Here is a 72,089-nt window from a genome sequence, read left to right as displayed (position 1 = left end):
ATCTCGGATTAAACAACAAGTAAGCGAACAAGAATCCAAGACTAAAACAATTCAAAAGTTTTTTTTTTTTTTTTTTTTTTTAAAAAGGCTCGCGCCCGCGCGAGGTACCAAGCTCGCGCGCGCGCGGGCAAACGATTCAGAGGCCCAACGAAGGCCTCGCGCGCGCGCGAGGAACGCCTCGCCCGCGCGCGGAAGGCCTGGGCAGAAAAATGCTCAGGCTGCGGGAAAAAAAAGGATTCCGCGCTTGGTCCGACATGCCTTCAAATACAAATGCAATAACAGGGTGTAGGGAAACATGTCATAACAAGTCATGCTTTCAGAAGGCCTAAAAACAACCAGAAGTCTAAATCGATACAACAACAACATACTTCGATTTCAGATTACAATCCGAATACAAACTAATTCGAATAACAAAACATATCAAGTTCGAGTTCTAACATGCTTCAATCTTAAACTAGATAAACATGCTAATTCGACTTCTAAACCGAGTCTCACTTCTACTACTTGCCCTCGAAGCTAATCATGCCTCTTCTGACTTGTTCCTGCCCCACCTGTTGCCAAGTACACATACAAAACAAAGCAACAGCCGGATAACCGATGAGAATGATAATCCCAATAAAAGCAACATATCAAGTAATGAATACACAACATGCTATCAAACCACATATTCAAGTCGAAGTTAATGATATGCATGTCTTTAAAACCAGGATATCGATTCTGATAAACACGGGAGTATTGCTCTGCTTTTGGGATCCCGAGGATGAGATCACGTAACGACTCACCGACTCTCCCAATCGAGGTGGTGCCACGTATCCCACTCCTCTAGACTTTGAGCAACCATAATGAGTATGCTAGCACTAGGCGAAATACTACAACCTAGGCCACTCAATCATAGTTCCCAAACGTCTAACAAAAAGGGCGGTTCTGCCCGCTGAAATCAAAGTAGGCTCAAGATGAATGCATAACAGAAACATAAACATAAGCCACATAACAAAAACTCAATCAATCAACAATTACAAGTTCCACGTGCTAGAACCAGTATCAATGCAATATGTGATTTAAAAAGGGAAACTCGAGAACCAACAGTCCCGAGTATGCTATCCCGCTACGATGACTGCTTTTACCTTTCAATGTCGTAGATCCAACTCCGGACAAGCTACAACAAAAGATTGTATCAACAACTAGACAACCTAAACAACAAACAACGGTTCAAGGAAATCTCTTTACCGTTCTTCGTCCAACTCTCGACGAACAATGATGCTAACACAGGGCTCGACACACTCCAACGAATCTGTACGAATACAAGATTTGATCAACAATCACGATCATTCACAAGCCAAGGCTTCACTCAATACAAAAATGATTCGAAAACCCAAAACTCAAACTGACGGCATAACGGCTATAAAGTGAACAAACCGGCAACGCAGACAGCAGTTCAATACTGATAACAACTCAATTCAATGCCCAAAACAACAATAACAAAGCAAACCCATCAATCTCAAAATCCACATTTTCGAAAATGGCTTCCAAAAATCATAACAAATCCGGACGTCGCTCTAATTCAAAACCGACAGATAATAAACGATCAGAACTCTGTAGAGAACAACATACTCAAATCTCAAACGATTCTAACAACATCCAAAAACTAGAATGTAACTGATCGTAGAAAAACTTACGATAGAATGAAGCTCTCGCAGCCGTGATCGCTAATCTGCCTTCAGAAATAATTTTCAACGGACGGATCGAGCTCGGACTGAAATCTGGGAGCTTGGAAACTCAAAGGGGCGGCTTCAATGGGGGCTCATGGTTGGGAGGAGGAAGGAGGTGACTTGTGAAATAAATATCAAGTGTAGATAATATATAAAATCCCCTATTTGCGTTTTAGTCCCTGAAATTTCCAAAATTTGCAAAAAGGACCCTGATCAAAATCAAACCGGCTCGAGAACTCTGTAATCTCTGATTAACTCAAATAAACTCATTTAAGATAAAAACGGGGCGTTACAGTTCGATCATTCATCATATGAATATCCATTTGCATGCTTCGAACATCTCTATGTTCCATACCAATGAAACGTGGTACTCGGCATCGCAAATGCTAGTCTCAAACTCGAGCGATCCTTATCCTTATTATCGAACGACTCAATCGACTAGGAACTGTTTAGAATATACAGTGACTATAATATGTGTTTCATGATAGTCATCCCAATGCACTACCACATCTTACATACACTATAGTATATTCAAGGTCTTTATCAAAACAACAATAGTATATCATAATATAACAATATGAAGAAAGATAAAGTAATTGCCATTTATAAAATATAAATTATATTAAACAAAGATTGTTTATACAAAGAGTCATAAAAGCCCTTAGCCACAAGTTGGCTATCCGGGCACCCACTCTTTCATCATCTTCCTCAATTCTCCTTACTCCTCCTTTAGAGAGAACTTCCGCCATAACGAGACAGACTGCTGTTGTGACCATATTATTGACTTGATCCCAGTAGACCCCTCCAGACCTCTTTTTGTTTCGGAGCGGGGGTCTCGTCGAACTGTCTAACTTCGTCTCTTCCTCATTCTCATGTACAGTTCTCCTCATGGAAACCATATCTACGTCTTAGATAATGCAGATAGTGATTTCCCACAGACGGCGCCAAATGTTAACACCATAAAATGTCGTGATAGACGTGGAGAATTTTCCTGGCAACTTGTCCTCTCCAACTATCCTCGCTCTCCACCTGTTCACCCTCATGCACACATTAGACAACTCATGAATGGGCACCGGAAGAGTCTCCGACGTGGCCACTCCGATGCCTAAGTCAGAATATGGCTTATTGGAGAGAGAAACTCAAAGTGAATGCGAGAGCAAAATAATGTACGAGAGAACGAATCTCAATTAAGAACCAAACCCGGTATTTATAGGAGACCCTAAAAAAGAGTTTCCATGACGAGAAATATTATCTTTCCCATAATATCCGATATATTTCCTTCTTATCTAAGATTTTGTCTTATCTTCCAAGATATCAAATCTTATTCAAAAGGAAATAAAATATTGACACATATCCCACATCTTCCCACTCCAGAATACACCATTCTTCCCTTCCACCTTGCTTGCCTCTACTCCTCATCCCTACTTACTCTTACCTTTACAACTAATCCCGCATCATCATACCTTATGCCTCTCCCAGACCTGCACTAGGTAGATTCTCTCCCTGACCGAGCTGACCTGGCTGAGCCGAGCCAAGCCGAGATGAGCCGAGCGGAGGTGACTTCCCGACCTGGCCGAGCCAAGGTGGGTCGAGGTGACTTTCCGACCTGGCCGAGCCGAGGTGGACCTTCTACCGAGATGAGGTAGACCTTCTCCTTGTCCAAGGTGGACCTCCTACTGAGGTGAGGTAGACCTCATCCTTGTCCGAGGTGGACTACTATATATCAATAAGTTTTTTAATTGGTAAAAAAATTCAAACAAAACATTTTTTTTAAAAAAATAATCTAATAAGCCATCAAATTTATTAATTTAAATCTTTTTATCATAATCATCAAACTCACGTGTATATATATATATATGTTATCACTTTTAATTAAATTTGTATAACTATTATTTAAAATTTCTCTTTCTTAAACATATAAAAATATCAAGGGTTTAACTTGTATTCTACAAATTTGATAAGTATATATTTTTAATTCTAACTTTTTATGTTAATACCGTAGGTTCTAGTTTTTAGTTTTGTTCTTTTCAAGACTTATTCATAGTTGATTAATTGCAACTCAATTAAAGCTAAAAAATTTATCAAACATATATAAGAAATATTCATATTTGATTAATTGCAACTCAATTAAAGCTAAATTTTTTTTTCAAACATATATATGAAAATTAAAATATTTGACAATATAAAAATTATGTGGCCAAATATTTTTTGTGAAATTTTATGTTATGAATATATAGTCTATCAATAATTAATTTGAGATGATAATTAAATATAATTTAAAAATTAAATGCACATTCATTACTCATTATGCAATAAATCTCTCATTAAATTTTGATTAAAATTTTAATCCCTTTCTTGTCCTTATTTTTTACCTCATTTTTCCATAATCATTATGAATTTAAACAAATAATAAAAAATTTGTTCTAATTATTTAATTAGTTAATGTCAATAATTTATACATACATACATATATATATATATATATATATATATATATATTAAGATTAATAATTTTTACATTTCATATATTAATAATAACTCATTATATTAGGAAAAAATATTATGCTATATTTTCTAACACATCAAACACAACATTTGAATTTGTTTTCAAAATATCATATTGAATTTGTGAAGATTTAATATTTTTTATAAGGAAATTTATAAAGTCAATCATCTATAATATTGTAATATAAGTGCAATCAACAAATAACTGAGAGATGAATAGTGTCACTATATATATATATGTATATATATTATTAAAAATAAGTTTCACATTTGATATAATAATAAAAACACATTATACTATACTATTTATTTAACCAATCAAACACAATATTTTAATTTATTTTCAAAATGTCATTAATTTTGTAAAAGTGCAAACATGTAATAAATAGTTTAATATAATATTTTTTCAATTATTGAAATTATTCAGCACATTTCTTACTATCACAATATATATATATACATATGCATATATTTTATTAAAATAAGTTTCACATTTGATATAATAATTAAAACACATTATATTTTAAAAAAAATAAAAATACTATACTATTTATTTAGCAGTCAAACACAAAATTTTAATTTATTTTCAAAATTTCATTAATTTAGTAAAAGTTCAAACATGTAATAAATCATTTTAATTAATATAATATTTTTTAATTATTGAAATTATTCAACCCATTTCTTACTATCACAATAAAAAAATAAAATATTGTACTATTTTTTTAACCCATCAAAGATAATATTTTAATTAATTCTCAAAGCATCATATTAAATTTATAAAGTTAATTATTTATGCTATTGTAATATGTTACTTTTATTATTACTGAAATTATTAAGCTCATTTTTCACTATCACAATAAAAAAACTAATATTTTTTTATAAAATTTTACATTTATTAAAAATTTGAAGACAATAAAAATATTGTGATAAAAAAAATTATATTATACACCTATTAATAATTAATTTTGAGATGATAATTGAAATTAAATGAAAACTAAATATACCACTGCAATAAATTTGTCCTTAAAGTTTGACCTAAACTTCTAATTTCTCTTTTGCCCTTATTTTTTACCTCATTTTCCTATAATTGTCCATACAATGTTTTTTATCCATAGCCAATTAGATGACAAATTTATAAATTCACAATGAAAAAACTTAGTCCATCATTCATACTTTTATAGAAGAAATAAATATAAATACTGTATACTTCATATACTTGTGACTTGTAACTTGGTTGAGCCCTCAACAAAATTATTTGATTCGATCATGTTTCAAGATTGTTAGAATGGGTAAGTTAGATCTTATTTGTAAAAACATTGTCTTGACACGCATTAGCGGTCGACATTTATCAATAAATGTTAGGTCCATTATTTTTTAGTAGATCCACGTGCATGTATTTTTAAATGAAGACTCTTAGATTTATCATGAGAATAATGCCTGTAAAAGTGTTGGAAAATTTGTTGGAAAAATGGATGGTAAATGAGATGGTGAAAGAGGCTTTATGCTCATTGTCCCACATTGATAAAATATGGGAATAAATTGCACTATATAATGTCAAAGTTTAGATGAGGATAAACATGTATTCGTTATATCTCGGATTTGGATAAAATCTATGTCATGTGTTAGAGATTCAAGACCTTAACTTTGTTCATTTGCATTGCATGTAATTCATTCGACATAACATTTCGAGTGAGGAAACTTTTTTTAAGTTAGTATTTTTCCCTTGTTTCAAAAAAAAAAAAAAGTTAGTATTTTTCCCCGCAAGTTGGCTAATTTCTGAAGTCTCATTTTTTTTAAATACTCGTATTTTTTCAATATAAATAAAAAAATTCAAATACTCGATCAGTCCACAACATTTATAAAAATAAGTTTAGACTCGTAAAAGTTTAGACGAAATATCTTTCACATGTTTCGAGAAAAAAAGGTGTAGATGCGATGTTAATTTTGGTATTAGGTGAAATTGATGGTTGCAATCGAATAAGTTATTGTGGCATTTAGTACTGCAGATGGAAGGATATCTATATAAACAATAAATATAATATTTTTTCTTCGGCGAACTAAATGCAACATGTCTACAACAGTACAACAGATGATGTCTTCTGTTTTGTAAATAATCTTTTTATTTTATCAAAAAATTGTCCTTTCTGTTGTGAAAAAGTAAAAATTTACGGTAAAAAGTAAATACTCCAAAACTCAAAATATATCAAACTCTACACTTCACAAATATTTTTCTCTCAATTCAATTGTGTTTTTCATCACAAATGAAGACCTATTTATAGATCCACATTTGAGATTAGTCCAAAAATTAATACATCATCATCTACATCATCACACACTAATTTTTCACATTTTACAACTCAATATTCAACATTCAATATTCAACAATAATAAAATAATATATTTTCAACACTCCCCCTTGTGATGATGATCGTCATATGATGACTGTCTTCATTATGTGTTTTATACTGCCTCGTTAAAAACCTTACTAGGAAAAACCCAGTGGGATAAAAACCATAGTAAGGGAAAAAGAGTGCAGTCACGTAAACTCTCCCTCATGTTAACATGAGTGATTCTTCACATATTCCGTAGATTGCGCATCCCAATGTTATATATATGCTTTCTTAATATTGACGTAGGAAGTGCCTTTGTGAAGAGATCTGATGAGTTCTCACTTGATTGAATGTAACAGATATCAATATCTTTATTCTTCTCAAGCTCTTGAGTGTATGCAAAGAACTTTGGGGGGGATATGTTTGGTTCTGTCACTTTTGATGTATCCTTCTTTCATTTGGGCAATACATGCAGCATTATCTTCATATAGCGTCACAGGCTTCTTGTCTACTGATAATCCACAAGAAGTTTGGATATGTTGTGTCATTGATTTTAGCCAAACACATTCACGGCTTGCTTCATGTAGCGCAATAATCTCAGCGTGATTTGATGAAGTTGTTACGAGTGTTTGTTTCTGTGAACGCCAAGAAATTGCGGTGCCTCCACGAGTAAATACATATCCGGTTTGGAAACGTGCCTTATGTGGATCAGATAAATATCCAGCATCAACATAACCAATGATACTTTGATTGGTGTCTTTTGAGTACAAAAGTCCCAAATTTGTCGTTCCTCGTAGATAACGAAATTTATGTTTAATTCCGTTCCAGTGCCTCTTTGTTGGATATGAACTGAATCTTGCCAATAAATTCACAGCAAAAGATATATCAGGTCTAGTGCAATTTGCAAGATACATAAGGGCACCAATGACACTTAGATACGGTACTTCAGGACCAAGAATAAATTCATCACCTTCATATGGACGAAAAGGATCTTTTTCTATGTTTAATTATCTTACAACCATTGGAGTACTTAATGGATTTGATTTATCCATATTAAAACGTTTAAGGATCTTTTCTGTATAATTTGCCTGGTGAACAAAAATTCCACATTCCTTTTGTTCAATTTGCAAACCCAGACAATACTTGGTTTTCCCAAGATCCTTCATTTCTTTCAAGTACATCATAACTTCTTGAATTTCCTTATTCGTTCCAATGATGTTTAAATCATCAACATATACAGCAATAATTACACATCCGGATGTTGTTTTCTTGATGAAAACACAAGGGCATATTAGATCATTTACATATCCCTTTTTCATCAAGTGCTCACTTAGCCGATTATACCACATTCGGCCGGATTGCTTTAACCCATATAATGATCTTTGCAATTTTACAGAATACAATTCTTTGGGTTTTGAACTTTGTGCTTCAGACATCTTAAATCCTTCAAGAATTTTCATGTATATATCACTATCAAGTGATCCATATAAGTAAGCTGTAACAACATCCATAAGACACATTTCCAAATTTTCAGACACTGTTAAACTAATCAAATATCGAAACGTAATTGCATCCATAACAGGAGAATACGTTTCTTCATAATCAATTCCAGGCCTTTGAGAAAAACCTTGTGCAACAAGTCTAGCTTTATATCTGACTATTTCATTTTTCTCATTTCGCTTTCGAATAAAAACTCATTTGTATCCAACGGGTTTTACACCTTCAGGTGTGAGGACTATAGGTCCAAAAATATTACGTTTATTCAGCAAATCCAATTCAACCTGGATGACATCTTTCCATTTGGCCCAATCATGACGAGTTTTACATTCACCAAAAGATTTTGGTTCATGATCCTCATTTTCATTTATGATGTCACAAGCCACATTATAAGAAAATATCTCATCAATATCTTCTATGTCTTTTCGGTTCCATATTTTTTCAGTATTAATATAATTGATAGAGATTTCACGATTCTCGTCAGTTTGTGGTTCTGACAGAACATTTTCATCATCAGGTGTTTCTTTTGGAACACCATTTTCTATTTTGTGATCATCGTGTTTCTCTATGCCTTTTCTTTTCCGAGGATTTTTATCCTTGGAACCAACTGGCCTTCCACGCTTCAAGCGTTTTATGACATCATGAGTGTCTTCAATTTATTTCTTTGGAATTTCAATTCGAGCAGGGGCATTTACAGCATGTATATATGATTTTGTTACCCCTTTTGTGTCTGCAAATGCATCTGGCATTTGATTTGCAATTCTTTGCAAGTGCACAATTTGCTGTACATCTTTCTCACATTGTTTGGTCCTTGGATCCAAATGTAACAATGATGGTACATACCATGTGATTTCTTTTTCGATGTGTTTCTTTTCTTCCCCTAACATTGGGAAGATTTCTTCATTAAAATGACAATCAGCAAAACGTGCTGTAAACACATCGCCTGTTTGAGGCTCAAGATATCGAATGATTGATGGGCTATCATAACCGATATAAATACCGATTTTTCTTTGAGGACCCATTTTTGATCGTTGAGGTGGTGCAATAGGCACATACACCATACATCCAAAAATTCTCAGATGAGAAATATTTGGTTCTTTACCAAATGCAAGCTGCAATGGGAAGAATTTATGATATGCACTTGGTCTGATGCGAATTAATGCCGCAGCATGTAAAATTGCATGTCCCCATATAGAAATAGGAAGCTTTGTTCTCATAATCATTGGTCTAGCAATCAGTTGTAGACGTTTAATCAATGATTCAGAATCCATTCTGTGTATGAACATAAGCAACAGGATGTTCAACAGTAATTCCCATTGACATACAATAGTCATTGAAAGTTTGAAAAGTAAATTCTCCAGCATTATCAAGTCTTATTTTCTTAATTGTATAATCGGGAAATTGATTCCGCAATTTTATTATTTGAGCCATTAATCTTGAAAATGCCACATTTTGAGTTGACAATAAGCATAAATGTGACCATCTGCTGGAGGCATCGATCAATACCATAAAATATCGAAATGGTCCACATGGTGGATGAATTGGCCTACAAATATCACCCTGAATACGTTCAAGAAATATGGGTGATTCTGTTTGGATTTTAGCTGGCGATGGTCTTATAATAAGTTTTCCAAGAGAACATGCTTTACATTGAAACTTATTATTCTGAAAGATCTTCTGGTCTTTCAATGGATGACCATGCGTATTTTCAATAATTCTTCGCATCATTATTGAACCAGGATGTTCCAATCGATCATGCCAATTGGTTAATATTAAAGAACTATTAACCACCATATTTGATTCGATTGGCCTTATATGTGTATAATGCAATCCAGTAGGAAGCATTGATAATTTTTCAACCACATATTTCTTTCCTGATTTATATGTGGTAAGACACATATATTTCTGATTTCCATCAGTTATCGTCTCAGTATCATATCCATGAGAATATATGTCATTAAAACTCAACAAATTTCTTTTCGATTCTGGTGAATACAAAGCATCATTTATAAAAAATTTTGTACCATTAGGTAACAAAAAATGTGCTTTTCCACAACCCTCAATCAAGTCTACAGGACCTGATATTGTATTCACCATTATTTTTGTTGGTTTTATTTCCAAGAAATATCTTTCATCTCGTATAATAGTGTGCGTTGTACCACTATCTGGTATGCAAATTTTCATGATATTATTTCCATGTTTGCTCATAGCATTTTCCATATCAAACTTCACAAAAATGCAATAAAGAAAATATAAGTACAATACAAATGCAAAAATGTAAAATGCTTTATAATACAAGAATGCATGAAAAATACAAATTTGTTACAATCTAGTCCCACCGATCTTTTAATCAATGTCTTCGAAATCATTCATAAAATCTGCAGCATTGAAACTAGTTGAACCAATTAAGTGGTCACTATTTTCAACAAAATTGGTCTCTTTTCCTTTTCCCTTTGTCGATTCTTTATAGAGCTTACATAGGTGCTCAGGGGTTCGACAAATATGTGATCAATGTCCTGGAGTGCCACATCTATAACAAACACTCTCAGTTCTTTTTGAGTGATTTTTATTTTCACTCGTATTTTCATGCTGCCTTTTTGGTGGATGGTTCGTGACGTTCTTTTGAGATGAGTTATTGAAATAACTATCACGATTATTTTCATATCCACGGCCGCGACCACGACCGCGATAATTTTTACGTCCACGACCACGCCCACGTCCTCGTCCTCGCCCACGACCAAAATCTGGTCTATGTCTTTGATTTTGATTTTCATTTTTAATTACGACATTTGCTTCTGGAAATGCCGTTGATCCAGTGGGTCGGGATTGATGATTTCTTACTAATAATTTGTTGTTCTTTTCCGCCACAAGAAGACATGCGATGAGTTCAGAATATATCAAAAATCCACGCACTCTATACTGTTGCTGTAGAGTTATATTTGATGCGTGAAAAGTGGAAAATGTTTTCTCAAGCATTTTCATCTCTGTGACTTCAAGTCCACAGAATTTCAACTGTGAGACTATTCGATACATCGCTGAATTATAATCACTGACTTTTTTAAAGTCTTGGAATCTTAACATATTTCATTCATCACGGGCGGTCGGGAGTATAACTTTTCTTATATGCTCAAATCTTTCTTTCAGCCCTTTCCATAAAATCATTGGGTCTTTTCTGTGAGATACTCACATTTCAATCCTTCATCAAAATGTCTACGTAAGAAAATCATAGACTTTGCCTTTTCTTGTGAGGATGATATATTATTTTCTTTTATGGTATCACTTAGACCCAATGACTCAAGATGCATTTCTACATCGAGAGTCCATGGCATGTAATTCTTTCAGGTGATATCGAGCGCAACGAATTCAATCTTTGTCAAGTTTGACATGGTGGTACTAGAAAAATAACAATGCATTTTATTAGTTAATTTCCATTAATATGACAATACAAAATAATGGAAGAACGTAGATTACAAGTGCATATATAAAAAGATAAAAAATCTGTGGTGGTAAATCGCCGGTGAGTACAAAACTCGTGAGCATGATGATCATAGTCGTTATGAAAAATATCCTTATAAATGTCATCATCTCCATCTTCGAAAAAACCGAGGATAAAATATTTTGAGAGAAAGAATGAATTTTGGTGTGATTGAAAATGAGTTTGAGTGATCATATATATAGGCAAAAAACTAGCCGTTTATGATCGTTTGTGACCGTTAAGGGTAAGAAAAATCGAGTATGTGTTGAATAAAAATTTTGTGATAATGATGCAATGTATATAATGATAATCATAATTAAATAATTATGTATATCATATCACATTATTATAAGGTCGGTGTCGTAGACAACCTTTTATATAATATTGTGAAATTATACTAATAAAGTTAGTATAAAGTCAGGTATAGTATATCATATCACATTATTATAAGATCGGTGTCGTAGACAACCTTTTATATAATATTGTGAAATTATACAAATATGATTATAATGTTTAAAAACCTTAGAGGCTTTTATACTTGTCGTATCCCTTACCGGGAGTGTGGGATGTCGTCTTAACATCCTCCCAGGATTTATAACAAGTTTTTAAAAAATCATAACATGATATTATATATTAAATATATACACAATAAAAATATATAAACAGTAAAATAAAAATTCTTACATGTTGAATATTTTTATCTTCTCTTTGTGTTTTGGAGCGTCGGAAATCTTCGAGCGATCGTGCTGATAACGTGTTGTGAAAAATTAAAAATTTACGGTAAAAAGTAAATACTCCAAAACTCAAAATATATCAAACTCTACACTTCACAAATATTTTTCTCTCAATTCAATTGTGTTTTTCATCACAAATGAATACCTATTTATAGATCCACATTTGAGATTAGTCCAAAAATTAATACATCATCATCTACATCATCACACACTAATTTTCCACATTTTACAACTCAATATTCAACATTCAATATTCAACAATAATAAAATAATATATTTTCAACACTTTCTTTATTTTTTAATATTTTAATATTTTAAATCGCATTCTCTCGATAATTATTAAAATTGTAATTTAGTTTTTCAATAATTTATATCAACACTAATAAAAAATAATATACAAACACGCATTGAGACTAGTTATAATTATCAATCATTATGATCAAACCATATATATTTCATAAAATAAATATATGATGTTCAAATTAATCATAAAATAAATATATGATGTTCAAACCTTATTAATTATTAAAGGGCCTTTATTTTCCCACCAATCACCGACTTTAACTGTTAACATACACATGACAGGTGTAGATATATAATGCTCTTTTTTTTTTTTGAAAAGGAAGATCGAATCTTATTACACAGAAGAGAAAATATCCTTAATTACAACATCGATCAACCAAAAAGGAAAGCTCCCACGTTCCCAGACAAATGGGGTGGGTATAGAAATAGCAAAAGCAGCCAAAGTATGAGCTACTACATTAGCCGACCTGTGAACATGATTCAAAGAGATAGGAGTATTGGAATCCAAATAGTTTCTAATGTCCTCCGCTAATACTCCTCCATAGCTGAGATCCTCTTTTGACTTTGTGACTGCTTGCACCGCCAGAAGAGAATCCGAAGAGATATGATGAATCCTTAAGTTATGCTCTCTCGTAGTATTCAAGCCTTCTAGAATTGCCGAAAGTTCCGCAAAGACTACAGAATGTGGTTTATTTTCCCTCGCTCACTCAATCTCATTCAAGAAAAGTAAGATCGCATCAAGAAAGTGTTTTCAATATTCTTGGAGATAGTTTGAAGACAGTTCTTTTTCTGCAGCCGATATGAGTTCCAATCCGGATAAAAGTGTATCAAGTAATTGGAAAGTAGCCGTAGGCATTTGTTCGATAGTTTTTGGTATCGCCATCGTATATGGCGTCTACAAAAGCGGTGCGGCTGTCGAGAGAGAGGTCTCGGAAACCCTAAGAGATTTGGAGACGGAGGTGCATGAAGCCATTCAGGACTGGAAAGCGGCGGGATTCCCGTCGCTGTTCCAAGTGAACTACAGCCTGTTCTAAATGCTTCTGGTGAGTTTGTTCTTGAATATTTTTTTGATGAGAGCAATTGGGAATTGGGATTCTGATGATACATTCTTGCATGAAATTTTTGGATTCCGTTTTGGGTTTGATTAGTAAGTTTTTTTGTTTATTTGGAATTTAAACTTTTGGACGCATGCAAGAGCCTACCCTCTCCTCCATGTTCATTGTCGTGTAAAATGATATAATGAAAATGCAATGGCAATCATGCATGTCGTGTTTCTTGTATTCGTGATTTTATTTATAGTTTCAAAATGTAAGGATTTGCTCTCGAGTTCAACATTTTTGTGCTAATTAAGTACTGTTTGTGGGGGTGTACGTGAAGGCTTGTATGCAGGGGCGTAGCCAGAAATTTTTTTTATCCTGGGCTGATAAACATGTATAGAACCTGTTTCATTGACAAGATATTGTCATATTAGAGTACGCATTGCCGGATCTAGTTGAACATACCTACTAACATTAGTATCAACTCTTTCACTCTTTGATACTTAGCGGGGTGTTCGTCATGGTTTGAGATCTCATCATTACTTGGAGAATATTTTTTACAAATCGATGTGCTAGCTTTTGGTTTAAAAAAATGAAAACATAGTTTTGTTTTACTCTAAAATCACAACTATTGTACAAAATTTAATAGGGACTAGCCAACTAGCTCTAAATGGTTCTTTAGTTGTCAATTGTGTAAGAACACAAGATAGCTTGAAGAATATTTTTTATATTGCTTTCAAATTTGGTGGTTTACAAATGAGGATTTGCACCCTTTTATAGTTGAGCTTCATACAATCTACACGATTATAGATCCTTTCTTCTACATAATTCTATACAAGTATATTTTACAGAGTTATACACATGTCTATGACACGATTAATGTAGAGACTTCTAGAATTTATACAACATCTACCATGCACCATGCTCTAGAATCCAACCATTCATGTGGAATTAGCGAGAGAAAGAGAGAAATATTTTAGTAACTCAAAAATTCATAGCTTAATTACAATTTGCTTACTTGGATTGAGATTATGTGAAAGTTAAAAAATACTAAATTTCACATCTCAAACATTTCATCGAACAACTTGAAAACAATATCGTGCTTTCTTCTTTTAAAAATCAGAATACACAATCGGGTACTAAATAATTAATATGCAGGTGTTTTTATATAACTTTAACACTTTATGTAGTTTTCTTATTTCACTAATTGAATCTTCTTATCATATTTTGCTCCGATTGATGATTTTATAGATCTAAATCTTTGGTTTGTAATTTAAATAAATCTCAATTTCAATAGCATATTTTATGATTTCATCAATAATTAAAAAATCTAGCAATATGTGGGCCGAAGAAAGAAAAACATAAAAAAAAAAGAGCAGTAGGCTAGATCAAATATTAAAGTTGGTATGTGTTAATATAATGCTTGGAGTGGGTTGGCCAAATGTTGAAGTGGACTGGACCAAATTTTGCTAACATTAAATATCACTATACTTAATAATAATAATAAAAATTAAGCCTTTGGGGCTCCGCCTCTGCTTGTATGCGAGGATATATATCCATCAGCTAGCTAGCTGTTCAAATCAATGATATTCATTTGTTGCAAGAATGATGATTTCTGGAATATGTTGTTTTCTTCTTTTGATTGAATAACCAAGTGATATTGAATATTAATTTTGGCTGATAATATTATCCTGCATGTATAGGCGGGAGCGTTAGCTTGGGAATAACAGGAGAAATTACATTTGCAGCCGTTGCCATTTTACTTGATCAGCTACGAAGGTCCTGTTATGGATTATGCCGGAATGATCATGACGATAATAATTGCGGAATAAAATAATCAACAAGAACACCAAAGATTTACGTGGTTCACCCAAAATAGGCTACGTCCACGGAGCTGCTGCAAATATTTAATACCGGAGAAATATTACAAGTGTACAAAACACTATATCTCTCACCCGATCCCAACACCCGAGTATTACCGAGAAAAAAATATTTCTCTAACTCACACAAGAGAACACTCAAGAAAACCCAAGAAACTCTCTATTTTCTTTCTTTCTTTTTTCTTTGCTCTCTACGTTGTGGGATACATAATCTGATGAATGGGGAGCTCTATTTATAGAGCTCCCTGACAATGTGAACGAGAAAGCTGCATGAATTCTTCTCCAATTAATTGGTCAAATTTGGGCAGCATATTTGTCAAGAAAGCCTGCCACCACCAACCGCATTAACTCCATTCACCAATCAAACTCAATCTTGGCAACTCCGTGTCAGCCACCATCCTTGAGGAAATTGGCCATCATGATTATTTTATTATACTTTGACTAACATTCTCCTACTTGAAGACTTGATATCAATCATGGCTTCACACAATCAATGCAGCAACTCACACCTACCTTATTTACGCTTGTAGTCCAACTGAAGTCGAGCACAACTTCAGTTTGTCAGTGGTCACCACCTTCGTGAACATATCAGCAGGATTTCTGCTTCCAGGAATCTTCTCAAGCTTCAAGATTTCATTCATCCGATCTCTAAGGATCTCGATTCCAAGGATTTGTTTTACAACATCCAAATCCTTCATAGCAAATTCTATCTTTAGTTTATCAATCTCCTTCAGACAAACTCCTGCTATAAACATATCATCTACATATACCAGTAGCATGATATAAGAACCATCAAGCTTCACATAACACCAGTGATCAGCATGATACCTCTGGAAACCATCATTATTCATTACACCATCAATCTTCTTGTACCACTGTCTTGGAGCTTGTTTGAGACCGTACAAGCTTTTTTGAAGTTTGCACATCATTTTCTCTTTCCCTCGTACTTCAAATCCCTGTGATTGATTCATTTCTTCATCTAGCTCACCATGAAGAAACACGGTCTTTACATCTAACTGCTCCATATGCAAATCTTCTTTTACCATCAATCCAAGTACAGTCCTGATAGTAGTTAACTTTACCACCAGAGAGAAAATATCAGTGTAATCAATGACTTCTTTTTCACCTTTTACAACAAGGATTTCTTTGTACCGCTTGCTACCATCGTGTTCTAACTGGTACTCCCACTTGCTATGTAAAACATTTTTACCTTCAGAAAGTTCTGACAACTCCCACATGTGATTGGATGACAGTGAATTCATCACATCTTTCATGGCTAACTCTCACTCTTTAAAGGTCTCATAGACATCTGATTTATTTTTCAAAAAATAAACCCAAAATTTCCTGCTCGAATCGTCAACAGTAGTGCCATAATATCTTGAGTGATCTCCAAGGGATGTCACAGGAGATGATCCACATACATCAGTATGTACCAGCTCCAAATCAGTCGATTTCGGTTCTCTAACCTCTTTTGAAAAGCTCACATTTTTCTGCTTTCCAAAAAATACAGCTTCACACAACTTGTGTTCAACTATCTTTAATTCCGGTAGCTTTCCTTTTGAAACAAGCATCTTCATTCCCTTCACACTCGTATCTCCAAGCCTACTATGCATGCCATAGACTTGAATTAGCTCCAGCATCCACAGCTGCTAATTTATCTCTCAAACTGGAAGTCATATAGAGTGTTCCAGTTTTCTTTCCTCGAGCAACAATCATGGATCCCTTTTTCACTTTCCAGGAACCATCACCAAAGATCACCTTATGACCTTCGTCGTCAAGCTGTCCTACTGAAATCAGATTGTGTGTCAACTTTGGTACATGCTTTACTTTGTTGATTTTCCAGACAGATCCATTTGTCATATTCATCCGGATATCACCCATACCAATTATTTCCAAAGGTTTTCCATCAGCCAGGAAAACTTTTCCGTAATCTCCCGCAATGTAATTATCGAATACATCACGATTACCAGTGGTATGAAACAAAGCTCCCGAGTCCATAACCCAAGAATCAACCGGGCTTTCCATGGATAGTAATAGAGCATCATGTACCTCCTCACAAACAAAATTTGTGTTGTTCCTTGTTGATTTGCAATTCTTTTTCAAGTGACTAGTCTCACCACTGCTCCATCACTTCACATTCTTTTCAAATTTGTTATTGTATTTTCCATTTCTTGACTTGTATCCACCATGTCATTGGTTAAAACTCTTTTCGCCACTCCTGCCCCTTCCTACATTATCGAGATTCAGAGCAGAACTTGATGATGTTCCTTCACCAGAATCCCTCCTTTGAACTTCTTTGCCAAGAATTCGATCTTGGACATCATTGAATTGTAACTTTCCTTTTTCAGCAGAATTGCTAACCGCTGCCCGCATCGGCTCCCAAACATTTGGTAAAGACGCCAAAAGAATAAGTGCTCGAATCTCATCATCAAATTTGATTTCAACCGATTTTAGCTGGGAAACAATCGTGTTGAATTCATTTATGTGTGCCGCCACCGAAGCACCTTCCTCCATTTTTAAGTTGAATAACTTTTTCATGAGGAACACTTTATTATTTGCTGATGGCTTCTCGTACATGTCCGAAAAAATGGACATCATCTCCTCCGTGGTTTTTTCCTCCGCCACGTTGTGTGTCACGTTCTTTGTTAGGGTCAATCGTATTACCCCTAACACTTGTCGGTCAAGAAGCTTCCACTCATCATCCTCCAACTTTTCTGGCTTCACCCCGGTTAGAGGTTGATGTAGCTTCTCAGTCTATACAGATAATCTTTAATCTGTAAGCGCCAGAACGTGAAATCTGTACCGTCGAACTTATTGATTCCAGGTCCCGATCCGTCATTTCCGGCCATCGCTTTTACCGCCTTAATAAAATTTCAAAAAATCTTTTCTGATGTGGAAGATCAGACTAAGCTGCAACCACAGGGCATACTCAGAATTTTAAGAAATTTTTCACCAAGACTGCCAAACACCGTAATAGCTCTGATACCAGTTGTTATGGATTATGCCGGAATGATCATGACGATAATAATTGCGGAATAAAATAATCAACAAGAACACCAAAAATTTACGTGGTTCACCCAAAATAGGCTACGTCCACGGAGCTGCTGCAAATATTTAATACCGGAGAAATATTACACAACCATCGTCTGTTGAGACTTGAATTGCTTGGTACTTATCCTTAGCGTCTTGAATGTACTTCTGAAGATCAGTGAGCATAGTGACAGAACATTCAGCAAAGTTGTTCAACTTGCCAAGAAAACCCGCCAAGCTTGTGCGAAAGCCATCAAATGCAGGTACTAGATCCTCAAGAACCTCATCTGTTGATGCATTTATACCGCGATCACCCCCATCCATCCCATCAAGCAATGACACATTACGAGAGCGGATAATGGCCTTTCCTTGGTTTTTCTCTTGACGGGGCAACACGTGAGCCACTTCTGCTGTCAGATCTTTGATAGAATCAACGACTCCTTTACAGTGTAATCTATCGATCATCTCCAACCATGCATCACAGATCATGTAGATAGGTGGACCGCAGTCTCTCATGGATGGAAGTCTCATTATTTTGCTTCTCCTGGTATTATTTTGTGGGAGAGATACACACTTGAACAGCCACTTATTTATGGCTTCAACATAAATTTTTTGCACATCAATCCATTTTGTGAAGTTGAACGATTAAGTGTTGAGTTCATTTTTGAGATGGATAGTAATCTGTCTCAGTAAATCAGATTGTATGTTCGTGCTTCTAGGGGCAATGGAGATTGGTATGATGTGAAATTGAAGTCTGTGGCAATCCATCATCATTTCCCACATTCTTCTTAATCTGTGACCAGGGACAAGTTTTAGAAATAACCTTTTTTTCTGAGCATATAGGAGATGATGCAATAATTTTTTTACGTTTTAACATTTTAAGGCCAGGAGACAGAATATAACTTGTAGTTGGCATTGAGGGTGTCCCGTTCAGTTCAAAACATGAAGGAGGGCAGGTTAATAAAATTGATCAAAGGGCAGGACAAGTTTTTTCGATGCATGTCCTATGTAAATCCAAGGATATGTAGAAAAGCCTTTGTTAGTGTGGGGTGGTTCATTTGTACCATCTTGCTCGTCAGTTTAGTGCTCCAATATGTAATAGGAATCAAATGTCCTAATAAATTTTGGTGACTGATTTTATGTATTTGATAGCTGAAACTAGGGGCAGATTCATACCCTTCAATTAACTCCTCAAGTTTAGGATGAAGCTCCTTGTCTCTAATTTCTTCAATTTTCTTTGAGATAGAATCAATTCTATGAATAGAAACTCTAATTCTTGAATGCAGATCTTTAACAATCGCACGTGTTTTGTCAGTATTCAGTCTTTTTGATTCTTTCTGTCGGAGAAGCTTACACTTCAGATCAAAATTACTTCTAAGAACTTGACAAGACTTAAAGACGAGGAATGATATTATTAGATCCCCACATAATAATGTTTGGTAAGAAAATGCAAGTTTGGAGTGTACCTTCACTTCATCGTAAAACTTCTCCTCCCATGCATAGAGCCTATCCAAAGTTAATACATGACTTCCAGAGACCATACAGAAGTCTTCAAAGAGATTTTTACTCACATCATTGATATCCTCAATGGATTTCCCACCAAGAAGATTCCGAGATGAAGCAGATCGAGATGATGATGTCCGATGCCACGTAAAGTACTTAACAGAATTTTGAGGAGGCTCTAGATAAGTAATTAAACGCCGGATGAGCGATCCAATAATTGAATGAAGATAACTTGAGTGAAAATTAGGTTATCCTGATCACCTCTTTGTATAGGTGAAAATATCTCACATCTTTTCTTATAAGAATTCACAATAAAATCATATTAAAGGAATATCAAAATCTTAATAGTCTGACATGTGATTCCAAAATATATTATTTCAATTCTAACAACATGTATGCAATTCAGACATAGTAAATGTATGCACTTAGCCACAATAATTAGCATACTTGAGGAAAGAAATCCCCATGTTACACATTTCATTCATATCATGCATCCATGCCTAATTTGAGTAGTTGCAATATTAATGTTTCCTTAACCGTGCAAAAGCTTAACACACATCTAGTTTTGTTTTCAATCTGATAAAAGTAAAATATATTGATACAATACATGCAATAAAACAACCAGTGATGGTTATTACTAGGAAAAACATGTGGTATACGTTACAGCCGACATTTGTACGGTATCTTCACAGACTATCTATAGATCTCGTCATTCATAACCTCTTTCCAATGAACAAAAAATCCTCGGTCAGATAATGAAACAACGAAGGGAAGTGAGAAGTGTGGCTTTCAAAGACAGTCACTGCTAAAATCCATAATGCCACGACACCGGAAAAATAGTTCTACATAAATATAGACAGTGGGGCAGACCAACCTTGTTTAGGTAGTGTTTGGTAGAGCTTCTAGAAAGTACTTATCAGCTTATCGTTAACAAAATTTCACAGAATTTCAAAATTTTGTTAATGAAAAAGCTGATAAGCTCTTCCAAACACTACCTTAACCTTGCTTGGATCATCCCCACAAGACAAACAAGACTTCAGTAGAGATGAGGCAACTAATCCACCTACCAAAAGAAAAATCCTTCATTGAATATCACCAATTTACATGACAGTGAAATAGTATTGATGAAAGAAAATTAATACCTGGCTACAATCCTTCATTGATAAACTTCTTTCGAGCACGACAAAGCTACTATCCTTTGTCTTCTTCCAATCTAGAGTTTGAGGCTCCCATTTACTCTTACCTGGCTATGCCCCTTTAATTCCAAAGTATGCAGGCATATGACTTCAGCTAAATACATCCTGGATCGCAAGATATCAAATGAGTTATGAGAATGCAAAATCAATGGACCATTTAATTATTTATCGTCGGTGATACAAATGAGTTACTTTATTAAATTACAGAGAACTTATAATCCATCATATCTCACTTAAACAGGACATTAGTTAACAAAATAGAAGTAACTCAAGATCTGTTTTCAGCATACAAAACAATCATGATTCCAAACATAAGCCTTTTCATTATTTCCATTTTCACCAAAGATAACCAAGGATCCAAGAACAACATGCAACATTAACTTCGTGTATGAAAGGAAAAGCTATTCAATATTGATGACAAACCTCATATTACCAAGATAACAAATGGAATAAATTTCCGAAGTTAAGGTTAAGAAAATCTTATGAACACAATCAGTAAAATGCCCAAATCTATCGCGCACCAGAATTTCAGAGTTATGTCCTGAAGTCCCCAATATTAAATCTCATATTTATTACGAACAAAGCTGGATTACAATCGCCACAACATGAAGGATATATTCAGCATCTTTAGGTTTTGAAAGCTTTTGAAATTAAGCAAGCCACCGCATAAAACAAATTTCTAGCATTAACCAACCAGAAGGAAACAAAAGCAAATTCCTTTCACCAAAACAAGTTATGTCAATCCTTCTGAACCCACAGAGAAATCAAACCAATCAAAGGATATGAAAATCACAAGGCTATGCTTTAGAAGTAGAAACCTATTAATAACACAATTAATTGCAGAAATTCAAAACCCAAATAAGTCAAAATAAGAATCTAATCAAAGTTTGAAATCTATCCAACAACCACCAGAACATGATCGTTCAATTCGAAGCAATCAAAAACAAAGAATCATAACTTCTACCGCAAATTCAATCAAGGTTCAGAAATAGCAAGAAAATCAAAGGAAATGGTAAAACGAATTCAGGGCCACTATGTTTCAAGTCAAATATCTTTCTTATCGGTAAAGTACAAATTTTTTACCAAATTCTAAATCAGCTGGCGGCGATATCCTTTTGAGAACCAAAATCCCTTCTTGATTTCCGTGCAAAACACAATAGATAACTTCCCCAAACGAATAAACCAACACAGGAAAAGGGAAATTGAAACCTTTTAGGAGGATTCCGCTTGTGTGTGTGACAGTGAATCTGTCAGATCAAAAGGCCGGTGGGGTATGTATGGAGCAGTCTATGCTACCCCATCCATCCGGGCTTGACGCTGTGCCCGATCTGTCAGCCTAAACTGAGCCGGTAGGTACTGGGTTTGCATGCAAAATAAAAAAAAAAGAAAAGGGGAGAAGCCAACAGAGACAGGCAGTTGCCCGAATATGGTAGCAATGGTTGTGAGCCGTCTGTCACAACCGGCACCTTCTTGCGCATTCCGGAAGATTCTAATGCATGGGGCAAGGTAGAGGTTGTGCATATTCTATAAGTCTATGCAATATTCAAGATATAGGCTTATGTAGAACTCTCTAGAATACACTTGTATATAAATGACTTGTATAGAACCTTGTAGAAAGTAGACTCTAGATTGATGTAGATGGAAGAATCTAGAATCATGTAGAATGTAGGGAACTCAACTATAAAAGGGTGCAAGCCCTCATTTGTAAACCAACAAGTTGGAAATCAATACAAAGCATTCTCCAAGCTCTTTTGTGTTCTTACTCAAACACTTACACACACACACTTGCGCAACAAAAGCTGCTTTGCTAGTACTCGCGAGGGGCGTAGTCAAGGAGCAAAGGCCGCACGTGATCTTAGAAGGGCTAAGTCCGTGACAAGTGGTAGGTTGGGTTCAATTCATCGCAAGTGATCATGGCAGGGTAAGATTCTGGTTCATCCGGTATGACGGAAGACCGCGGAAGGGATACCGCGCCTTACCAAGGCAAGAAGCGTCGGGATGCTAGCAAGACTCGAGGGGAAGGAACTTGGGAGCAAGTTATGGCGGAAGTATCCGAACGAGTTGAGAAGTCCGAGCATACTTTGGAGACATTAGAGGGCCATATCTTGTCGGAACTTGACTCAGTGAAGGAGGATATTCAAGGGCTCCATGAAGCAATCGTAGCACGGGACAATCGCATCGCTCGACTTTAGGAGATGGTGGAATCCCTCCAAGCTTGCATCGAGGGGATGCGCGAGGATGTGGCGCTATGCAAACGAGTTGCTGCCATCGATGGAAGCCAATCTGTTAAAGCTCCTAAGATCGAGTTGCCTAAGCCAATGAGCTTTGGTGGAAAGAGGGATGCCAAGGAAGTCGGGAACTTCTTGTGGCAAATGGAGGTCTACTTTGAGGGTCTCAAATTGCAGGATGAGACAACCAAGGTACGTACCGCTACTTTGTATCTTACTGATACTGCGATGTTGTGGTGGCGTCGCAAGCATGCGGACATAGAGAAAGGGTTGTGCCGAGTCGATACATGGGAAGAGTTCTCGAAGGAACTCAAGCGCCACTTTTATCCTGAGAATGTGGTATATGAGGCTCGTAAGAAGCTAAGGGAGCTGAAACATCGCACAACCATCCCCGAATATGTCAAGAATTCACTACTCTTGTTCTTCAAATTCCAAAGATGGATGAAGAAGATCTCATCTTCCACTTCATCGATGGGTTACAACACTGGGCCAAGCAAGAGCTACAACGACGAGATCTCAAAACCTTGGATGATACAATTGCCACCGCTGAATCCTTGTCCAAGTACCAACGTAGCAACGATAGTTCCAAGCAAAAGAAAGATTTAAGCAACTCGGGCAAAGGTGGGGGAGAAAAGAAGGAGTTTAAGAAGAGCTACTTCCAAACTAAGACCGGCGACAAGAGGCCTGGGGACAAACGCAATGACTATGAAGACAAGAAAAAGGCTTTTATCCCTAAAGGTGGTTGTTTTGTATGCAAAGGGTCTCATGCAATGAGTAGCTGCCCCAGCCCCCAAGCTTGGTTCTTTGTCGGCCATACTGGAAGGCGGTGAAGCTAATGATGCAGAGGCCGAACACATGGGATCCGTCCAAATCCTAAATGCTTTGAAAGCCAAGCCATTGACCACTACATCAAGCAAGGGGCTCATGTACGTGGAAGCAAAGATCAATGGCAAACTTACTAAGGCAATGGTTGACATCGGAGCCACCCACAACTTCATTACCGAGAGTGAAGCAAAGCTCTTGGGATTGCATGTCACTCAAGGTACGGGATGGATCAAGACAGTGAATGCATCCGCCCGACGACTCAATGTAGTTGCTAAGGATGTTGAGCTATCCTTGGGTACGTGGAACGATCGAGTGGATCTCTCGGTGGCACCCCTTGACGACTTCAACTTTGTGCTAGGCATGGAATTCTTGAGAAAGGTAAGCGCTATTCCAATGCCTTACTTAGACTCTATGTGCATAATGGAGAAAGGTTCTCCATGTATGATACAAGCGACAAGTGCTCCACCCGGGGTAAGTTCAATGAAACAATTTTCGGCTATGCAACTAGCAAAAGGAGTGAAGAAAGGCGAACCCACGTTCTTGGCCACGTTACAGTCAGGTGATAGCCTTGACACTCCTTTGTTAGAGAAAGTTACTACTAGCATCAAGAAGGTTCTGGATGAGAACCAAGACGTGATGCCGGCAAAATTGCCTAAGTAGTTGCCACCACGGAGAGAAGTCGACCACAAGATCGAGTTGGAACCCGGTGCCAAGCCACCCGCCATGGCACCCTATCGCATGGCACTGCCCGAGCTAGAGGAGCTTCAGAAGCAACTCACCGAGCTACTGGATACCGGACGTATCTGACCATATAAAGCACCATATGGTGCTCCCGTACTATTTCAAAAGAAGCAAGATGGCTCATTGAGGATGTGTGTGGACTACCGGGCGCTTAACAAGGTAACTATAAAGAACAAGTACCCCATTCCCTTGATAGCTGACTTGTTTGATCGTCTTGGTCAAGCTAAGTACTATACCAAGATGGACCTGCAAAAAAGGTACTATCAAGTTCGAATTGCTGATGGGAACGAGCCCAAGACAACATGCATCACTCGATATGGATCTTTTGAGTGGCTCGTCATGCCATTTGGCCTAACCAATGCCCCGGCAACATTCTGTACACTCATGAACAAGATCTTCCACCCTTATCTTGACAAGTTCATAGTGGTGTACTTGGATGACATAGTCATCTATAGCCACACATTGGAGGAGCATGCCCAATACCTCCAAACAGTGTTCCAAGTCTTACGAGAGAACGAGCTCTATGTAAAGAAGGAAAAGTGTTCTTTTGCGCAAGAGACGGTTCAATTCTTGGGGCACACTATTGAGCATGGGAAGCTCAAGATGGACGAAAGCAAGGTTTGTGTCATCATGGATTTGGAGCCACCAACAAAGGTAACCGAACTCCGTTCTTTCCTTGGGCTAGTTAATTACTACCGCAGGTTCATAAAAGGGTATTCCGCTAGAGCGACACCGCTGACGGATTTTCTTAAGAAGAACCGACCATGGGGATGGTCGGACACATGTGCCAAAGCCTTTGATGACTTAAAGGCAGCGGTAAGCAAGGAACCTGTCCTAGCTTTGCCAGACTTTGGCAAAGATTTTGAAGTAAACACGGATGCTTCTGATTTCGCTATTGGGGGAGTTCTAATGCAAGAGGGACACCCCATAGCCTATGAAAGCTGGAAGCTCAACGAGACGGAGAGGCGATACACGGTACAAGAGAAGGAGATGACCGCCATCATCCACTTCCTAAGGGTGTGGCGACATTATTTGTTAGGATCTCGGTTCTCCGTCAAGACCGATGATGTTGCCACTAGCTACTTTTAGAGTCAGAAAAAGCTTAGTCCCAAGCAAGCTAGATGGCAAGACTTCTTAGCCGAGTTCGACTTTGTGCTTGAGTACCGGCCAGGCAAAGCCAATGTAGTTGCCGATGCGCTAAGTCGGAAAGCAGAGTTGGCATCTATTAGTGCTGCCTTAGGAGACCTTCCAGCACGCATCAAAGAAGGATTGGAGCATGATCCCATGGCCAAGGAGTTGGCCAAGCTTGTCGAGCAAGGGAAGACTCGAAAATTCTGGCTTGAAGATGGGCTCCTATATACGAAGGGACGTCGACTCTATGTGCCAAAGTGGGGGGATCTGAGGAAGGATCTAATCCGTGAGTGTCATGACACAAAGTGGGCTGGACATCCTGGGCAAAAACGCACCAGGGCCTTGTTGGAAGCATCATACTATTGGCCGCAAATGAGAGACCAAGTCGAACTATATTTCAAGACATGCTTGGTCTGTCAACAAGACAAGGTCGTGACAAAGCAATCGGCGGGCCTGCTTGAGCCTCTACCTATTGCGGAGCTTCCATGGGATTCTATTACTATGGACTTCATTAGTGCCTTGCCGAAGTCCGATGGGTTTGGTTTGATCATGGTGGTGATCGACCGATTCACTAAGTATGGAACATTCATTCCATGCCCAAAGGATTGCACTGCCGAGGAAGTTGCAAGGCTATTCTTCAAAAATGTGGTCAAGTATTGGGGGTGACCAAGACACATTATAAGCGACAGAGACCCCCGATTCACAGGCCGTCTATGGACGGAACTCTTTAAGCTCCTTGGGTCGGAGTTACATTTTTCTACAAGCTTTCACCCGCAAACCGATGGGCAAACTGAACGGGTGAATGCATTGTTAGAATGCTACTTGAGGCACTTTGTGAGTGCCAACCAACGAGATTGGGCGAAACTCATGGATGTGGCACAATTCTCGTACAACTTACAACAAAGTGAGGCCACTGGGAAAATCCCATTTGAGCTAGTCATGGGGCAACAACCGATTACTCTGCATACTTTGCAAATATCTTTTAGCAAAGGACAAAGCCCCGCCGCGACAAAGATGACCAAGTCTTGGAGCGAGCACATGGACTTGGATTGAGTGCACTTAGAGAAGGCACAAAGGCGCATGAAGAAATGGGCCGATGCAAAGAGAAGGCAACAAGAATACTCCATCGGAGATGAAGTACTCATCAAGCTCTTGCCACATCAATTTAAAGCCTTCCGAGGGGTACACAAGGGTCTAATTCGGAAGTATGAAGGACCCTTTACGATCATTGCAAGGGTTGGAAAGGTATCCTATCGTCTCGACCTCCCCAACACATTGAAGATTCATCCGGTCTTCCATGTCAGCATGTTGAAGCCTTATTATCCAGATAAGGAAGACATTAGCCGAGGCGATTCTCATCGAGCACCTCCTATAGTAACAACTTCCTTCGACAAAGATGTTGAAGAGGTGCTTTCCAAACGAATCGAGCGACGACATGGAGTGCAACCTAGCACTCAATATCTGATCAAATGGAAAGGATTGCCAGAGTCCGATGCAACATGGGAAACAAAAGATGACTTGTGGCAGTTCAAAGAACTACTCCATCAATTTGAAGCGACGAGGGCGTTAGCCGAATAGGTGGGGGAGAATGTCACAACCGGCACCTTCTTGCGCATTCTAGAAGATTCTAATGCATGGGGCAAGGTAGAAGTTGTGCATATTCTAGAAGTCTCTGCAATATTCAAGATATAGGCTTATGTAGAACTCTTTAGAATACACTTGTATATAAATGACTTGTATAGAAACTTGTAGAAAGTAGACTCTAGATTGATGTAGATGGAAGAATCTAGAATCATGTAGAATGTAGGGAACTCAACTATAAAAGGGTGCAAGCCCTCATTTGTAAACCAACAAGTTGGAAATCAATACAAAGCATTCTTCAAGCTCTCTTGTGTTCTTACTCAAACACTTACACACACACTTGCGCAACAAAGGCTGCTTTGCTAGTACTCGCGAGGGGCGTAGTCAAGGAGCAAAGGCCGCACGTGATCTTAGAAGGGCTAAATCCGTGACACGTCGCTGACTCTGCAAAAGCAATAGCATTAATCCTTATTATTATTATTATTATTATTATTATTATTATTATTATTATTATTATTATTAATTTTTAAAATAATATTTAAATAATAAATATTGATATATAAAGTCCATTTAAACGCCTTGTTAACTGCTCGATCTTCCCCCCATTTTCCCTCTAGCTCAACTCTCACTCTCTCGTCGTCCAAGAAAAGTTAAAGATCGCATTTATCTCCAAAATCTTGGAGATATTGAAAATTTGTAATCCCTTTTTTATTATTCCGATAAATTTTGTTGTCGACGGTGGAAATTTTTGGGGCTGGTTGAATCTGATCTTTTTCTTTTTCTTTTCTGCAGCCATATACCGTAGCTATGACTTCTTCCGACCCATCTAGTAGGCTGTCAGCATGGAAGACTTTCATTGGAATTTTGTCTGTGGTTTGTTGTATGGCGGCCATTTATGTGGTATACAGAACGGGTGCGGCGATGGAGCGCGAAGTGTCTGAGACGCTTCGTGACTTGAGAAGGGAGGTCTCCGAAGGACTTAAAGACTGGAAGGAGGCGGGATTCCCGCCGCAGATTAAAGTGAAGTGGCGAATGTTCTAATCTCGCCGCTGATTGAAGGGAAGTTGAATTGGCGAGTTTTTTGAATGTTCTTTCTGAATGTTATTTGTAAGTTCTTGAAATACATGCATAAAATTTTACGTATTTGGAGTACTAGTTTTGCTGAAGCGGGTTTATGTTACGATACTGTAGAAATGCCTTTTTACCGCTGGTTGAAGTTGAAATTCATAGCATTTACGAATTTGGAATTCGATAGAGTCTTTGATGTGAATGAAATATTGTTAAAGTGTTGATGAAATTTGAGTTACTTGATGAGTTTGTCTTAATGTATCTCCATTCTGCGGGTAAGTCATAGGAGACCATAGCTATTGTTTTGCTTCATATCCCCCGGCGGGGGGTGGGTGGGTTGGTGTATTTATAGATGAGAGAAGATCATTGCTTTTTGCATGAAATCAATGTTACCCATGAACCTTAAAAATCTTCTAATTCATTGGATAATATCATACTATTGTGTCTTTAAGTTTAGATGTGAGAGGATGAGTTGTGTTGAGCTATGTATGAATTTATACCTTCCGTAGCTATTATTTTGGGTTTAGGAGCTATGACTTTGGTTTCCTTGAAGGGGGTAGACCTAAATGATCCAACTCGAGGTGACAAAAAAACATGATGTGTATATTTAGATTTCAGCTGCTGATTCGAAGAAGATTCTGGCTTTGATTGTTTGTCTTGGTTATTTTTTTAGAATATGGTTATGGATTCTAGCTGGTTTTGTAAAATTATTTAGGGAAAATTGCAAATTTAGTCCTGTATGTTTGTCACTTTGCGATTTTGGTCCTTTATGTTTTCACATTTCAGTTTTAGTCCTGTATGTTTCGATTTTTGGCAATTTCGGTCCTTTTTCTTCGAAAATGCTGACGTGGCACTGTACACGTCAGCTCCACATCAGCATTGAATTTGTGCCACGTCAGCGCCACATCGGAAAAAGGACTAAAATTGCCAAAAAAATAAAGATAGCGGACTAAAACTGCAATCTGAAAATATAAAGGACCAAAATCGCAAAGTGACAAACATACAGGACCAAAAAAGCAATTTTCCCAATTATTTATCCAGATACAGGATGGGTGAATATCAAATAATTGTTAAATTCTAAAAGCCATTTGCGTCTATTATGGCAAATGGTTGTCAAACCCAGTAATCTAAAAAAGCGAGACTAACTCAGAAGCAAATTAGCGTGATTAACCTTAAGATGCGATAAAATTCAATTGTTTGGTCAATATATATGAGAATGAATCTAGATTGTTGGAAAAACACTATAGAATATCATCCCATTAACCAATAATAATATATAATAAGTTATCTGATACGCTATAACGTGGAATCTAAAAGCTAATGTGAAAAATACATTCGAAGGATGTTAAAAAATATGAATCACCCACACACCCACACACACACACACATATATATATATAAGACATCGTTTAATTCATGGATGTGACTATGATAGATGAGTAATTTAAGGATGATAACTTATTATGCTTAGATAAGACATTAACTATTTAACACTATTTAACAGCTAAACTCAAGCATAATGGACAAAACAAGAATGAGTGATTGATCAATTTGTTATTCTGCATACCAGAAGGTATCTGAATATATTTTATTGCATCCATAAGAGCATAAGCGAATTGGTACGGTTTGAGATGACGTGAAAAAAAATTATTCCTATTGTCGGGTCGATCCTCGTGTGGGACATATTCTTCACTGAAATATTACTGGGTAAGCTTTGAGGAAGGACCATGTTGTCCTCTCCTTTGGATCTATCCTATTCGTGGACATACCTCGATTTAAATTTCACATATAACAATGGATCTCCGAGTCATACAGAAAAATACCTTCGGTCAACCCTTTAAAAAATATATATGTATACTCCGATTACATCTATCATGCGTGGAAATTGAATACAAGGATGCATTCGATTGATGATGGTGGATCGGTTACAATCATTTTGACTAACCTTGTGGTATTTTTCTTGGAAGCGGTTAGGGCTGTGCAGAATTCAGACGATGATCGAAGCTCGGAGGGGGTTGTAGCTTCAGAAATTCGATCGATGTTCGACCCCGGCATCTTCATTTCGATCCAGCATGCAAGAAGAGAAACAAACCGTGCCGCACATAGATTAGCTCGTGAAGCAAAACTTTTATCCTCTAATTTTGATTGGAGCTATGGATTTATCCCTGAATGACTTCATTGCATTGTATCTAAAGACATTTTATCTCAAGTTTAATGCTTAGTCGTTTTCCCTTCAAAAAAAAAAAAAAAAAAAAAAGGCAAAGTAATTTTTCTCAAAAAAAAAAGGCTAAGTAATGATATTTCGGAGCAATAATATTTTTTTAATTTTTATATATATCTGTATGTATGTATGTATGTATGTATGTATGTATATATATATATTATATATATATACATACATCTTCACATATTTCTTTCTTTTTTCCCCCTAGAAAAACAACTTAACGTACATAATACTTTTGATAAAATGTAGAAACAAATATCAATTTAAAAGAAGGGTCAACACAATTTTTCATTACCAAAATAGTGGATTGTTTAAAACATTACCAAATTTGATGGCAATGAGTGCGAGGACAGCGAGGTGCAGAGGAATATGTAACAAATATCCATCAAGGTAACAACTCTTATCTCGTAGTTCTATTTTGGTAATTGTTTTTTAGAAAAAAATTTGTAGAACTTTCAAATAAGTACACATGTTCTATACAGGCTTCTTTTTGGTTTTGGTCCTGTATGTTGGCTTGTTTTGGAAAAAGATCCTGTAACTCGATTTTTTTTTGGATTTAGTCCAATATGTTGGCTTATTTTGGTTTTGGTCATGTAAGTTGGTTTGTTTTTTGGTTTTCGTTCTGTATGTTATCATGTTTTGGAATTTAGAAGTTGATCTCTAATTATTTTTGTAATAAATATTTTTTATTCTTTCATGTTTTATCTGCTTATTGGTTTGGGATAATTACAGCTATCTAATAAAAAAATATTTTTTACGCTTAAACTTTTTTTAATCTAAATAATTTAATAAAATCTAAAATATGTTAATTTAATGTATTAAATGTAACATACTTTTGTTCTTTTAAAAAGTAATAAACAAACATTCATTTATATCGTTCTCAACTGTAATTTCAATTTTTTTATTTATTTGGCATTAAGTATTCGCTCACTTAGCACCTATTAATGATCATATAAATAAGTTCCAACCTAAATTAACAAAATTAGCTAAAAACTAAAAATATATTTAAAACATACTTTCGTTCTTTTAAAAAGTAACACTATAATATATTTTTTTTATCGTTCTCAACTATGGTTAACTTTTTTGTTCCACTTTTCTCGAAAGCAGAGCGTTTTAGGTATATATGTTTAACTTTTATCACACTTAATCGCCGCTTAAGCGTGCTTTTTAGAACACTGCAAATAAGAAAAATTTTGCTGCTCCATTCAGTTTCGGCGACGGAGGAAAAATACAAAAAAAATCAAGTTATTGTACCTTTTAGAACATAATTATTATTTTAAAAAATAATTAGAAGGTCAACATCTAAATTTTAAACCTAATTTATTTAATTATAAAATCGTAAACAAATATTTATTATAAAAGCTTAAGCGGTGAAGTTGGAAAGTCAACTTCTAAATTCTAAATTTAATTTATTATTTAAAAATAAAAAACATAGGCGCTTATTCTAACTTAACCGAGCTTAATTTGGTCAAAACCGTATCTTTTTCATTACCAAAATAAAAAAACAAGTCAATTAATAGGACCAAATCCAAAAAAAAATCCAAATTCCTGTACTTTTTTTCAAAACATAACTTTGTATAGGACCAAAATTAAAAAAAGTAAGTCAACTTATAGGACCAAAACCAAAACATCAACATGTAGGACTAAATCCAAAATAAAAACAAAGTTACAGGATCTTTTCCAAATGAAGCCAACATACAAAACCAAAACCAAAATGAAGCCAACATAAAGGACTAAAATGCTAATTTTCCCCTTATAATTTACATAGAAAATGCGTCTCCGGCTCCTCCCGAATGGCAAAACTTGGAAGATGGAACAGCAGCCGTAGTAAAATTTACGACATCAGCTGACATGGAAACTAAAACATTAGTGAGGAGATTATGTCGGAAATGGGATAGCTTCTTGAGTCTAGATGAGTCACCAAGCAATGTAAGGGGCGGGGGAAACGGCGGCATCTGGTAAGTTGTTGCCGGAGTCGGTTTTGTAATTGGTTGTGTTGCAGTGATGTATGGTGTGTATAAATGTGGCAGAGGAGGAGGAATCATGGGAGGAGTACTTGAAGAAGCTTCTCCCCCATCGTCTCATTTGCCTACCCCTAAGAGGACAGGGCCTCCTTGTTTGGTCATTAATATGGAAGTTAGATTGAGCAAGCTTTTTTCTCTAAATTTTTTTGTATAATACTACTGTTTGAGTTTGCTTTTTAATATGCCATTAAGCGTGTCACTATTTTTCAAATAGATTTTAATCAAGATAATATGATCAGCTTTTCAAAATCTGAAATCCAAAATAGAGCGCACCATCATCCCCATTCGAATATTATTGTGTCGTGTCCTGCCCGACGAATATAAAATGGTGAACCAACGAAAAACCCGGCCAAAACATCATGATGTTCAACTATTTTAAGAGATTGCAAGATATGTCAAAGTAGAAGATTTAGTCGAATTTTGAAGTTTAGATTAGATAGATAGATTTAGTATTCTAAAAAGCTCGCTTAATCCCACTTAAGTTTTAATACGCTCAAGCGACCGTTTTTTAGAACGAAAGATTTCATTTGTGTCGTGTCCTGCCCGACGAATATAAAATGTTGAACCAACAAAAATAATTTAATATTTAATTTAATGTTTTTAGTGCTAGATCATTGAGGGCAATGCTTTATAGTTTAGAACTTGAATTATCTATTAAATCTTATATTTATGGTTAATCTAACATTTTATTTAATGTTTGTCTTAAAATAATAAAAATTATGGTAAAAATTAAAAACATGTTTAAGCTCGTTTTAAGCTTGCTTAAATTCGAAAAACTTGAAAATTGACCTCTACGCTTCGACACGCTTCATGTTTTTTTAGAACATTGGATATATTAGAGAGATGATAAATGTTAATCCCTTGGCATATTCGAATCGAGTTTCTATGTCAAATATCATGTCACGTTTCCCAACAGCTACACCATGTTGTTTCTTGTTCACCATCTCATCTGCAACCAAATTTGAAGTTTTTCTTTAGATTGGAGAATTGGAGAAGACGATTGGGTAAGGGTCCAAAGAATCCGGTGAAAGGGACGATGAGCCTTCTTTACGTCGTCTTTCATAGGACAGTGCCAAATAAGGTTTTGACTTGACAAGTCAAATGATACAAATAACATCAATAATACCACATAAATTTCTTGTTGGAGATAATATCTTTCAAGAACTTTGCATGATTGGGCATTTGCATCAAGACATGGCAAAGGGATATTGATATGCAACTTTTTAAACACCTCAAGGAACTTTGAAAATTGGGCGTCAATCTTTGCTTTCTTGAATGCTGCTGGAAAAAGGGGTAGATAACAATATTTGACTGTGTTGTGGGTGGTCGTGTAGGTTAGATAACTTACCTTTTGATGTTTCTGATGCTCCATCATCCCGGTTCTCTTTTGGTTCGTGCCCTTCCCTGCCCTGCCCTGCCAGACGAATATAAATGGTGAACCAACGAACAACCCAATATATACATCATGATGTTCAACTATTTTCAGAGATTGCAAGATATGTCAAAGTAGAAGATTTAGTTGAATTTTGAAGTTTAGATAGATAGATTAGATAGATGATAAATGTTCATCCCTTGGCATTCGAATCGAGTTTCTATGTCAAATATCATGTCAGGTTTCCCAACAGCTACACCATGTTGAAACTTGTCCCGCAACCAAATCTGATTTTTTTTTTCTTGAGAAGACTATTGGGTCCAAAGAGTCCGGTGAAAGGAACGACGTGTCTTTTACGTCGTCTTACATAGGACAGTGCCCAATAAGGTTTTGACTTGACAAGTCAAACGATGGAAACATCAATAATTCCACACAAATTTCTCCATAATCGAAGTATTTCAAATCCATGGATTTCAAATGCATTTTTGTTGTTTAGAGAAGTAGCACCACAAACATCAAATCCACTTCTTTTATGTTTATATGGTAACTCATGGTAGTTAAGATGGATTTTAAGTCCATCCAATAAAATGGTGATTTAGAATCCTTTTTAATCTATCCAAGATAATATGATCAGCTTTTCAAAATCTGAAATCCAAAATAGAGCGCACCATCATCCCCATTCGAATATTATAGTGTCGTGTCCTGCTCGACGAATATAAATGGTGAACCAACAAAAAAACCCAATACATCATGTTCAACTATCTGCAGAGATTGCAAGATATGTCAAAGTCAAAGATTTAGTCGAATTTTGAAGTTTAGATAGATAGATTCGGTGTTCTAAAAAGTTAGCTTAATCACGCATAAGTTTTAAGGGACCGTTTTTTAGAACGGAGGATTTCATTTATTTTTTAAAATTAAAACATTTTTATAAATATGTATATTTAAGGCAATGTTTGGTATGCATGATAAGGGATGATTATTTATTTAATCCCTTTCTTATCATGCGTTTGGTATACATGATAAAAAAAAATTGACAGGCCCGCTCAGCCCGCATCCGGCCCGCACTGTAGATACTATTATCTATTTTATGAGGGTTAAATAATACCTATTGAGAGGAGGTATTATGCTTGATAAAAAAAAAATTCCCTACAATACCCTGCCATTTAATTAAGTATAGATTCAACAAATTTAATAAAATATAATTTATAATATAACTAATTTTAACAATAAATAATTGCTATTAACTTTTATTTAACATTTAAATTAATATTAAAATTCTTATTATAAATTAAAGAAATTTAATATTATCTAAATATAATTTATAATATAACTAATTGTGGATATTATAATTGTTATTAATTTTTACTTAACATTAAAATGAATATTCAAATTATTATTAATATTTTAATTATAAATAAAATCTCTTTTATATTATTATTAAATTTAATTATTTATATTTTAATAATAATTAATTTTTTAGTTATTTTTTGTGATTTGGAAATTAAAATTAGTAACATTTTAATAATTATTAATTTAATATAATATTTAAATATAACTAATAATATAATTTAATTATTATTCATCATATTTTAATAATATTAATTATCTATTTATTTAACAATAATATTAATATTTTAGTTATCAAAATAAATTAATATCTATATTATTATTAAATTTATTATTTTCTATTTTGAATAATATTTTGAATTATTTTTTTGTGGTTTGATTTAAATTAATGAAAATCAATAATAAATATAATATTTAAATTCTAAATTTATAATGATAAGGGTAAAAAAATAATTTTTCAATTTATCACTATCTCAATTCCAATATTAATCATTCATATCAAACATATCACTATTTGTCTCAATCATATATAATTCCTTCAATAATTTCACTGTACTTTATCCATAATTTATCTTATTCATTGTATCAAACGGTGCCTTAAGGTAAATCTAACATTTTATTTAATGTTGTCTTAAAATAATAAAAATTATCGTAAAAATTAACGTTTGTTCACGTTTAAGCTCGCTTAAATTCGAAAAACTTGAAAATTGACCTCTACGCATCGACACGCTTCACGTTTTTTAGAACATTGGATAGATTAGAAAGATGATAAATGTTAATCCCTTGGCATATTCGAATCGAGTTTCTATGTCAAATATCATGTCACGTTTCCCAGCAGCTACACCATGTTGTTTCTTGTCCACCATCTCATCTGCAACCAAACCTGAATTTTTTCTTTAGATTGGAGAATTGGAGAAGACGATTGGGTCCAAAGAGTCCGGTGAAGAGAACAACGAGCCTTCTTTACGTCGTCTTTCATAGGACAGTGCCAAATAAGGTTTTGACTTGACAAGTCAAAAGATGCAAACAACATCAATAATACCACATAAATTTCTTGTTGGAGAGAATATCTTTCAATAACTTTGCATTACTGGGCATTTGCATCAAGACATGGCAAAGGGATATTGATATGCAACCTTTTGAACACCTCAAGGAACTTTGAAAATTGGGCTTCAATCTTTGCTTTCTTGAATGCTGCGGGAAAAAGGGATAGATAACAATATTTGACTGTGTTGTGGGTGGTCATGTAGGTTAGATAACTTACCTTTTGATGTTTCTGATGCTCCATCATCCCGGTTCTCTTTTGGTTCGGTCACCTCAGCCTTTAACTTTTTCTCACTTCGCAACTCAATTGCTTTGAATTGATCTTTCGGATTTGTCTCAGTGTCACTTGGCAAGGTCCCTGGCTCTAGACTTGATATCATCTTTGCTAGCTGCCCTATTTGATTTTTCAAGCCTCTTATAAATGCATCTTGGTTTTGCTTTCTTGTTTTAGTGGATGATATGAACTTTTCCATCATTTGCTCTAGGATTGACTTCCATTGAGGTTGTTTTCCATGATTCTGATTCCCATATGACCGATTATTATGCCCACCCCATGAAAAGTTCAGGTGTTGCCCCCATCCCGGATTCTATGTATTCGAATATGGATCATTCCTAAGACGATTTTGGCTCCCTACATGGTTCACCGGTGCTCCATATGGTACATAGAAGGGATTCCCATCTTGACAATCTTTAGTGAAATTTTCACCTCCACATGTGTCACAGAACACTTCTTAAATGTGCATCGCAGAATTTCCTATACTCAAATTATCAATCTTCTTATTCATAGCCTCCAGCTGAGCCACCATTGAAGTAAACGCATGTACTTGATGGATTCCCGCAGATTTCCTTAACGGATTCCTCTCGATTGAGGATGGTAGCTGCTAGAAACCATTTCCTCAAATAATTTATACCCATCTTCTGGTGATTTTTGCAGGAGATTTCCAACTGCAGTTGCATCTAACATAGGGAGATTAGATAAAAAGTTTGTTCCACAAGCTAGTCAAACAATTTATGATGTGAGCATATTCTCAGCAGGTCCTTGTAGCGCTCTCATGTCTCATACAATGATTCTTGTTCACATTGAACAAAAGTAGTGATATTTGTTCTCAGTTTCATCAACTTTGAGGGAGGGTAATACTTGGTGAGAAATGTTTTTTCCAAATCATCCAAGGTTGTGATGATAGAATCTACAGGTAAATTATTTAGACACACTTTAGCCTTATCTCTCAGCGAAAAGAGAATAAACGCAAACTAATAGCATCATCAGAAACTCCCTGTTGCTTGATAGTATCACAAATTTCTAGAAAATCCGCAAGCGTTAGGATTGTCAATTGTCGTTCCACCAAATTGGACTGAGTTATGGATCATCTTCATTATGGCGGGCTTTATCTGAAAATGGTTTGCTACCATGGTTGGTCTAATGATTCTTGTCCTAGCATCCTTGATAGATGGTAAGGCACAATCCATCATGGATCTATTGGCAGGTGGTGCTTCAGCATCTGCGTCACATTCATTGCTGTTCAGTGGCCTTCTTCTCCTACGAAAGTTCTCTCGATTTAAGGATCAAAAGGTACGAGTTTTGAGTTGGAAGATTGTAGCATGTACGATAGGATGCTCCTACGATTACAAAATTTAAGTAAGAGGATAGAAATCAAATTGGTCGAAAGAAAAATGTATAAGATAAATTAAAATGACTAACAGTTTACGGTAACGACGCCAAAAACTTGATCGAGCAAATACTACAACGAAAATTCACTAAGAATATATATATATATATATATACCAATTAAGCTTGAATATATCACAAGTTCATGAATCAAATAATAAAATAGTATACTAGAGTACGAGTATCGTCCACAAAGACTATATCACACAATAATTTGTTTATATAGATTCTCTAACCAAAGTTCGTGACGATTTTGAGATGTTTTTATAATTAAGAACATTTAGTAAACTAACAATTATTGAATCACACAAAATTTGACACTAAAATAAATTCTGGAAATTTATATAATAATGAGGTTTGTTGGAATGTTGGTTCACCATCCCGTAATTGGTTTGCACAATTAAGCTTCCAATTATACACTCATTTTTGGCAAGATTTCCTAAGTTATCAACACTCTATCTCGAACTATATCAACCTAATTCAATTTAATGAAATAATAAAATATCTTTGATCATTTATCACTACCGAATTGCATGACGCTCCGTGAAATCTCATAACTTTCGACCTATTGGACTATGACTATCAACATATACTCCACACCATATATCTATGTATATTGTAAGTCCTTGGATTATGTCACTCGTTTTAATTATAAATCCACCTTTTAATGTTATTCATAAAATATAAATTTATGAAGAAGTTATCTACGCTTCAACATATAACAGGATAACAATGACAAAATCAAGTAATCATAGAATAGAATAAATAATTGGTCCAAATCTCCATCGCACATTGATAAGTGCAATTTCTGCACTTATATTTTATATGAATTAACTTGGCTTTTGTTATGTATCGAGTGATATTATGCGTAAATTTGTTTGTTTGAGTCGTTTGTAGGATTAGGTGACAATAAATTTTTGGTGAGAAAAAGAAGTGAAAAAGATGAAATGAGAGAAGAAAATAAGATCGAATCAAAAAGGGAGTGTGAATATCGAAGTTGATGCAAGAAAGTGAGTCTCGCACAGGGCGCACCCGCTCTAGGCAAGACATTTCCGACGAAAAAGTTACCCGATTAGCGCCCCTGCGCCCAGAAGACAGCACACCCACGCCCACTTCGTCGTATTTTTGGAAACTTTTTCTCTCAGTTTTTAAAAATATTTCTTGGATTAATTGAGGGATTATCAAGTTTTGTCAAGGGTTTGTGATGACTGAGAGATTTGGGAGAGCACAAGAGCCAAAGAATTCGGTACAGGGCGGAAGACGACATCATTCAGCGACGGTGAAGCTTATTCTATCTTTGCTTCTTGATTCTCTTTGATACTCTATTTTTAATTTGATGAAGTATTTGAAAAACATGTTTAGTTTATTGATTAAACTCTTCATGAACTAATTTCTTTGTCTAGAGGCTACATGGATCTTGACTTGAATCCATGATTTTGATGTTTTGATTTATTATATATTTGAATTCTTCGTACAATTTATTTGTGTTTTACTTATTTTAATGCTTTCAATTTACTGATCATAGATTGAATGATTTATTATTTGGAATCTATCACTCGAGAGAGGGGATTTTGAATACGACATAGGAAAATACATCTTTGGTGTTTATATTGTTCGAGAGACATAGAAGTCGTTAGAATAATTAATGCGCTATTAACCGGATTTAATAATTGAACTTAGATAGAAATATTTAGTTCACTTAGATGCGAATTTCTGCTTAACACTTGATAGAGGGGAGTAGAAAATAATAGGAATTCTTGGCTAATAAACTATAAGAATTTATAATTCAAATAAATTGTGGTGGATAGTCAAGTGAAGTTGAACCTCTATAATTTATCTTTCATTGAACTTTCGTCTTGCAAACTCGTTGTTAATTAAATTTATTTATTGCAAATTTAAGTTACTTGAATTAAAAACCATTATCGTAGCTCTAAATAGGAAAAAAAATTATTAGTTTCAAATATTTAATATGATATCATTTTATTCATTCTCTGTGAGATCGACTTGGACTTAATCTCTATATTAAAACTTGATATCGTACGTTTGCGAGCGAAAAACATGCAACAAGTATTTGGCGTCGTTGCCAGGGAATGGATTTTATTTGATTTATATTAAATTGTACTAATTAGTATTAAATTTGATTTAGAGCAAATTTTTATTTTATTGGTTTTTAATTTAAATTTTATCTTCTTTGTTTATGCAGTTTATGCAAAAAAGACAAAGTTACGACTCACAGCTCTTTGATCCAGAAATTGAGAAAACTGCGAAAACATTGAGAAAAGCTAGAAGAGAAGAGTTGCAACAAATGGCTGAAAATAGAGAAAACAGAGGAGAAGGTGAAAATAACGGTCCGGTGCCAATCAGATATCATTTTAGACCGGTGATCAACAATCACTATTCTGGAATTTCTCAGCAGAATATCACGGCTAATAATTTTGAGTTGAAGCCAGCATTAATCAACATGGTGCAACAGAATCAGTTTAGGGGTGCAGCTACTGAAGATCGTAATTTGCACTTGCTCACTTTTCTGGAAATTGCTGAAAATATAAAGATTCATGGTGTTAATGAAGACACCATCAGACTACGACTGTTCTCCTTCTCTTTTAGAGACAATGCTCGTAGTTGGTTGCAATCACTGCCTCTTGGGAGTATTACCACATGGGATGATATGTCTTCTAAATTTTTGGCTAAGTATTTTTCGCCTGCCAAGTCTACCCAACTGAAAATTGAGATCACTACATTCAGACAACAAGATTATGAGCAATTGTATGAAGCATGTGATTGCTATGAAGAATTACTACGAAAGTGTCCAAACCATAATTTTGCAGATTGAGAGCAAATTGAATTATTTTACAATGTTTTGAATGGGCCAATTTGGATTTCTGTGGATGCTGCTGTTGAATTATTATAGCTATCCGCGGCGCACATTGCACGCCGCGAAAAGTCCTTTTTCTTGTAGTGTACCATTATTTTAATTATTTTTATGCTATCAACTATTATTTTTATCCAATTAAGTTTCAAATGATGACAACTAAACCTTTTAATTTTCATTCAATTTCCATTCAACACGGTTATTATCGAATAAATAATTTTTTAATTTAGTGGAAATAAAATGAAAAAGTTTAGTGGATACATAAAAACTCCCAAATGTGGATACAAGCATCAATTTAAGGCAATCATTTAAACATAAGGACAATTTGGATGATAAACAAAATTATTTACACATTGAACATAAAAAACACAATTTATTTTATATTTACACAATAAATCGAAGAGTGCATGACAAAAATTTAATTGAACAATGAGAGGCAAAAAAATATTTGTAGAATAAAAATTCATCTAACATGACAATAAATTAAGAGGCAAACATTTAAGAGGAATACAATTTCACTCACCTTCTTTAAATGTTGGCACAAGAACAAAATCGACATGCCACAATTAAACTCTCACAATTTTAATATTCACACAAGTACAAAGTGGACATTTGACAATTAATAAAAAAACACAATTTATTTTATATTACACAATAAATCGAAGAGTGCATGACAAAAAATTAATTGAACAATTAATGAAAGACAAAATATTTGTAGGATAAAAATTCATCTACAATAAATTAAGAGGCAAGCATTTAAGAGGAAGATAATTCCACTCACCTTCTTTAAATGTTGGCACAAGGACAAAATAGGCATCCCACAATTAAACTCTCACCATTATAATGTTCACACAAGGATAAAGTTGACATTTGACAATTAAACTCACACTTTTTAAGGCATATTAGATTAGATTAGATTTACATAATCTCTTACGCAGTGTTTGGTACATAAGATTAAGTAGGTTTGCGTGTGATTTTTCATTTAATCCATTGTTTGGTAGGATTTTTATTAAAACAAGCTAATCTAACCTAGAAAGGATAAAGTTGTTTTATAGTAGGTTAACTAAACACTCCTCTCACCCTAGTATTATTTATCCTTGTTTTTATCTTACTCATAAATTCCATAATTACCCTTTCCCTTCAATCTAAAAATCATCTATCCAATAAAATATAAATGGTATTTTTGGCAAAAAAAATTTAAACCATTATTTAATCTTATTCCTAAAAATCAAACCAAATACAATACTATTTTTAACACAAATTATCAATCCTTATTTATCATTTCTTTTATCATTCATTTAATAATCATTCAATAATTCTATCAATTGAACCAAACACTGTGTTAATCTATTTCTTCATATTTGTATGTGATATGTTTTTTTTTATTTTTGGGTCTTGAAATTCAATTTCTTTCGTTTATTTGTATTTATTATTTTTTCTTAGAGAATATGCTACTTCCGTTTTTTGTATTTATTTTCTTGAGGAGAATCAAGTTGTTTTCGTTATTATATTAATTAATTTAATTTGAGATTTGTTTTTTTTTTATCAAACGTTATGTTTTGAATTCGTCTTCTTTATACATAAATTGGATTGATTCTCATGCTTTGATCAATCTATGTTAAATCGTTTCTATTTATTTTTCTGTTTCAGGTGTGAATTTCCATTAAATTCACAAAATATAATAAAATACATTTGATTTTACTATTGTTTTATTGTACATTATAGTTTGTGTTTATAGTTGAAAATTCTAACAGTGGAATATTGACTATATTATTTACATAGTTGGACTTGTTAAGGTGTCTCATTTAAAATGGTAAGTTATTTGAAAATTTTATTCTTTTAACTTAAAAAGAGTAAACAATAAAAGGATAAAAGTACATTTTTAGTTCTTATACTTTCATATCAAAATGTTTTTGGTCATTAATATTTTAAAGCAACATTTTTAGTCATTAAGCTTTGAAAATTGCAACACAATTAGTCCTTATCAATTATTTTATGGTTAAATATATTTTTAGGGACTGATTTATGATATTTTTAAATTATAGGACCTAAAATATATAAATAAAATCATAAAAAATAAAGACATAAATAATCACATATCTTCAACATAAACATATTTATTCCTTTTTATAATGTTATTACATGTAAATAAATTTTATTACATTTTGTTTATTTAAACAAAATAAATCTACTCTAGTACATAGAGTTTTTGCATAAAAATAATTGAATATGTTTTCAAAATTAAAATATCCTATAAAAATAGATACCACGTAATATAATATATTTATCAAGATGGACACATTAATTACAACTCTTTATTATTCAAATAATGGTATCTATTGTAAATTATATATTAAAATTAGATTGAAAATTATTGTGATGGTGATGTGATGATATTTTTAATTTTTGAATATGTAATGGATGACATATTTATTTCTTGGACATTTCTCAATTGATGGTCTATAAATAGACCTCAATATTTGTGAAGAAAATACACAATTTTAGAGAGAAGAATTATAAAGTTTAGTGTTTGATATATTTTGAGTTTTTGGAGTTTTTACTTTTTACTATAAATTTTTACTTTTTCACAACACGTTATCAGCACGATCGCTCGAAGACTCCGTAAAATTTTTCGAAGCTCACAAACACAAGAAAAAGTTTGATATGGAAAATGCTATGAGCAAACATGGAAATAATATCATGGAAATTTGCATACCGGATAGTGGTACAACGCACACTATTCTGCGAGATGAAAGATATTTCTTGGAAATAAAACCAACAAAAACAATGGTGAATACAATATCAGGTCCTGTAGACTTGATTGAGGGTTGTGGAAAAGCACATTTTTTGTACCTAATGGTACAAAATTTTTGATAAATGATGCTTTGTATTCACCAGAATCGAAAAGAAATTTGTTGAGTTTTACTGACATATATTCTCATGGATATGATACTGAGACGATAACTGATGGAAATCAGAAATATATGTGTCTTACCACATATAAATCAGGAAAGAAATATGTGGTTGAAAAATTATCAATGCTTCCTACTGGATTGCATTATACACATATAAGGCCAATCGAATCAAATATGGTGGTTAATAGTTCTTCAATATTAACCAATTGGCATGATCGATTGGGACATCCTGGTTCAATAATGATGCGAAGAATTATTGAAAATACGCATGGTCATCCATTGAAAGACCAGAAGATCTTTCAGAATAATAAGTTTCAATGTAAAGCATGTTCTCTTGGAAAACTTATTATAAGACCATCGCCAGCTAAAATCCAAACAGAATCACCCATATTTCTTGAACGTATTCAGGGTGATATTTGTGGGCCAATTCATCCACCATGTGGACCATTTTGATATTTTATGGTATTGATCGATGCCTCCAGCAGATGGTCACATGTATGCTTATTGTCAACTCGAAATGTGGCATTTGCAAGATTAATGGCTCAAATAATAAAATTGCGGAATCAATTTCCCGATTATACAATCAAGAAAATAAGACTTGATAATGCTGGAGAATTTACTTCCCAAACTTTCAATGACTATTGTATGTCAATGGGAATTACTGTTGAACATCATGTTGCTCATGTTCATACACAGAATGGATTAGCTGAATCATTGATTAAACGTCTACAACTGATTGCTAGACCAATGATTATGAGAACAAAGCTCCCTATTTCTATATGGGGACATGCAATTTTACATGCTGCGGCATTAATTCGCATCAGACCAAGTGCATATCATAAATTCTCCCCATTGCAGCTTGCATTTGGTAAAGAACCAAATATTTCTCATTTGAGAATTTTTGGATGTATGGTGTATGTGCCTATTGCACCACCTCAACGATCAAAAATGGGTCCTCAAAGAAAAATCGGTATTTATATCGGTTATGATAGCCCATCAATCATTCGATATCTTGAGCCTCAGACAGGCGATGTGTTTACAGCACGTTTTGCTGATTGTCATTTTAATGAAGAAATCTTTCCAATGTTAGGGGGAGAAAAGAAACACATCGAAAAAGAAATCACATGGTATGTACCATCATTGTTACATTTGGATCCAAGGACCAAACAATGTGAGAAAGATGTACAGCAAATTGTGCACTTGCAAAGAATTGCAAATCAAATGCCAGATGCATTTGCAGACACAAAAGGGGTAACAAAATCATATATACATGCTGTAAATGCCCCTGCTCGAATTGAAATTCCAAAGAAACAAATTGAAGACACTCATGATGTCATAAAACGCTTGAAGCGTGGAAGGCCAGTCGGTTCCAAGGATAAAAATCCTCGGAAAAAAAAAAGGCATAGAGAAACACGATGATCATAAAATAGAAAATGGTGTTCCAGAAGAAACGCCTGATGATGAAAATGTTCTGTCAGAACCACAAACTGACGAGAATCGTGAAATCTCTATCAATTATATTAATACTGGAAAAATATGGAACCGAAAAGACATAGAAAATATTGATGAGATATTTTCTTATAATGTGGCTTGTGACATCATAAATGAAAATGAGGATCATGAACCAAAATCTTTTGGTGAATGTAAAACTCGTCATGATTGGGCCAAATGGAAAGATGCCATCCAGGTTGAATTGGATTCGCTGAATAAACGTAATGTTTTTGGACCTATAGTCCTCACACCTGAAGGTGTAAAACCTGTTGGATACAAATGGGTTTTTATTCGAAAAAGAAATGAGAAAAATGAAATAGTCAGATATAAAGCTAGACTTGTTGCACAAGGTTTTTCTCAAAGGTCTGGAATTGATTATGAAGAAACGTATTCTCCTGTTATGGATGCAATTACGTTTCGATATTTGATTAGTTTGGCAGTGTCTGAAAATTTGGAAATGTGTCTTATGGATGTTGTTACAGCATACTTATACGGATCACTTGATAGTGATATATACATGAAAATCCCTGAAGGATTTAAGATGTCTGAAGCACAAAGTTCAAAACCCAGAGAATTTTATTCTGTAAAATTGCAAAGATCATTATATGGGTTAAAACAATCCGGCCGAATGTGGTATAATCGACTAAGTGAGCACTTGATGAAAAAGGGATATGTAAATGATCCAATATGCCCTTGTGTTTTCATCAAGAAAACAACATCCGGATGTGTAATTATTGATGTATATGTTGATGATTTAAATATCATTGGAACAAATAAAGAAATTCAAGAAGTTATGATGTACTTGAAAGAAGAATTCGAAATGAAGGATCTTGGAAAAACCAAGTATTGCCTGGGTTTGCAAATTGAACAAAAAGAATGTGGAATTTTTGTTCACCAGGCAAATTATACAGAAAAGATCCTTAAACGTTTTAATATGGATAAATCAAATCCATTAAGTACTCCAATGGTTGTAAGATCATTAAACATAGAAAAAGATCCATTTCGTCCATGTGAAGGTGATGAAGTTATTCTTGGTCCTGAAGTACCATATCTAAGTGCCATTGGTGCCCTTATGTATCTTGCAAATTGCACTAGACCTGATATATCTTTTGCTGTAAATTTATTGGCAAGATTCAGTTCATATCCAACAAAAAGGCACTGGAACGGAATTAAACATATATTCCGTTATCTACGAGGAACGACAGATTTGGGACTTTTGTACTCAAAAGACACCATTCAAAGTATCATTGGTTATGCTGATGCTGGATATTTATCTGATCCACATAAGGCACGTTCCCAAACCGGATATGTATTTACTCGTGGAGGCACCGCAATTTCTTGGCGTTCACAGAAACAAACACTCGTAACAACTTTATCAAATCACGCCGAGATTATTGCATTACATGAAGCAAGTCGTGAATGTGTATGGTTAAAATCAATGACACAACATATCCAAACTTCTTGTGGATTATCAGTAGACAAGAAGCCTGTGACGTTATATGAAGACAATGCTGCATGTATTTCTCAAATGAAAGAAGGATACATCAAAAGTGACAGAACAAAACATATCCCCCCAAAATTCTTTGCCTACACTCAAGAGCTTGAGAAGAATAAAGATATTGATATCTGTTACATTCAATCAAGTGAGAACTCATCAGATCTCTTCACAAAGGCACTTCCCACGACGATATTCAGAAAGCATATATACAACATTGGGATGCGCAATCTACGGAATATGTGAAGAATCACTCATATTAACATGAGGGGGAGTTTACGTGGCTGCACTCTTTTTTCCTTGCTATGGTTTTTATCCCACTGGGTTTTTCCTAGTAAGGTTTTTAACGAGGCAGCATAAACACGTAATAAAGACAGTCATCATATCACGATCATCATCACAAGGGGGAGTATTGTAAATTATATATTAAAATTAGATTGAAAATTATTGTGATGGTGATGTGATGATATTTTTAATTTTTGAATATGTAATGGATGACATATTTATTTCTTGGACATTTCTCAATTGATGGTCTATAAATAGACCTCAATATTTGTGAAGAAAATACACAATTTTAGAGAGAAGAATTATAAAGTTTAGTATTTGATATATTTTGAGTTTTTGGAATTTTTACTTTTTACTATAAATTTTTACTTTTTCACAACAATATCAAAGTTTATTAAACATACGACTTACCCATCCAATTATCTACTTCAGCCATCGTGTCCTTTTATTATTGACACGTACCCTAACTTGAGAAACATGCGCTAGCTTACGCTCAACCCCTTTCTGCATATTTTTAATTTTGAAACTTAACAAAGTACCCATAATGAACATTATGATTTTTAAGTTATTGGTGTTATATACTTTTGTTTAATTTGAAAATAATGTCTATGACCATTGTCCATCATATATCTTTAATGTTTATTATATATATTAATAAACATACATATAATTTTAGGTTTATCACGTGCTGCATCGCACGTGCACTTTCCTAGTATATATATATATATATATATATATATATATATATATATATATATATATCATGATAGACACATTAATTACAAGTCTTTATTATTCAAATAATGACATTAATAATGGGATCAAAGTGTATTAAACATACGACTTACCCATCCAATTATGGGTAAATAAGATCTTACTTAAGAGTTCCCCAAACAATATCTAGAGATTTATCCAGACCCCACATATATTGATTAATTTTCACAGTTGGATGAACAATAAAGACACTTTTTATACAGGTAGGTTTTATATATAAAGGTAGGTTGAAATGATCTTAAATTATCTACGGCAGCCATCGTGTCCATTTATATATAAAGGTAGGTTGAAATAAAGAGTTCCCCAAATAATGCGCAAGCCCTCCTGCACGTTTCTGCATGGCAACTCTCCTAATGAATTTCTCCGACATTTCAATGAGCAACACATCCTTGAGATTGGTTAGATGGTCGATGCCCTCTGGCAACTCCTCCATTAGTTTACAATCCCGAAGTGTCATTTTTACCAGATGAGGCATGCAACCCTTCTCCACTCTCACACTTGTCAATCTTCTTAGTTCCCGAAGATGCAGAGTCTTGAGGTTCTGAAATTTTCTGTCCTTGAAAATTAATTCTTCACCTTCATATGAAAGTTGGCCCATGTATAGGAATAACAGATTGGGCAAATCTCCCAGGTGTTGTAATGGATCCTCTCTTAATCTGCTCCAGCTCAAGTGTAGTTCCGTGAGCCCTTCAAGGGAATACACCATTGAGGAAACTTCTCCATACGTCCCCTCAGAATGACTTTACTAAGAAATGGCAAAGGCGAAGAAGAAGATAAAGAGTAATGTGCGCAGTTTGGTAAGTTTCCCTAATGAGGAGCAAAGATCCTTTCCGTCTTCTCTTCTCAGCTTTGTAATGCCTAATCTTGGCAGTTGAGTTAGCTTCCCTATTTCCCGCACTATTTTTATGCCATCTGCTGCTTCATCTGCATCTATAAAACAAAGCTTTTGTAAGCATGTCAAGTTGCATCCTATTGAATACGGAGCCTTCAAGGTTCTTGCAATAGAATGAAAAGTTTTTATATCTCCGTATGTGTATACAAGTAGATGGCGAAGCTTGTGAAGTTTCAGAATCTCAATGGGCAATTCGGTCACTTTGGATTTCTTGAGATCTAAGGTCTCTAAGTTTTCAAGATTTCCGATTGATTTTGGAATGAGTTTGATGTTTGTCCTCCTTAAGCCGAGATATGTGAGGTAATAGAGTTGGAACACTTCAGTTGGGATGCTTTCTATTGGAGCTCCTCTTATATCTAAAATTTTCAATAGTCTACAACGACCCCCCAAAACCTTTTGGAACATCATCATTCCAGATTCTGAATCTGCAAAGTACTCCAACCAAAACAAAGAGCGAAGATACTTAAAGTTGCAGCTTTCCTTTGTTGAAGTACTAATTGCCATGCGTCGGATCTTATCAGGACAGCTCATTTCTTCTCCACAGGCTACTGTGAGAAGATTTTGTTCTTTTGATTTTGAAATGATGAAGTTTCGTAGAATGTCATGGATACGAAACTTTCTTGGCCTTCCATCTTGATATGTATCTGCTACCTGGATTAGACTTCTGTTGAGAAGCTCGTTAAGGTAGGACTCTGCCACTTCTTCTGGTGTATTTCCCTCTTTTGCCACCACGAAACCTTCTGTTATCCATAGTCGAATTATTTTCCACTTTAAGAGCAATTCATCTTCTGGAAAAATGCTCAAATATAAGAAGCAAGCTTTGAGATAGTAGGGCAGGTCGTAATAGCTAAGAGACAGCAATTTGTTCATTCCTTTGAGAGAGTCCTCTTGTGATTCGACACCAATCTTACGCTCAAACATTTTCCAATCTTCAAGATTGTTGTCTTTGGTTGCTAAGAGGCCGCCAATAACTACAATTGCAAGCGGCAAGCCCTCACATCTTCGTAAAATACTTCTTGAGATTTCAGTTAAATACAGGGGACATGAATTACGCGGAAATGCCTTTCTGTAAAACAACTCTTCCGATTTTTCAGGAGCCAAACAATTTAAATGATACAGATGATCATTTTTCTCGCAACAGGCAACATTGCCTACTTCTTCCAAACGTGTGGTGATGATGATGCGTCCACGAGCACTCGTTCTTGGAAATGCGCGTCTAATGGATTCCCATGCACCGACTTTCCAAACATCATCAAGGACAATCAAGTAAGTTTTATCCTTGAGAAACTCATGAACATACTCTTTCATTTTGGCACCAGTCATTGCTTCCAGAATTTGAGGCCGTGGAAGGTTGATTTCATTAGCAAGATCTTTAATCATTTCTCGCAAAAGATGCTCCAAGTTGAAGTTTTCTGAAACAGTAATCCACACATGGCTATTGAAATTGGCCTTCACCGATGCATCATCGTAGATCTTTTTAACAAGGGTTGTTTTACCCAAACCACCCATGCCTACCACTGAAATGACCTTAAGCCCATCATCATCACTCTGCATAAGCCAATCTAAAAGTTGTTTCTTTGGCTTTTCGATGCCCACGACCTCTGCTTCTTCCAATAGAAGCGCATCACCTCGAGTGTCATATGTTTTATTGCTTGATCGTTCATTCATATCATTGTACACGTCTTTGAATCTCTCGCGACTCTTGGAAACATTTTCCAGTCTCAACTTGATAATTTGGAATTCAGAAGCAATTCGATGGCGGGATCTCAAATTTTTCATCGAGCAATACATCTTTTTTATGTACCGATTCAACCAACTCGTGTCACGACGTTGATAGGAAAATCGGAGCATGTACATGGCAAGAACATCTTCAGTGTCGTAAGTGATTTCACGCACTTGCTTGACCCATTCTTTGAGTAGCTCATCGCTTTCTTCTTTTGCATCAGCAGCTCGAAGGAAGGCCCTCATGTGTCCCAATTCATCTCGAATGTAGACTGCATTATTTCCAATCCCTCCAAGCAATTTTCGCTCCTCTAAGAGCAACACAGTAAGCTGATCCAAGAGAAAAGATACTGCACTCTCTGCCATTTTTTGCTTCTTCGAGTCCTTTCAAAATATTGTTATGCTGCAAAATATAAAGATTACAAGGAAATATTCTCAATTAATATCTATTCTAGAACTAGAAATTCAGTTTTTAAAAAGATGCGACCTTTACGTCAAAATGAGTGCTCTACTTTACTTCAAGTACTACTCTACTTCAAGTCGTGAACGAGATCGAGCTAGATTGAGTATCAATGGAGGTTGAGATTTCTTGATTGTATTAGCCAAAATTGGATTTTTAACATTTATGCTCAATTCATTCGCCTAAGACAAACCCATATTAATTGGAGGAAAATAAACCTACCTTATTCCCTTGTACTAACTATCGATTATGCAATCACACTCGTTGATTCTCATTCTGCCTTTTCTCTACTCAATTTAAAAAATATAATATTAATATAGATCAAGGTCAGTTTTTTTTCAAAAATAAAAATATTTTTTTTATCTCACTATAAAAAATCATACCAAACACAATATTATTTTATCACTTTATATTACATTACTATATCAATAATTTTTTTTTATCATTTATATATTTATCATTTAATAATCTCATTTTATTAAATGAACTAGAAAACTTACCTGGATGATCAGATGTACATTTAATTTTTCGGCCAAAAAGAGGATTCGTGATCAAAGTATATACACAGATCTGGTTCTTGCTGATCATTTGGAGAAAGAACAATAAATTAAATATTATTCTTATATTAACAAATATTTTATACATGCGCAAACATACATACATAAGTTGAAGAAGCACATCGATGAGATAGCCTATGGGAGTAATTGATCGGAGACTCGCAGCACTACTGAATTGCAATTTTTTATTTCATCCACATAAAAAGAGAAAAAATATCGCAATTAATGTTGCAAGCTGTATTTGTTGAATTATTGGTGTGCTCTTTACCAACAGTCTAGATTGTGACTTATCAGAGAACGACCAAAACCCAACCGGTCAACCACTCAAATTATTTATTTATTTTTTTGTGACTTATCAAAAAACGACCTACCAACTACTCAAATTATTTATTTTTTTATGACGTTGAAACCCATAATCGTTATTTTTTTGTGTGAACGTAAGTCTCGAATTAACACAATAGTTTACAAACGTATAATTCACCTATTACATTAGGGGTGTCAAAATTCAACCCAATCCGTCAACCCGACACGACTAGGGGTGTCAATCGGGTCGGGTGGGTCGGGTTTCGGGTTAACCCGCAATTTTTTTTTTTTCAACCCGAATCCGAAGCAACCTGAAAACCCCCAACCCGAACACGAACCCGCCTAACCCGACTCAACCCGCCTAATCCGCCTAACCCGAATTTTATTTATTTTTTTAATTTTTTTGAAAAAATTAATGAAAATAATTCGAAAAAATAAAAATAATAATAATAATATTTAAATTTAAATACATAATGACAAAATCTCTGATTTAAATTTGAAAGTTTAATTGTAAAAAATTAAAATTATATTTACTAAATCAAATAAACAATTGTTTAAAAAATAAAAAAATGTACAAAATAAATATTAAATGATAAAAATTTATCATATAAATATACAATAAATTTTGTTCAAACAAACTATATATAAAAATATATGTAATATTTTCCAAAAAAAAAAAATTCGTGCCAACCCGCGACCCAACCCGAACCCGCCTAACCTAGCACTAACCCGAACCCACTCAACCCGAACCCGAAAAACCCCAACCCAAACCTGATTTTTTTCGTATTGGTTCGTGTCGGGTTGACGGGCCGTGTTGCATTTTGACACCCCTAGACACGATTCAACCCGAAAAATATCAGGTTAGGGTTGGGGGTTTTTGGGTTTGGGTCGAATCGGATTGACCCAAAAACTAAACCGAAAAAATTAATCGGGTTTCGGTTGGGTTAGGATCAATCCGGGTTGACCCGAAATAACCCGAAACTTTTAATTATTATTATTTTTATATAAAATTAAGATAGATTTACTACATTTTTATACGTTGTATGCTTGAAAAAAAATTATTATATATTGATATAATATATTTTCTAAATTTAATGTTTATTTTGTACAATTTTTATTTTTTAAAATATTTTTTTATTTTTTGTATTAAATATTAAGTATACTTTAAATTTGTTATAACTAAAAGTTCAAATTTAAATTATATATAAGTTTAGATTTTGTTATTATGTGTTTTAAATTAAATATTATTATTATTTTTGTGTTTTTTGAATTTTTATTTAATAATTTTGTTTTAAAAAAATCGGGTTGGTTCGGGTTGGTCGGGTTCGGGTTCGGGTTCGGGTTTGGGTTTGGGTTGGGCATTTTTGGGTTGATTCGGGTTCGGGTCGAGTTCGAATTGAAGAAATTTTTAGAATTATTTTCGTCAAACCTACCGGGCCCACCTGAATTAACACCCCTATTAATTACACTAACTTGGACACTCCAAGTGATGCTCAAATTAATTTATTGCATGTGTATTATACATACGGAACAAAAGTTTAAGGAATCTTAGATTTTTTTTTATAATTTTTTATTATATTTTTATGTACTAGTAAAATGCACGTGCGATGCACGTGATGTCACTTTGTTTTTATAATATATATTTATTATTTTTTATAATAATTATATTTAGTTAGATTTTCACGGCCTCATGATAAAAGTCATATTTGAATTATTAATTATGAAAATCAACTGAAATAATATAATAATCATTAACAAGTTTTCACATGTCCGTCTTATTATTGATATTTGAAAATATAATGATTCAAACTAAAATTAATGATAATTAAATAAATAATTTAATCATTAAATTACTAAACTATTATATTAAAAAATTACTAAACTACTAAGTTATTTATTATTTTAACTCTTTAATTATATTTTTTTAAATATAATTTTTATTATAAATTATTAAAATATAAATAAGAATACATTTTTCAACAAAAAATCATATAAAATAACGAAAAAAATACAATTTTGATATTTTTATTTGTATAAATGTTTCGTTTTTTGTTCTATTAATGATAAATTTTTATTTTCAGTCTTATAACTCCTCTTTTTTTTGTTTTTGGTCATGTTACAGTATATTTTCATTTGTATTCATGTAGCTTCTATATTGTTTTTATTTTTTTTGTCAATTAAATCACACTCGTTGTTTCTCATTCTGCCTTTTCTCTACACCCCACAAATAAATAAAAAAAAAAAGCCTATTTCTACTCTATTTAAAAAATATAATATTAATATAGATCAAGGTCAGTTTTTTTTCAAAAATAAATTTTTTTTTTATCTCACTATAAAAGCTCATACCAAACACAATATTATTTTATCACTTTATATTACATTACTATATCAATAATTTTTTTTTATCATTTATATATTAATCATTTAATAATCTCATTTTATTAAATGAACTAGAAAACTTACCTGGATGATCAGATGTACATTTAATTTTTCGGCCAAAAAGAGGATTCTTGATCAAAGTATATACACAGATCTGGTTCTTGCTGATCATTTGGAGAAAGAACAATAAATTAAATATTATTCTTATATTAACAAATATTTTATACATGCGCAAACATACATACATAAGTTGAAGAAGCACATCGATGAGATAGCCTATGGGAGTAATTGATCGGAGACTCGCAGCACTACTGAATTGCAATTTTTTATTTCATCCACATAAAAAGAGAAAAAATATCGCAATTAATGTTGCAAGCTGTATTTGTTGAATTATTGGTGTGCTCTTTACCAACAGTCTAGATTGTGACTTATCAGAGAACGACCAAAACCCAACCGGTCAACCACTCAAATTATTTATTTATTTTTTTGTGACTTATCAAAAAACGACCTACCAACTACTCAAATTATTTATTTTTTTATGACGTTGAAACCCATAATCGTTATTTTTTTGTGTGAACGTAAGTCTCGAATTAACACAATAGTTTACAAACGTATAATTCACCTATTACATTAGGGGTGTCAAAATTCAACCCAATCCGTCAACCCGACACGACTAGGGGTGTCAATCGGGTCGGGTGGGTCGGGTTTCGGGTTAACCCGCAATTTTTTTTTTCAACCCGAATCCGAAGCAACCTGAAAACCCCCAACCCGAACACGAACCCGCCTAACCCGACTCAACCCGCCTAATCCGCCTAACCCGAATTTTATTTATTTTTTTAATTTTTTTAAAAAAATTAATGAAAATAATTCGAAAAAATAAAAATAATAATAATAATATTTAAATTTAAATACATAATGACAAAATCTCCGATTTAAATTTGAAAGTTTAATTGTAAAAAATTAAAATTATATTTACTAAATCAAATAAACAATTGTTTAAAAATAAAAAAATGTACAAAATAAATATTAAATGATAAAAATTTATCATATAAATATACAATAAATTTTGTTCAAACAAACTATATATAAAAATATATGTAATATTTTCCAAAAAAAAAAAATTCGGGCCAACCCGCGACCCAACCCGAACCCGCCTAACCTAGCACTAACCCGAACCCACTCAACCCGAGCCCGAAAAACCCCAACCCAAACCTGATTTTTTTCGTGTTGGTTCGTGTCGGGTTGACGGGCCGTGTTGCATTTCGACACCCCTAGACACGATTCAACCCGAAAAATATCAGGTTAGGGTTGGGGGTTCTTGGGTTTGGGTCGAATCGGATTGACCCAAAAACTAAACCGAAAAAATTAATCGGGTTTCGGTTGGGTTAGGATCAATCCGGGTTGACCCGAAATAACCCGAAACTTTTAATTATTATTATTTTTATATAAAATTAAGATAGATTTACTACATTTTTATACGTTGTATGCTTGAAAAAAAATTATTATATATTGATATAATATATTTTCTAAATTTAATGTTTATTTTGTACAATTTTTATTTTTTAAAATATTTTTTTATTTTTTGTATTAAATATTAAGTATACTTTAAATTTGTTATAACTAAAAGTTCAAATTTAAATTATATATAAGTTTAGATTTTGTTATTATGTGTTTTAAATTAAATATTATTATTATTTTTGTGTTTTTTGAATTTTTATTTAATAATTTTGTTTTAAAAAAATCGGGTTGGTTCGGGTTGGTCGGGTTCGGGTTCGGGTTCGGGTTCGGGTTTGGGTTTGGGTTTGGGTTGGGCATTTTTGGGTTGATTCGGGTTCGGGTCGAGTTCGAATTGAAGAAATTTTTAGAATTATTTTCGTCAAACCTACCGGGCCCACCTGAATTAACACCCCTATTAATTACACTAACTTGGACACTCCAAGTGATGCTCAAATTAATTTATTGCATGTGTATTATACATACGGAACAAAAGTTTAAGGAATCTTTGATTTTTTTTTACAATTTTTTATTATATTTTTATGTACTAGTAAAATGCACGTGCGATGCACGTGATGTCACTTTGTTTTTATAATATATATTTATTATTTTTTATAATAATTATATTTAGTTAGATTTTCACGGCCTCATGATAAAAGTCATATTTGAATTATTAATTATGAAAATCAACTGAAATAATATAATAATCATTAACAAGTTTTCACATGTCCGTCTTATTATTGATATTTGAAAATATAATGATTCAAACTAAAATTAATGATAATTAAATAAATAATTTAATCATTAAATTACTAAACTATTATATTAAAAAATTACTAAACTACTAAGTTATTTATTATTTTAACTCTTTAATTATATTTTTTTAAATATAATTTTTATTATAAATTATTAAAATATAAATAAGAATACATTTTTCAACAAAAAATCATATAAAATAACGAAAAAAATACAATTTTGATATTTTTATTTGTATAAATGTTTCGTTTTTTGTTCTATTAATGATAAATTTGTATTTTCAGTCTTATAACTCCTCTTTTTTTTGTTTTTGGTCATGTTACAGTATATTTTCATTTGTATTCATGTAGCTTCTATATTGTTTTTATTTTTTTTGTCAATTAACTTGTATGTTATTTTCATTTTGATTTTTTTTTACCATAGTCCATCATGTTTATCAGTCATAAAAAAGATCGAAAATTAAAATAAATATAAATTAAAAGATAAAAAATAAAAAAACAAACAATAATAATAACCAAATAAAATTATAAATTCAACTATTCAATTTAAAATAACATTCTATCCTAATGTCATAAAATTTATTTATAATTGGTTCAATAGTTATCATAATAATCATAAGAAATATTCGTACCATGATTAATTTTATTTTATTATCTTAGAATCATGCATAATCTCAAATCTATTAAAGGACACCAATTTTAATACACGTTATCTTAAATTTAAGACAATTATTATTGATATAAATGACTTATAATAATTGAATTGAATTAAATTATTATTCAATTAATTAGATAGTACTCCCTCCATCCCAATTATATAGTTCACATTTTTTGTCCCAAAATATATAGTCATATATCATATTTAATAATATTTTTTTATACTTCTTTACTAATATACCCATATTAACTAAACCTTGCAAATTGTGCAATAATTTTTAAAAACATTTAAAGGAATAAAATTTGAAGTTTGTACAAAAAAAAATTTTCCAATTTTTTTTCTTAATATGTGTACAAAAAAGTCGGAGTACTATAATCGAAATAATCTAGCAGCTCAAGCGTCATGGTTCGATTATTCTACCCAACAAAGACAATTATTGCACTCAACAATCTTCAGTGCACTCCTTGTAATCAATGAGAATCGAATTCATGACCTTAGCTCTGATACCAATTGTAGTACCGAACATTTGTCACTTTACCAAAAGCTTACAGTTTCAATGTTCCTTAATTACGGTCGTCGTTATTCTTTTGCTATATATATTAACAGTTTAAAATAATACATTATCAATAACTCATGTTAGCATATAGATATAATGTTTAATATAGTTTTAATTTGACACAATATTGATATGCATTCTTATGCAATTATTAACTTGAGTTTCCATCATTTTGTTGATTAATATTGAGCAAGTATGACATGCTTGGTACCATACATTTGTTTTATTTTCTTTCTTATGTATATATGCTCTGAATCGATATAATTTATTATGTATTTGTTAATAAGTAAAATATGTTAATCAAATTAAATAAAATATTCATTTTGTAATGTTCTAATTTATGTGTTAATTATTTGTTTTACGGGTATTGATTTATGTAAAAATAATAATAACAACATATATAATGCATTCTAAATCTTAATTTAAATTATTAATAAATATGTTTTCCTCTATATGTTGCATTTTTATCTATTTCACGATTTTTTTCATTTATCATGCATTGTTTTTTTCTCTATGAAAAAATCAATATTCTTATTATTTTTATTAATAGCAATTTCTATGGTGGGTCTGGCCAAATGAGAATACCCACCCGGACCTGTTTGTGAACCCATTTGGGTGAGTTTAAACTTTTCTTTACGGGGTGGTTTAATATAAGATTAAGTTTAGACTCGGTCCACATCATACCTTCATTGAAGTGTTGTCGTACTTTAAATAAAGTATATTTTATAATAATTGATAATATATACTTTTTGAAAGAAAAACTATTACATGTTTAGTTATGAAATCAATATAATCTTTAACATTGCAACTAATAAAACAATTTGCAATATTTTCAAAAATGTAACCGTTGATTTTCAATATTTTTATCATTTATGGTCATCATTATTTTATATCTACACTAACATTTTAAAATAAATATTATCAATAACTCATTTAAGCTTATAAATATAATATTTAATATAGTTTTGCATTGTCACAATATTGATATTGAAACTATGCAATTATTTGAGCTAGTGTTTTGTATTTTTTTCTTGATTAATTTTGAGCAATTATGGTTAATTTGTTTCGTATCATGAATTTGCTTTATTTTCTATCTCATGTATGTATGCTTTCAAGCAATATTATTTATTCTGTATTTGTTAATAAGTGAGATAAATTAATTAAATTAAATATTTATTTTGTAATTTCTTATCTTATATGTTGATTATTTATTTTGTGACTATTGATTTATGAAAAATAAATGTAATATAGAAAATTCATTCTAAATCTTAATTTAAATTATTGCACAATTTTTTTATATATATTTTAGATTTTTCTCTCTTTCACTTTTTTTTTCATTTAACTTCCGTTTTTTATTTCTCTATGAAAGAATCAATATGCACATCATTTTAATAGAATTTTTTTGATGATTTTTTTTCTTCATCAATCATTTACATTTTGCTATCGCTATTATTTTATATTTTCGTTGGACATACTTTTTTATTACTAAAAATTTTTATTTGTAAGAATAACAATAATTTCATTGTTCCCAACTACATTCTGGTATGAATCGTCTTCTATTATTTGTATGTCAATATCATTAATGATTGATGTAATTGTTGGACAACCTCTTTTTTTTTATTTATTTCTTGTTGTTCAAAATCTAATTATTATCTTCTCTTGCTTATAATGTTTTTGTTGCTGAAATTTGTATTGAATTTTAAATGTCATTAATTACAAACGTTTACATTTAATCTTTTATTTCAACCTTTTTTATATTTTGAGAGTAAATCCATATTCTTATTTATTTTGGTGTATCTAAATACTTGTGATATATTGAAATGTTTAACGACTTGTCTTCATATACGTAAAACATATTTTAATAATAATTTTTAATCATTATATAGTTTCATTATAAATAAATAAATTATTTATATATCTTGTTGATGGATCAAATTGATATAATATTTAACACTGCAACCATAAACATATATCTAATATTAATAGAATTTATCCAGTTATTACAACTCGAGTTTTTCATTATTTTTTTATTGATCTTGAGAAATTACTACATGCTTCGTGTAATGGATTTGTCTTTTTTATCTTGTGTATGTACGTCTTGAAGCAATATAATTTATTATATATTTTTTAATAAGTAATAGTGATTTTGTAATTTCCTATATATCTCATGTTCAATATATATTAAACATAAAATAATTACCTTCAAACTGATATTTGTAAGTTATAAAAATCCATAACCGATTATTCATCTCCATAAGTTTTTTAAATGGTTTTAGCTTTTATGTGAAGAAAAATTAGTTTTAGTTTAATTTCTACTTTTATATATGATATGATGTGTGTGTGTTGGTGTGTTTTTTTATTTATTCTTTTATATTAAAACTTGACTTTATTTGAATTGATTTATTTCAACATCATTATTATTTAATAAGCATATATATATTAATAAATTTTACAAATCTAATATTTTTATATATTTAAATATGAACTCATGATATAATTCTTTATCTCAATATGTCCTTATACGAATTAAAATATATAAGATTTTTAAAAAAATATGTGTTTATTCCGTCTACAAACATAAAAAAAATCAAAAATTTGGTGTTTCAATCTTTTAAGAAATTGAATAGTATTTAATTAATTTTTTTGTGTATTTGTTTTTAAAATATTTGTTGAAAACATATATTTACTTTATGTAGAAAATAAAAAAAAATTTATTTTGGTAGTTCAATCTTTTTGAAAACTGAATCCTTATCTAATATGCACATACTTTGTCAATTTTGATCTTATCATAATAATATATTTTAGATATAATATAAATATTGATAATTTTATCTACAAAAAAATTAAAAACAAAATATGTAGATATTTCAATCTTTTGAAAACTAAATCCTTATCTAATTTGCACACACTTTGTCAATTTTGACCTTATCATAATAATATATTTTACATATAATATAAATATTGATTTGCATTTATGACCTATAACTAAAGTGTTGTTTTTACTTTTTATAACCCTATATATTTTTATATGATTTTACTTATAGTGTAAATAAAAGGACAAAGTTGTTATTTCACAATTGTAAAACTTTGACCTTTTATTCATTTTTTTATATAGATATATAAATTTTAAAATTGTGATCCCACATTTTAGAATAATTATTCGTACATGATGAGAGGGTTCACACTTCACACTAGTATAAGGTAGTACCTTAGTATTGAATCCAACTACCAAGAATTGATTTACACGTGAAATTCATATAAATATATGGACACGCTCAAATTCAAATTTAATCATTAGATTTAATATCTTACTATATTATTAAAATAGAGACCCTTTAATTAACAAATTTTAAATTAATTGTTGAAGCTTGATTTGAAATTACCATTATCTCCTAACTTAATTTTTAATTAAACCAAAATTATTGGACAAAATAGTCATTTGATAAAGTTTCCTATTTTTTAGCCATTAAAAGCTCACTTTATGCCCTTTGATATTATTTTATTTACAAATATGACATTCACTATATAAAATATTTGTTTATAAAAATGTTTTATTTTTATTATTTTTTAATTTTAAAATTTATTATGTATTGTTTTTTTAAAAAAATAAAAAACAAAATGTACACACGCAACGCGTGCATCGGGATACTAGTATAGATATTACCCATGCTAACATCTCATCAATTGATGAGAAGATCATGAATGAAAAATGACCAAAGATAATTTTTAAAACAAAAACAAAAAACTGATCAAGATTATATTTTTGAGTGGAAAAACTAGCTTTTCATTCGTATAAAATTTAGGGTAATGTTACATGTACACTGAAAGTTACACGTTGAGTTGATAAAGTCCAAGGATAATCATGTAATTTCAAGTGCAATGAGTAATCCAACGTGTAACCCTCGTTGTATATGTAGATCACCCCAAAATTTATTGCAACTATTCCAATTTATTTCCACCACTAACCATCATCCGATCACAATTAAGTTTTTTTTTTTTGAGAGAATCCGATCACAATTATTATTTCATATAAAAGTAAAAATAGCAAAAAAAATTCATTTAATGGTCGCCAGCTGTTTATGAATTATTGGAAAGGGACTTGTCAAGAAAAGACAAGAATCACTTTAGAAGGCCTAGACGGACTTGAGTTGGCCGCGGGTTAGGACTTAAGAGAATTTTTTTTTTTCCTTCTCACCAATATATATAATTTTTTACTTATTTGCATCAACCACGCCACCGTCAAATATTAAAAATGCACATTTTTTTCATGTGAAATTTTAATAAGCATTTTCAACCCCGAACTTTTAAAAAATTAACACACTCGCCCCTTCAGATGAATGATTGTTGCGCACGCGCCCTTCATGCGATTGGACAAAGATTTTGATATTTTTTTGGAGTTGGGTAGTGATTGATAAATAATTTATTAGAGTGATTTTAACAATGACCTTCTTACTAGAATCACTTTTGGAGAATCATAATCACCACATGACTAGCTTTTAGATTTTAATTAAGTTAAGCATAAGCTAACACATAATCTAGGTTTAAGAAACACACAAAAATGATTTTTTTAAGCCAAAAGATAGCAATCACTTTTTTTAGTGATTGCAAACACTCCCGTCATCATGATTCATGCCGTAGACTTATATTTTGTACACATAAGCAAGCATAGAAAATGACAATTTGCTCGAATTAAAAACATCAGGGTCAACTCTTGGTGTCCTACCTCATTAAATTCATTGAGTATATATTATTATATAATTAATCGTGCGTGGACTTCAATTTTAAGCTATTTTCTAAACAAAAACAAAATTATTTCAAATCCTAAAATGTAAGTGTTATTCAATTATGTTGTTCTAAATTCACCACTCAAATAAAATAGTTCGGCTCTTGCACCGTTGCACGTCCTTACTATTTACTAACTTTTTATTAAGCGATTTTAAATTTTCTTATTTCAAACTTATTTGTCAAATAGTTTTGTCAAATGCATTTTGCAATGAAGACCACAATGTATACATTCGTATTCATGTATTATTATGTTTGTTTTATTAGGCGAAGTAATTTTAAGCTGTTTATAAATTTATGGATTATCAATTTTTAGTATGTTTAATTAGCACGTATGTTGAATCCGATATTTTGGTGATAACAAACAACAACTCATTGTATAGGAATGTGCTGCCAACCATTGTATTTCAGGAATCTACTACAACTTCTACCGGAAGCTTGTCAACCGCCTTTGCTCTCGACCGGCTGAAGTCACAAGCCTATCGACTGGCTATCAAAACCAGCAGAGGATAAATCTATCTACCGGAAGCTTGTCAACCGCCTTTGTCTCTCGACCGGTTGAAGTCACAAGCTTATCGACTGGTTATTCAAACCAGCAGAGGACAAATATCTCTACAGGTAGAATGCCAACTGCTTATCAGGATATCTCAAAGACAAGTACCTGTGACAAGATGTTCTTTGCAAGATCTTTTATTAAAAGCAGAACCGGCGTGTCAGAAGATATGTTGACTCCTGCAATCGAGACAACAGGTTGCACCAAAATGGCAAAAACACAGAATGACTACAGATAAAGCATTCGACCGTTTATTCCAGTTTTGGACCCTGGAAGTTGTCTGCAGTGTACGATCTTCATGCAGAATCATCAATGCATTTATGAGCATTAAATGTGCATTCAATGCAGCATCAGAACGTTCAAAATAAAGACGTTGATGATTGACCTATATAAAGGGAAGATTGCTCAAGAAGTGAGACAACAAACAAAAAAAAAAGGGTAGACAACAAAGAGAGACAAGCAATTCAGAAAAATCTCAATCAACTCAATCACTTGAATAATATCAGAAGTCCTCATCTGATATACTTGAGCACACTTACAAGATCATTCATTTGTTGCTCAAATAAACCCTCGCCTACAGTTCACATATCTGATCGTCAAGGATCATCCTAGGGTTTTCAAGCCTCTCGACCGCTCTGCAGTTTGAGAAGCTCAACTCAACTATACTCATTGTTGAAGAGAATTGAAGCTACTCTGAAAGCTTCCACCAGTCTGATAAGAACTGAGAATCTTATCTGTGTAAATCTAGGAGTTTCGGATTAGGCATTGGATAAGTCCTAAGTCTGAAGTGGGTGTATTACAAGACGTTGTAATAACCAAAGTCTTCTAGTGAATTCCTTCCTAAGTGGAAGAAGGGGAGACGTAGAAGGATTAAGCCTTCGAACTTCCATAAATCGTGCCTTAGTCTTTACTGCTATTTATCTTACATCCTGCTCATACATTGCATTATAAACTTTGCATCACTAAAACCTCTGAACTATTTCCGCACTATTTAAGTTGTTCAAACCGTTTTAGAAGTTGAGAAAACAGATTAAGTGAACTAAACCTCACTTGATCATTTTGAAGAAGAAGAAGAAAAGTTTCAGAGTGTATTCACCCCCCCTCTACCCTCTGAACCGATCCCAACAAGTGGTATCAGAGCGGGTTCCTTTCTCAACTGCTGATCTGAAGTTTTAAAATCATGACTTCTTTCAACAGAATTCCTATGTTTTCTAAAGAAGAGTATGATGATTGGAAAATTCGCATGCAGGCACATCTTGCAGCACAGGATGATGACATGCTATATGTCATAACAGACGGTCCTATCAAAATTATGAAGGTCAACCCAGCTCTAGCCGATGGTGCAGGACAAATGATTGAGAAACCAAGAGCTGAGTGGACCACTGAGGACAAAAAGAAGGCCAATCTTGACAATGTGGCCCGGGACATCCTATACAAAACACTGGATAAGAATATGTTCAGCAAAATCAAGTCATGTTCCACAGCAAAGGAGATTTGGGAGAAGCTCACTCAGCTATGTGAAGGGAATGACCAGACAAAGGAAAACAAGCTCACTTTGGCCATTCAAAAATATGACAACGCCAAAATGAAGCCAGGGGAAACCATGGCTGAATTTGATGAACGGTTCAGTAGTATCATCTGTGATCTTATTGCTTTAGGTAAAACTTATACTAACCGTGAAATTGCTGTGAAGGTTATGAGAGCTTTACCCAAAGAATGGGAGATCAAGACAGTGGCCATGAGAGAGTCAAAAGACTTAAGCAAGGTTGAACTGCATGATCTCTTTGCAGATCTCAAAACCTACGAGTTCGAGCTCAACATGAGAACAGAAGATGAACCATCTACTTCTCAACCAACCAAGGCCTTAACCTCAACCGTGATATGTCCACCGGTCGAGGAAGCTCCAAAGAGATCAGCTGAGCAAATCAGCAATGAAGCCATGACACTCTTTGTCAAGAAATTTGGTAGATTTATGCGTAAAAACAATTCTAAATTTAAAAATTATCATAAATCGGACCATACAAAGGATGGTCCTACTTGTTTTAACTGTGGCAAGTCAGGCCACTTCATTGCAGACTGCACCAAGCCTAAGAACAATGATCAGAAGCAATTCTCCGAAAGAAGAAGGGGTAAGGAGGATAAAAGGACGTTTAGAAAAGGAAGAGACCAAAGGGTTCTAGTAGCAGACGAAAGCAAAATCAAGTGGGCTGAGTCTGACTCTGACAACTCCAATACCGGAAGCTCTTCAGATGACAGCGATGATGAAAAAGTGGAATGCCTTATGGCCGACATCGAAGAAGAAGCTGAGGAGGTATTTGACTTTGGCTCACCTGAATTTACTCACAGTGATTTAGTTACTGCTTTACACGAAATGGCTAATGAATACAAAGCATTATCCAAGGAGTTCGAGGAAGTAAAGGCAGAAAGAGCTGACCTAAAAGATAAGTCAAGCAAATCAAGCTGCATGCAGCAAAAAGAGCTTGATGGTCTTAAGGTCAAGCTAAGTCTGCTGGCTACTGAGAACGACACCTTGAAAAGAGTATTCCAAGCTACCTTGATTGAGAATAAAAAACTACTTGAAACCATTAAGGCTTGGAATAAATCTTCTGTAACCATTGACAAGATTCAAGAAATCCAAAGACCGGTACATGATAAAACCGGTCTAGGGTTTGGAACAAATGAACAGTCTATGGAATCCTGTATTCAGTCAAGCCTGGACAAAGGCAATCTTAACAAAATAAGATTTGTCAGGTCCAGCACGATATATGAACACGATAAGTGCAGCTTTGACAAAAATCAGAAAGTATCTAACGAACGAAGCTCTAAGCATAGAGGGCTGGGATATGTGGATCCCCAGACCTCTAATCAAAGAGGAACTTGGATCAAACCAAAACCTAATGAAAGAAGAAAGGGAAACCAATCTAATTTCAAAAGGCCATGGAATGAGTCTAACTACTCTAAGAAAAGATGGTCAAAGGAGAAGCCTTACCAGTACTTTAATTGCAGGCCAGTTCAAAAGAGGTACAGGCTAACTGATGAAAATCAAAAAGGCAAGCAGCACACAGCAACCTCACAAGCACACACATTTACTGCCTATCGACCGCACAGATTTCTGGACACACACACGGGCAAACCTGTAAGGGTGTTCCAGGTGTGGGTCCCGAAAGGGCTAATCCGACCTGGACCCTACTAGATATGGGTACCAAAAGTTCTTCACTCTTTGCAGGTACTAAAAGTCCAAACGGGCGAGAAAACCACTTCTATCAAGGACACTACCTGGTATTTAGATAGCGGTTGCTCACGACACATGACAGGGAATCCAGAACTTCTAACAGAAGTGGTGTTGTGCAAAGGACCAAAGATCAGCTTTGGAGACAACTCCAAAGGTAAAACCGTGGGTAAGGGTAAGATTATCCATGGTAACATCATTATTAAAGATGTGTTACTTGTTGACAAACTATGCTATAATTTGATAAGTATTAGTCAACTATGTGACAATGATCATTCGGTCGAGTTTCACAAACACACTTGCCTCATAAAAAATGACAAAGGTGAGACTCTTATGACCGGTGTACGAGACCTAAACACCTACAAGGTAAACTGGTCTTGCTCACATATTTCTTCACCTACTTGTCTTACTGCTCATCATGATAAACATTGGTTGTGGCATAAGCGGTTAAATCATCTAAATTTTAAGTCCATTTTTAACTTGAGGAAGCATGATTTGGTTTCTGGTCTGCCCGAAGGAGATTTTATAAAAGACAAAGTTTGTCCTGCTTGTCAACTAGGAAAGCAGGTGAGAGCAACCTTTAAAAATAAAGGGTGTATGTCTTCTTCCAAATGTTTAGACTTACTTCACATGGACCTATTTGGTCCTATACCAGTAAGAAGCATAGGGGGAATGAGATATGCTCTTGTTGTTATAGATGACTTTTCTCGATTTACTTGGGTCATCTTTCTCTCTTCAAAAGATCAAACTGCACCTCACCTGATTAAGCTTTTTAAACGCTTGCAAAATGAACAATCTACTGTGATAGATAGAATCAGGAGTGATAGAGGGACTGAATTTTTAAACACCACTCTTATGACTTATCTAGATGATCAGGGAATCAAGCATGAGTTGTCAGCTGCTAGATCCCCACAGCAAAATGGGGTGGCTGAAAGAAGGAACCGTACTTTAAAAGAAGCAGCCAGAACTATGATTGCTGATTCAAATGTTTCTCAAAGGCTTTGGGCAGAAGCAGTTAACACAGCTTGCTATACTCAAAACAGATCTATGATTAATAAATGATTTAACAAAACTCCATATGAGATCTGGAATGGCACAAAACCTGATATTTCATACTTCAAAATTTTTGGGTGCAAATGCTTTATCCACAACAATGGCAAAAACCATTTGACAGCCTTCGATGCCAAAGCAGACGAAGGAACTTTTATTGGTTACTCAGCCGTTAGCAGAGCTTATCGAGTGTTCAATCAAAGATCACTAACGGTCGAGGAAACCATTCATGTTGTTTTTGATGAATCTACTCTTTGTACAGAACAAACTCAAGGGAGCATAAATGATCTGAGTCATAGACTGGAAAACACAAATCTACAGGAAGAGAGTGACAGTGATCTATATCCTCCAAAGAAGGATGATCCAGTTCCCTCTACCGGGTGTGATCAAACAAGGCCAGAAGTGGATCCACCGGTTGATAACAATCCTCCAGCCAATGATGATCCAGTAAACGAGGACGTTCATCAACCAATTGATGACAACCCTTTAGGGAATTATTTTAGGTGGAACAAAGATCATCCACCTGGGTTGGTCATAGGTGACCCTTCTGCTCCTCGAAAAACACGTGGTCAAATGATTAATGAATTCTTGCATGCAGCTTTCATATCTCAGGTAGAGCCCAAGAAAATAGATGAAGCTCTATCAGATGCCAGCTGGATTGAAGCTATGCAAGAAGAGTTGAATCAATTCACCCGCAACAATGTTTGGCATCTAGTTCCTCGACCGAAAAATCAAAATGTGATTGAAACTAGATGGGTGTTTCGTAACAAGCTCGATGAACATGGCACTGTTGTGCGTAACAAAGCTCGACTTGTTGCTCAAGGATTCAGACAAGAAGAAGGCATAGACTTTGAGGAATCCTTCGCGCCAGTTGCAAGACTAGAAGCAATCCGCATCTTTCTTGCTTATGCAGCCTTCAAGAATTTTAAAGTTTATCAAATGGATGTGAAGTCTGCATTCCTCAATGGTCTACTTCAAGAAGAGGTGTACGTTGAACAACCACCAGGTTTTGTCAATCCTACTCATCCTCAATATATCTATAAACTTGACAAAGCTCTCTATGGATTAAAACAAGCACCGCGTGCTTGGTATGACACATTACTAAAATTTTTACTGAAACATGATTTCCAAATTGGAACGGTCGATAAGACCCTGTTTAAATTTGTAAAAGGTGATCATGTGTTACTAGTACAAATTTATGTTGATGACATTATATTTGGGTCAACTAACCCCAAGTTGTGTTCAAAGTTCTCTAAACTGATGCAGGAGAAGTTTGAAATGAGCATGATGGGCGAGCTAAACTTCTTTCTTGGACTTCAAGTGAAGCAACTTGAAACTGGAATATTCATCAATCAGTCCAAGTATGCCAAGGAATTGGTAAAGAAGTTTGGAATGGAACAATGCTCAACTGTATCTACCCCCATGAGTACATCAATTAAGCTTGATAAAGATGAAGGGGGAATTCCGGTCGAGGTAACCATGTATCGAGGCCTTATTGGTTCACTGCTCTATTTGACTGCCAGTCGACCGGATATCATGTATTCAGTTTGTTTATGTGCTAGATTTCAAGCTTCACCTAAGCAATCTCATTTCATTGCTACCAAACGAATACTTAAATATATTAAAGGAACTACTAATGTGGGTCTTTGGTATCCCAAAGATTCAAATCTCAATCTTATTGGCTATTCAGATGCAGATTATGCAGGTTGTAGAATTGATCGCAAAAGTACAAGTGGCACATGTCAATTCCTTGGAGATAGACTAATTTCGTGGTCAAGTAAGAAGCAGACATCAATTGCTACCTCGACCGCCGAAGCAGAATACCTTGCTGCTGGCAGCTGTTGTGCTCAAATACTCTGGATTCAACAGCAGCTTAATGATTATGGGATTCGGTCGAGTGAAGCTCCAATCTAATGTGACAATACAAGTGCCATAGCCATCACTCACAATCCAGTGATGCACTCTAGGACAAAGCACATTGATGTCAGGCATCACTTTATCCGAGATCATGTCTTAAAGAAGGAAATCAGGCTGGAATACATCTCTACCGATCAGCAAGCAGCAGACATATTCACCAAGCCTCTACCGGACGCTAAGTTTTCATATTTTCGAAATATTCTTGGCTTAGTAGATTTAAGTTAGTATGCATGTGTTTAGGGGGAATGATTGTCAATATGACATTAATAGATTAGCTGTTACGTTGCCATAAATATTGGCATATCATCCGCCTTTAACTAGTCTCTGACAGGCTTCGTACTAGCAGCTTGGTGCTTTGAACCAAATGACATTAATTGGGCGCCGTGATTATGCTCTTCAAAACTTTTTGAATTTCAAAAATACTTTTCATGACGTCACCCTATGGCCCATAGGTTCCTATATATACTTCTTTACACTCGTATATCAATCTTTCACCTTTGCTAAAAGCTTTCATATTGTATTAAACGCATCATCGAATTACTCTCTAGATTTTGCTTACTCTCTGCTCGAGTTCTTATCTACAGCTATCATGTCGATCCAGAAGACTTGCCTCGCAATCAACTTTGATTCCGTTGTTAAGGCAAACAACGCAGGAATATCTGAGGTCTTCACCATGCTTGAAGCCTCTGGACTGAAGAAATTTCTGGAATGCAGCGCCATCTGCGATTTGCCTGTTTTGAAGGAGTTCTTCGCAACCGCTCAAATCGAGCATGGGACTATCAAATGCTTGATCAAGACAGAGGTCTACTCCTTCAATCAGAAGTTCTTCGCCAGCACATTTGATCTGCCCTCCAGGGGTTTGACAAAATGCACGGATCTTCCAGATGGTAACTGCTCTTATTGGTTGAAGGAGTTCTCAACTACTGATGCTCCGATCAAACTGCCGGCCCAGAAGACATCTCTCAAAGCTCCATTCAGGCTACTGACTAATATCGTGGCCAAGAATCTTCTGGCCAAGGCTGGATCTTACGATAAGGTGACGCTGGAGAAATTTCAATACATGGCTTGTATTGCCTCCAAGATCAACATAAACTGGTCAGACATTCTGTTCAATATTCTATGTGAAATGATCAGGGGCAAAGGGCAATCCGAGGGATTTGCTTTGCAAATCTGCCACATCTTGGGCGTCCTTGGAGTGGACTTTTCCAAGACTGAGCCTCTGCATCCCACCAAATGGCTCAACAAGTCTACGATTCTCAAATTCCTGAACAAGAAAGAGACTGCGGTCGACACCTTGCCCTCAACCGCAAAGGTTATTGCTATCCCTCAACCGCTTTCAACGGTTCCGGTCGTGGCCAAACCAGTCCATACCAAAAAGTCTGCCAAGCGTCAACTGATCATCGAATCTGACTCTGAAGATGAATCACGTGAGAATGTTCCACTGATTCAAGCTTTCAGCAAGTCATCCCCTTCGGTCTCCAAAGCAGCTGTGTCATCCACGCCTGCAGGCGAGAAGAAGAGGCAGCACAAGAAGCTAAAGTCTCTTTCTGGACTTGCTCCTACCCTGCCAACGGTCGAGACTACTACGTTGTTGCTTCTACTGCTCCTCGTCCTACAAAGGGTGTGATAATCCGGGAAGGTGCCTCATCAGCTCCTGAGGTCACTCTAGCTGATCCCAAAGACAAAGGGAAAGGTGTGATGATCTACACACCCAAGGCTCAACCAGCAGCTACGATAGAACTCAATGTGATCATCTCTCACGTGCTCCGTACTGTCAAGCGTCATCTACAACGTTTTGACAGATGGCATCACTCCCGCACTCACTTGACACTCGCTCAAATATTTCCTAAATGGAAATCTCTAAACGTCATTGAGCAGAAGATGCTTCTATTTGCTGATACTGAAGACATCGTGGAGGCTCTGGGAAGAAGACATCTCATAGACTTGAAGCTTCGAGGAAGCCTGCTATCTCTGCTAATTAATGAGCGTGTCAAGAATTTCAAATCCAAGAGTCCTACCGCTGCCGATGACTTTGTGATTTTGACTGGACTACAGGATAGTCTACGTCAAATCACTCAACTACTTCAGCACTTCCAAGCTCTCAACAATGTCAAAACACCAGCTTCAGCAGCCTGTTTACAAGCTTATGTGCTGGAAGCACAAGTGATGATGAAAACCTTTCTCACTCAAGATCAGGGTGAAGAAGACGTCTATGCTCTCCCTTCTTCAGATGGGATTCTGACCGCTCTCATCACTGCTGACCTCTTTCAATCATCTGCTCTAAGATCGAGTGTGGCAGCATCTTCATCAGTCGACCCCTCCTCAACCGCAGTCCAAGCAGTTACTCAACCGGAAGCAGTTGTGATTGCTCACTCCTCTCCAGTGACGACCGCTCACACTTCTCCCGGTCATTCACAAGATGTTTTAGAAGTGGTTGCACAAGAGATACCTGTCACCTCTGTGACAGAGGCTCCTTGCAGTAGTGAAGCAACAGTGCCCC

The 72,089-nt window shown here is 34.2% G+C and overlaps 1 protein-coding gene, 1 non-coding gene and 1 pseudogene across 4 annotated transcripts; 1 reads left to right on the top strand and 2 right to left on the bottom strand.

Annotated features, from left to right (window-relative positions):
• Positions 1 to 18,584: 18,584 nt before the first annotated feature.
• On the bottom strand, positions 18,585 to 21,627 carry LOC140888851 (protein ALTERED PHOSPHATE STARVATION RESPONSE 1-like; annotated as a pseudogene).
• A 16,163-nt stretch (positions 21,628 to 37,790) lies between these two features.
• Positions 37,791 to 37,897, top strand: LOC140894225 (small nucleolar RNA R71). Its single transcript, XR_012153769.1, has one exon. It is a non-coding gene; the product is annotated as a small nucleolar RNA R71 (small nucleolar RNA).
• Positions 37,898 to 48,393: 10,496 nt separating this feature from the next.
• LOC140891462 (disease resistance protein RPM1-like) lies at positions 48,394 to 52,150 on the bottom strand. 3 transcript variants are annotated; one of them, XM_073299956.1, is made up of 3 exons: positions 52,018 to 52,150; positions 51,857 to 51,936; positions 48,394 to 51,299 (listed from the first exon to the last, which is right to left on the bottom strand). In XM_073299956.1, the coding sequence occupies exon 3, from the start codon at positions 51,260 to 51,262 to the stop codon at positions 49,028 to 49,030; it is 2,235 nt and encodes a 744-aa protein (XP_073156057.1). In that variant the 5' UTR covers positions 51,263 to 51,299; positions 51,857 to 51,936; positions 52,018 to 52,150; the 3' UTR covers positions 48,394 to 49,027. The 3 variants fall into 3 exon arrangements, with proteins under 3 accessions (XP_073156057.1, XP_073156058.1, XP_073156059.1); XM_073299957.1 differs by lacking the exon at positions 52,018 to 52,150 and having other exon boundaries at positions 51,857 to 52,007; XM_073299958.1 differs by lacking the exons at positions 51,857 to 51,936; positions 52,018 to 52,150 and adding an exon at positions 51,384 to 51,775.
• Positions 52,151 to 72,089: the final 19,939 nt, after the last annotated feature.

This window comes from Henckelia pumila, chromosome 3, assembly GCF_033568475.1.
Source record: "Henckelia pumila isolate YLH828 chromosome 3, ASM3356847v2, whole genome shotgun sequence".
Taxonomy (NCBI): Eukaryota; Viridiplantae; Streptophyta; class Magnoliopsida; order Lamiales; family Gesneriaceae; genus Henckelia; species Henckelia pumila.
This window is presented reverse-complemented; position numbering and strand designations above follow the sequence as displayed.

Bases quoted from the DNA above. Each gene is read 5' to 3' on its own strand.
- LOC140891462 (XM_073299956.1), bottom strand. From the start codon at position 51,262: ATGGCAGAGAGTGCAGTATCTTTTCTCTTGGATCAGCTTACTGTGTTG.